At 61.7% G+C, this 66,045-nt stretch overlaps 5 protein-coding genes, 2 long non-coding RNA genes and 2 other non-coding genes across 20 annotated transcripts in view; 2 read left to right on the forward strand and 7 right to left on the reverse strand.

Moving 5' to 3' along the window:
• The first annotated feature begins 2,288 nt into the window (after positions 1-2,288).
• On the forward strand, positions 2,289-11,295 carry LOC118537616 (uncharacterized). Of its 6 annotated transcripts, none has more exons than XR_013443897.1 (4): positions 2,289-6,374; positions 8,571-8,841; positions 9,073-10,401; positions 10,950-11,295. It is a non-coding gene; the product is annotated as an uncharacterized LOC118537616 (long non-coding RNA). The 6 variants fall into 6 exon arrangements; XR_013443899.1 differs by having other exon boundaries at positions 8,571-8,636; XR_013443898.1 differs by having other exon boundaries at positions 2,289-5,716; positions 6,280-6,374; positions 8,571-10,401.
• Positions 11,296-19,614: 8,319 nt separating this feature from the next.
• DIPK1B (divergent protein kinase domain 1B) lies at positions 19,615-28,202 on the forward strand. Of its 7 annotated transcripts, none has more exons than XM_078062044.1 (5): positions 19,615-19,801; positions 22,948-23,076; positions 26,207-26,314; positions 26,414-26,611; positions 27,066-28,202. In XM_078062044.1, the coding sequence occupies exons 1-5, from the start codon at positions 19,739-19,741 to the stop codon at positions 27,873-27,875; spliced, it is 1,308 nt and encodes a 435-aa protein (XP_077918170.1). In that variant the 5' UTR covers positions 19,615-19,738; the 3' UTR covers positions 27,876-28,202. The 7 variants fall into 7 exon arrangements, with proteins under 7 accessions (XP_077918170.1, XP_077918171.1, XP_035951111.1 ...); XM_078062045.1 differs by having other exon boundaries at positions 19,616-19,801; positions 22,951-23,076; XM_036095218.2 differs by having other exon boundaries at positions 19,618-19,801; positions 22,948-23,085.
• Positions 28,203-29,167: 965 nt separating this feature from the next.
• On the reverse strand, positions 29,168-32,966 carry LOC118537613 (uncharacterized). The gene is made up of 3 exons (XR_013443901.1): positions 31,970-32,966; positions 30,892-31,549; positions 29,168-30,128 (listed from the first exon to the last, which is right to left on the reverse strand). It is a non-coding gene; the product is annotated as an uncharacterized LOC118537613 (long non-coding RNA).
• Positions 30,700-30,835, reverse strand: LOC118537629 (small nucleolar RNA SNORA43). The gene has a single exon (XR_004918219.1). It is a non-coding gene; the product is annotated as a small nucleolar RNA SNORA43 (small nucleolar RNA).
• LOC118537630 (small nucleolar RNA SNORA17) lies at positions 31,254-31,381 on the reverse strand. Its single transcript, XR_004918220.1, has one exon. It is a non-coding gene; the product is annotated as a small nucleolar RNA SNORA17 (small nucleolar RNA).
• Positions 32,967-41,910: 8,944 nt separating the features above from the next.
• LCN10 (lipocalin 10) lies at positions 41,911-44,978 on the reverse strand. The gene is made up of 6 exons (XM_078061309.1): positions 44,868-44,978; positions 44,076-44,215; positions 43,667-43,737; positions 43,267-43,374; positions 42,030-42,128; positions 41,911-41,939 (listed from the first exon to the last, which is right to left on the reverse strand). The coding sequence occupies exons 1-6, from the start codon at positions 44,976-44,978 to the stop codon at positions 41,911-41,913; spliced, it is 558 nt and encodes a 185-aa protein (XP_077917435.1).
• A 939-nt stretch (positions 44,979-45,917) lies between these two features.
• LCN6 (lipocalin 6) lies at positions 45,918-50,556 on the reverse strand. The gene is made up of 6 exons (XM_036073158.2): positions 50,467-50,556; positions 50,118-50,257; positions 47,041-47,111; positions 46,472-46,582; positions 46,178-46,279; positions 45,918-45,943 (listed from the first exon to the last, which is right to left on the reverse strand). Exons 1-6 carry the CDS (start codon positions 50,554-50,556, stop codon positions 45,918-45,920), a joined length of 540 nt encoding a protein of 179 aa, XP_035929051.2.
• Positions 50,557-58,575: 8,019 nt separating this feature from the next.
• Positions 58,576-61,033, reverse strand: LOC118523578 (epididymal-specific lipocalin-5-like). Its single transcript, XM_036073229.2, has 6 exons — positions 60,938-61,033; positions 60,633-60,769; positions 60,010-60,089; positions 59,362-59,466; positions 58,976-59,077; positions 58,576-58,655 (listed from the first exon to the last, which is right to left on the reverse strand). The coding sequence occupies exons 1-6, from the start codon at positions 61,031-61,033 to the stop codon at positions 58,576-58,578; spliced, it is 600 nt and encodes a 199-aa protein (XP_035929122.2).
• Positions 61,034-64,326: 3,293 nt separating this feature from the next.
• LOC118523579 (epididymal-specific lipocalin-8-like) overlaps positions 64,327-66,045 on the reverse strand; it is a 2,472-nt gene continuing 753 nt past the window's right edge. Inside the window, exons 2-6 of the mRNA XM_036073230.1 lie at positions 65,674-65,804; positions 65,140-65,210; positions 64,704-64,808; positions 64,525-64,614; positions 64,327-64,428 (exon numbers count right to left, since the gene is read on the reverse strand). Coding sequence (XP_035929123.1) covers positions 64,349-64,428; positions 64,525-64,614; positions 64,704-64,808; positions 65,140-65,210; positions 65,674-65,804 — 477 coding nt within the window. The 3' untranslated portion in view covers positions 64,327-64,348. The remainder of the gene's footprint in view (positions 64,429-64,524; positions 64,615-64,703; positions 64,809-65,139; positions 65,211-65,673; positions 65,805-66,045) is intronic.

Genomic DNA, 66,045 nt, shown 5'->3' on the forward strand with positions numbered 1-66,045 from the left:
CAAGTACAAAAGCTTCGCTCTTGAGCTAAATGGGGACCCCTCGCTCTAGGGAAGGTGGGGCTCCCTGTAAGGGCGTAGTAGCCCATTCACAGATGTTCCTAGCATTTCCCCGTGGGGAGGATTGCCTCCCCTGAGTTCCACACGTGGTGTTTCTCAGTGGGACCGATAAGAGCATCTCGGCTCAGTCTCGGTCCGTCTGTGGGGACACGGCTTTGTGTCCCTGTCAATACACGAGCTGGTCTCTTTCCACTCTTGCAACAGGTTGTGCTGCCCCGGTCGCAGGCTGTAGGATTTATGGGCCCCTGGGCAGGCGGCAGCAAAGCCGGAGAGCATGTGGGAGTGGGTGGGAGTGGGTGGCCTGCATCCAGGGGTGCAGCTGCAGCTGGGAGGAGGCTGGGTCACTGGCCATGCCTGCCGCCGCAGGTCCTCGGGGGGTCCGGACGGGATGAATGGAACCAGGACTGACAAGCCCTGCAGGGCAGAAAGGGCCGCCTTACCCGAGGGGACTTCCTTCTGGTCCCTGAGCAGCACCCTTTCCACGGGACCCCTCCACCTCTCGCTTACCCACCTTGTCCCGCCTCACCCTGACCCTCTTCCCAGCACTTCCTACGACTTTGTGACATGTTTGCAGGTTTGTGTGCTTGCTGAGCTTCCCTGACCTGGTCAGATGGCCACTTCATTGGGGCCCATCTGTCTTGCTCGCGGGTGCATGACCAGCGCTGAGATCCATGCCGGGCTCAGGAGGTACTTACTCCCCAGCAAGTGCACCCCATTTTACAGATGGAAAATGGCCTCCTAGAGGCGAGAGTCACCCTGCTGGAGTGACAGGGGAGGAGCCTAACCCTGGTCACCGTGTGCCACACCTGCTGCCCCGAGGCTGCCAGCTGCTGGGGGTCTGCCCTGTCCTCCAGTTCCTGGGGGCGGCGGTCTGGGCACACCGCGTGTCCTCATACAGACAGAGAGCCCGTTACGCAATCTCACCTTCCCCAGTTTCCTCCTGGGCAAACACTGAAAGAAAAGAAAGCACTTTTCCCCTGATGGGGCAGGGAAGAGGGGTTGGGGGCTGGGGGGACGCCTGTGGCATGGGGCGTCACACTCCTCCGGTGTGGGTCTGAAAGAAATACTCAATACCGTAAAGTCCTACTTGGAAAGCTAACAAAACCTTTTTTGTTTCTAGAAAGTGAAGCCCCGAAGAATCTTCTGGGTTGGTGGAGAAAAGAGATTTTCTCTTAAATCAGTGATTCTCAACTAAGCAGGGACCGACATGGCTCCACTCAGGTTCAGCCCCAGAGCATGGCCAGAGCAGGGAAGTACCAGTGTCCTGATTGACCCCATCAGGGGGCCCGGGGGCCCCACGATGACCTGGGGGAGTTCATGACTGAGTCGGTCCCAGTCCCTGCCAGATAACGGCCGAGAGCCCTCCTGGGCATTTCTGGGGCTCATCCAGACAGCACATGACACCGGGAGACACGATTGGGGCTGAGCTGTCACACCTCCCGAGGCCCACAGGAGCTCACAGCCAAGGATTGGGGCCATCACCGGGTGCCAGGTGCCGGGTGCTGGGCGACGGGAAACTGGCGTCCGGGGGGCACGCTGGCTCCCACAGGCAGACCTGCCAGAGGCTGACCAGCCCACCTGCCTACCCACGCAGGGCCTCCTTCTGCCGGGGTCCGGGTGAGGCCCTGTGGTCCCCAGGTTTCTCTCGGGTTGGGTGGCATGTCTGGAGGGAAGGGCCAGGGCTCTCCATGCCTGAAGCTGAGATAAAGTGAGCACTGTGTGACCTCTCCCCGCCATGTGGCATCTGGGGCAGGGGTGGGGCACCCAGCCTCTGAAGTCCCGAGATATGGCTTCATAGTCCATGTTACCCAAAGCACCAGAGTGTCGGTTTTCTAGTCTATAAAATGGGGACACTAGGCTCACTAGTGGCTGGGAGGAGCTGAGCCCATGGCCCAGGCTGGCCCAGCAAGGGCCACTCCTGACTTTGTCTCCTATGTGTGGAGGTAGGTTCCTGCCTGGGAGGAAGTATGACCGGGATCAGGATGACAGCTCAGGAAGGGGTGTCCCAGCAATCCTGCAAGATCAGGGATGCAGGCTGGGGAGCAGCTGATTGTGGGCATGGTGGGGGGCGGAGCTCCCTATGAGCCCTGCTCCCTCTGGCGGGAGGGACGGCCATCTCCAGGAGGTGAAGAAGATCCTTGGAAGGCAGGCATCAGGCTAGATGGGAGGAAGGGAGGAACCCCGGAGAGCCTTGCGGGTGTGGGGGGGGGGGCGAGGGCACACAGGTGAGAACCGGGCTGGGCTGCCCTGGGGCGCTCAGGCAGAGTTCCCCTAGGCCCGCAGGTTTTCAGACCTCTCGGTGGCCAAGGCCACCCCCCACCTGTAAATAAAGCAGCCTGTGAATCTTTCATGGGCTTGTGCTTAAAAATAGATGAGGTGAGGCTTCTGGGCCAGATTCCCAGGTCTCTGCTGTGGCCACAACCTCCCCAGGGAGGCAGGGAGGGAGCTGGCCAGGGCGCGCGGAGCTGGAGCCGGGACAGATGGCACCCGGGCTCAGGGGACAAAGAGAAGTGTCGTCGGAAGGTGGTGTCTGGAGCTCCCGGGTCCCAGGCTAGGGGGCGGACCTGGCGGGGCCCAAGCAGCAGCTTGAGTGATCCTTCTCCCTAGAGGGCTTTTGGGCTGGGAGACGGACGGGAGTGGACAGAACGACGGAGAGGTAGGACCACCAGGCAGAAGAGGGGAGACGAGGCCCCAAGAGGACAGGAGCTGGAGGTCCTGGTCCTGGGGCTGAGGCCCTTTCAGCTATATACAAGAGCTGCCCCCCACGTGGCAGCCCCCCACTCAGCCCTCCCACGCATGACACGAGCCTGACTTCCACGCTTGGATCAGCAGGCTCACTTGAGGCTCTAACAGCAACTGGAACCCCAGGTCCCAGATGGGCCCTCGGAGGTGGCCTCGCCCAGCCCCCACTGGACAAGCAGGAGCACAGGGCCCTGGGTAGGACACCCCCAGGGACTCGGGCCGGCAAGATGAAGCAGGAGCCCTGGGTGACCGGCAAGCAGCCCTTCCTGCCAGGGCCTCAGCTTTCTTCTCCGTGCCGAGCGGCCAGGGATGGGCCCCTGGGGGCCTGTGAGGGTAACAGGCCGCGTGTGAGATGCCAGGCCCGCAGCACCTCCTCGGACAGGCTGCCCTCCAATCACCTCACCCCTGGCCCAGCTGGCGTCTGCACTGGATCAGCTGCCCAGCACTCCCCGGGCCAAGGCACTGACTAGATGGGACTGGGGGCCAAGCGGGCTGCCCTGGGCCTTGCCCCATCCACTCCTGGCTTTGGCTGCTGGCTCAGGGGCTGCCTCTGGGTCAAGGGGCCCTGGAGGCGCCCTGGCCCCTTCTGTCCTGCCTCTCACTGTGGGGAACAAGCACTAGAGAAGGGGCCAGGGGCTGGGGGGCCCCCCCATTATGAAGGCTGGGGGTGGGGCAGGGAGGCAGGTTGGGAGGAGGCTGGAGGGAGGAGGATGCTGTCGCCTCCCTGCCAGGCCTCCTTCACCCTTCCCATGACTATGCTGAATTCCTGCAGCCCTGGAGGGCTCACAGGGTCAGCTCCCATCCTCCTGACTGCGGCCGGGCCGACGTCCATCCCGTGAGCTATGCCCGTGACGTGGTTGGTCGAGGGGGGGCACCTCGGCAAACCCAGTCTGGAGGCTCAGACTCACCAATGTAGAGAGCAAATTTTCACCTTTCTCAGGGTTGTCCCTCAAGATGAGGCAGGGAGTGGGCGGGAGGGAGCCCAGCTCTGCAGGCACCTGGGCCTGAGTTCCGCCCACCGTCACTGGTGGGTGACTCTCTCCCTCTGTGGGCCCCTGTCCCAGCTGGTCAAATGGGAGCAATGAGGGACTCAGGAGACGAGGCTTTCACCACGGGACTAAGAGTCCCGCCTCGCGTGGGTCCCTTTGCTGCTGTCTCTGAGTCCCAGAGCCACGCTCCTGGGGGGGACCCGGGCTTCCCAGGTGCCCCCAACCTCTGAGCCAGGCCCTCAGAGCCTCAGCCTGTCTGCACAGCTCCCCGCTCCATCCCCAGGGCCTTGGGGCGTCAGGCCCAGGACAGGCTCCCACAAGTCTCTGGTGAACAAATGAATGGAAGAGAAGGTGGAGGAATGAAGGAACCGTTCCTCACAAGTCCCGAAGAAGAGCATGCATGCCGCGTGGAGCCTCAGCACGCAGAACACCGGGCGGGGACCGCCGGACGCCTGCGGAGTGGGCACGCTGCCCGTGGACAGGGACAAGGAAGTCTGGAGGTCAGGGCCACTGGCAGGAGCGATGGGTGGGTACGAAGAGAGGCCAGGGCAGCGGTGGCCCTCCAGATGGCCCAAGAACGCAGCCGTCGTGAGATCGGGCCCAGCTAACCTGCACACAGGCCTCAGGTACCTCCGTCTATCCCTCCGCTTTCTCCAGGGGGACCCCGCCCCGGGGTGGGGGTGGGGGTGTCCGAGCTCTGTCTCTGCCCCTCTGTGTGCAGGCAGAAGCACACCTGCTCAAACAGGAGGCTGGGGTTTGGGGCCAATGGTGCGGGGCCAGAAGCAGCCCCCGAGGGGTGGCAAGTGAGTCGGGGCCCTAACTGCATTCACGAACCCAGGTAAAATCCAGGTGAATTCATGACCAAGGAAACTCCTTCAGGAGCACAGAGGCCTTGGTGGGGACAGAAGCCTGGCAGACGGAGATGGGAATCTGGGTGAGGAAAGAAGCAGAGACACTGCTCAGGACCGCTGGGCACAGTTAGGCAGGTTGTGCACTGCCCAAGTCCAGATGGTGTCAGCAACAGTTAAGTGCAACTGGAGCTATCCTTTCCAGAGCAAGCTGACCTGGTTCTCTGGCCTTTGACGGTCACCACACACTTTCCCACCCAGAGGCCTGGACAAACGCGTCCCGAGTCTAGGAGACTGGGCCTGGCTGCCTCTGTGTGAGAGGTCAGAAGCAAGGCTCCCCAGCTCAGCCTGAGCCACCCACCCCACCCCACCCTGCCTCTGCCTGGATGCCTGCCAGCACCACGGCCAACATCCACCTGCGTCACCTGTGACCCATCAGACACTGGCCACGGAGCTAACGAGCTTGGAACTAGAGCTGGGGCCCCACCCTGTCTCCTGCCACTTCCCTGCAGCTGTCCGCGCTGTCCCCAGGGAGTCGCCAGATCTAGCACGTAGAAATGCAGGACACCCTAAGCCTTGAATTTCAGATAAAGAAGGAATACTTTTTTAGCATAAGTATGTCCCATGTGATAGTTGGGACATATTTATACTAAAAAATGTGATTTGTTGTCTATCTGAAATTCAAATCTAACCGGGTGTCCTGTGTTGTATCTGGTGACCCCTTCCCAAGACTAGGGCCAAATCCCCTGTGCCCACCCCTGGGTTCTCCTAGTGCTGTCTCCCTTCTCCCCCTAGCCCAGCCAGCCTGGCCTCTGCCAAACGCCGGGCAGCACTGCCCTCTAGTGGACAGACCGCCGCAGCGTAGTCCAGGCGGCAGGGCAGGGATGGGGTTGGGGGGAGCTCCGGGATCTCTTGACCCACCCCTCCCCGGCAGGGAGCAAACCCCCAGTGATTAAGCAGAGCCCCGCACCCGCCCAGGGCCGGCTGCCCCATCCCACCACCCCTGGACTGCAAGCAGGGTAGGCCCGCCTGGAGGCCCCCAGATGGTGCTCGATGCATGGACTGGACCAGACTGCCAAGGTGCCTCCAAGTGCCGGGGCGGGCAAGGTGTTCGGGGGGAGGGGCCTCTGGCAGGAGCTTGCCCCCTTGAGCTTCACTGACTCCCTGTGAACCCCCCAGCCCCATGGCCCTTCCACACAGACGTCTTTCCCTGGCCCCTCAGCTCCCCCAGCTGGCCGGGGCTGCCCAGCCCCAGGCGGGCCCCTGGACGCAGGGGCAGCAGAGCCACCAGCCAGCCCCTGAGGCCGCGGGCTCACAGCACGCTCCCTGTCTGCCCCTCCCCTGTCTGCCTGTCGTGTCCAGTGCGGGGGAGGCCGTGGTCATTCCTTGCCCCCCTCCCTCCTTCCTTCTGGCTCCCTGGCGCCCGCCCTCTCTCCTCTCTTCTCTTCCCCTCCTTTCTGTCCCAGCTCCACACGGACACCTGTCCCCAGTTCGGGCACCCCAGCACGGCGGCGCTTGTGGACGTGTCCTTTGGGGCCTCCTTCCTCCATAAAGACGTGTTGAAGAGTGTCCGCCATGACTGTGTTGGTCCAAAGATGGATGAAATATTCAACCACAAAAGTTCGTTTTTTCTCTTCTGAAAGGCGAGGAGAACACGTCTTTGGTCCCCTAAACGTCTGTGGCCCTGGGTCCTGAGCCATGGGCCTCGTGGAGCTGGGCGTTGCACAGGCACTGTTTGGTAAGGGTCCTGTGGGTCCCACCAGCCGAGGCTGCTCCCGACCGGGCACTGGCCCAGGGGCGCTCTAGCTGGCAGAGGGACTCTTCCTATGTACCCCGGGGGGCCTGACCCACGGGAGCCCCTGAGCCTAATCACTGGGTTTCGTGAGTTCACACCAGTGCAGGATCCATGAGCCCTCCCCACCCCACAAATGGGTGTCCCTGGAAACTAGGGGCTCAAACCAGATGTGCTCCCCTCTGCCTGCCCCAGTCCTGGAAATCCCTCCCCAGTCCAGCGTCCGGGTGGCGGGGGGCTCCAGGTGTTTTGCTGGGGGGTCACGACCCTGCCATCTAAATAGATGAGCTCTCGGTGCACCTGCCACAGGCAGGCAGGTGGGAGGGGGCCTGTGCCAGGGTTGCCTCCCCGTCAGGGCCTCTCAGGGCATGTGTGGAGTCTTCGGGGCCCGCTGCTGTGCCCAGACACAGCCTGGTTGCGGAGCAAGACCCAAGCCCTGGGCTGCGTCCTCTCCCCGCGCGTTCGGAGAGCCCTGTCCTTGCCCGGCTGCAGGTGGTGGCACTTTGGGTGGGTCTATTTTTTAAAAATTTTATTCAAATTCAATTAATTAACATAGAGTATATCATCAGCTTCAGAGGTAGGAGTTCAGGGGTTCATCGGTTGCACAGAACGCCCAGGGCTTGGTAATCCCATGCTGTCCTCTGTCTTTACACCTGAGAAGGGGGCGTTACAGCGAGCGGACGGAAGACCAGGCTGGCCCTGGGAAACGGAGCGGCCAGCCAAAGCGTCAAGACGCCTGGCAGTGTCACAGGGGTCCCGGAGGGGTGTGCGGCCCCCGTGGCCTTCTGGGGAAAACTGGCCTCCAGACTGGAGCCCTGAGGAATGGCCTAGAGTGGAGGCCCCGCGAGCCTGGCGCGGGCATGTGGGTTCTGATCTGTCCATGGGTGCACAGCAGAAGAAACCCGGGCCAATGCCTTCAGATCAAGTTTTCCCTTTCCCCTTCCCCCTCCGCCCGTCCCCAGGACACCGCCGGGGCGCTCCCCGCCTTCGTGGGTGCTGACGACCCCCCCACTCCCGCACGTGCTCGCTGGGCCCCTGACGCTGGTTCTCCCGCAGCCCCAGGGCTCCCCACGTCAGGTCGGCCAGCGGGACGCCGAGCCTGCCCCTGGTCCCCATGGCAAATGAGAGTGTGGGGGCCGTCCTCAGGGGGCATCCCAGCCACACTGAGAAAGTCCCTCCGCGTCAAGCCCCGGGGCGCCTCTGCTGGGCGTGCGCAGGCTGGATGGCTCATGGGAGGTGGCCCGGCAAAGTCTCCGTGCCCCACGGGAAGGAAGGAACTCAGCTTACACGCCCGCCTGCCCCCGTTCACGGCAGCATCAGGCGTCGCAGCCCAGAGCAGGAGGATGGGGGAGGTCAGCCCGGCGCAGAGGGACCAGTCCTGAAGGATCCACTCCCAGGAGGCCCCAGAGGAGTCGGACCCCCGGGTGGACAGACGCAGGGAGCGGGAGGGGAGGGGTCCGTGTTCAGTGGGGACAAGGCTCAGTCTGGGAAGGTGGAGCGTCCTGGGGACGGAGGGAGGGGTGAGTGTGTCCGACGCCCCTGAGCTGTGCCCTGAAAAACAGGATGGCAAGTTCTAGGTTATGTGTATCTTGCCACAATACAAGGAATAATTAGAAAGGCAGCGGGTTTTACCCCCCAGCAGCAGGGGGTGCGTCTTCCCCCGCCCCCACCCCATCCCCGGCCGTCCGCACCTGCCAATCTGTTGGGCCGGGACACGGTTTTGGAAGTCCGCGGATTCTGTAGTCGTTGGCGTGGGACTCGGGGGCAGGGGATTTAAGTGAAACAGGTGGACGATTACACTGTCCTCTTCAAGAAATGCCCACGCCAAGTGTGTGCCCTGGAACAGGTGGGAACATGGACCCTTTTCCTCATCGGATACTGACTCACGTGTTCATTTCACATGGGCACGAGCCGTGATTTTACCTTTCTTGAATGTTAACATTGGACAGAGGACAGCCCCACGAGGCAGCCAGGGGCAGCCCTGGGGATGAGCTGGATGGGAGGCCAGAGGACAGGATCGGGGGGCGGGGGGCACCTCTGGGGAAACGAGACAGAGACAGACAGACAGAGACAAGGTGTCCGGGCCAGGTCTCTTTGCTGGCCCCACTCCTGACTGACACCTCCCCTCCTTGGTTCCCTTAGATCTCGTCTGGGACTCAGCTCTGGAGCTCCCTCCTCCAGGAGGCCCCCCTGGGCTTCCCAGCTCAGGTGAGCCTTTCTTCTGCATACTTGTCTCTCTGCCTTAGCCACCGGCCAAGTAATCTATGGTTGCATGCATCTCGGTACGTGCAGGGAGGCGGAATTCACCCTTGCATCCCGGGCCCTTGCCAACGCCTTCTTGGGGACTTAACTGCCCTGAGTTCCAAAAGCCACAAGAAATCACCAAGATTCCACTAGGGCTTTGGAGCAAGAGGTGAGGCGGGAGCAGCTCATCCTAGCTCGTCATGTGCTGAGTGCACCTGTGGCCAATGGGGCAACGGGCACTGGGACTCAGGGGCCTGGAGCCGTCTGTCCTGAGGGGCATAGACAGCCAGCTAGCAGCAGCTGCGTGTCCCCCACGTCCCAGGAGCCCTGGCAGGGCTGGGAGGGAGCAGGGCTGGCCGCCTCCTCCATGGACATCCCCTCACCCTGCTTCCTCTCCTAGAGGATGGAACCTGGACCTCTAGGCTTCCCTCTGCAGTCTGGGCTCTGCACGCCACCAAGTCCACCTTGTCACCTGCCTGGAGCTGCCCCTGCCCGTGGGTCCTTCCTTGCCCCGAAGAACCCTAGCCATCGGTGAGGCCCAGAATACCATCCCTGCCTGGATGGGACCCTCCCCAGGACTCACACTTTCTCATGGCTCCACGGCACAGCTAAGCTAACATGAGTCTGTCTCTGCTACATTGTGAGGTTTTGGTTTTTGGGGCAGAGGTTTTGCTTACTTTCCATTCCCAGGTCCTGAGTGTTGGTGGAGTTCTCAGTAAATATTGAATGAACGAATAAATAATGAACATCCAACTGCAGATCCTTCCCAGGGGCTGAAGCTTCCCAGAGCTGGAGCGTCAGTCCAGTCTATTGAACACGTGCCCTCCCGCACCCACGTCACTAACCACCCACACCGCTCGGCTCCTCCGGGAGGAGGCCTCCGATCCCTGTGAGCGCTGCCCGCCAGGCAGGCCCGGACCACCGCTACAGCCGGGGCGGGAGGAGGTGGATCTCCCGAGCTCCTTGGCGCTGCTCTACCACCTCATGATCCCTCCTTTCCTCGTGGTGCTTCCCCTGGGCTGTCCTGCGTCCACCGAGGCCTGGGGCTGAGGTTCTCGGGGGCCCACGTCTGATGTCGGTTTTCCCGTGTTCTCTCCCTCGTGGTGGGTCACTGCCCACCGGCTTGTGCACGTTTGAATCCATGTTCTCTTGACCTTAATCTGTGGGAATTCTGCTGATCTGAATCAGGGGTGCTGGGAAAGATTGCAGCTGTGTGGGTGGGGAGCTGGGGAGCCCCACAGAGCTGGGGCACCCACCCTCGGGGGCCGGGGCCTTCTGCCTGCCCAACGCACCTGCCCCAACAGACATCAGTTGGCTCCCTCGTTGGTGGAGAAGGTCTTGGGAGTCCCCGGGGCTCCAGGCCCCAGAGTTCAGTTGTTTGGCAGAGGGAAGGGCTCGTGGGTGTCTAGTGTACCTAGAGTGGGCTGGACGGTGTCCACATCCTTACCCCGGTGCCTGGGAATGCGACCTTATTTGGAAAAAAGGTCTTTGCAGATGCATTGAACTAAGGATCTTGAGATGAGTGGGTCATCCTGGATTATTTGGGTGGGCCCTAAGTCCAATGACCAGTGTCCCTCTAGGAGGCCACAGCCCGGGAGCACCTGGAGACAGCAGGAGCCCAAAGAGGCAGGAAGCACCCTCCCGAGAACCTCCCGAGGGAGCGCAGCCCTGCCCACACCTGGATTTTGGACTTCCAGCCTCAGAACATTGAGAATACAGTTCTGCTGCTGTAAGTAACCCTTTCTGGTCATCTGTTACAGAGGCCCCAGAAAATTCACTCATGGCACTCTGTGCTGGTTCCAGAAGCTGGAGCATAAGGCTCCAGAAGCTCACTGTTCTTGGGCCTAAGAGGGAGGCTGACCGTGTGTGCAGGTGCGGGGGCCCGGCCGGCAGCTGGCTCTGCCAGGCGGTGGGGGTCAGTGGGGGCGGGGCTGCAATCCAGGCTGGCTACCTGCAGGAGGTGAGGTCTCACCCGTGGCCTGACAGATCAACACCAGAGCAAGAAGTGGGAGAAGAGAACTTTAGGCCAGAAAAGAGAGAGTGGGAGGCTCTCAAGGACCAAGAAGTTGTGTGTGTGTCTGGCATGGGACACGCAGCAGGGGCCCGGGGGAGAGGGGGTGGGAGCTGGTGGGGCTGACCCTGGGAGGCTTCCAGCTCCTGCCAAGGAGTGTGCACTGATCTGATTCTCCAGGTGCTGAGGAGTTCTCTTCAAAATGCTTTTTGGGGGGGGCGCCTGGGCGGCTCAGTCGGTTAAGCGTCTTTTTTTTTTTTTTTGAGATCTTATTTATTTATTTGAGAAAGGGGGTGGAGAGAGTGCAAGCAGGGGGAGCAGCTTAACCCTGCCGAGCAGGGAGCCCGATACAGGGCTTGATCCCAGCACCCTGGGATCATGACCTGAGCTGAAGGCAGATGCTTCACCGACTGAAGCCACCCAGCCACCGAGACACCGAGCCACCCAGACACCCCAAGCATCCGACTCTTGATTTCAGCTCAGGTCATGATCTCAGGGTCATAAGATCGAGCCCCGTGATGGGGTCAGCGCTCAGTGCAGAGTCTGCTTCTCTCTCTCTCCCCCTGCCCCTCACCCCTCTCTCTCTAAAAATAAATGGATTAAATAAAATGCCTTTTAGACTCCTTGTCCTTTGTTCTTCTTTTTCTCAGGATAGTCTCCCCATGGACGATGCTTTTACGTGCATCCAATTCTAAAAGCCTCCTGTATTCCTTATCCATTGCTGGGTGACCCTAAGGTAGAGACACTTAAAACCTTGCATGGTTCTACGGTCTGGAATTCAGGAGCAGCTCGGTGATGCGGTTTTGACTCAGGGTCACTCTGACCTTGTGTCAAAATGTCAGCCAGGCTTGCGGTCCTCTGAAGACTTAACTGGGGCCCCTCCCCTCCACTCCACTCCCCCTCCCCTCCTTCTCCAGCCCCACCAGAAACCCCGGCTGGTCTTGCAGGAGCTTCTCCCGGGTCCCAGTCTTGGAGGTCCTGAGCTCCCAAGGGGAGGTCTGGGACAGAGGCAGACTTGGCCCTGGGTGCAGGGAGCTCGGACATGGGTGGGGGTGGGGTCTGCGGGGAGTCCCAGCATCCAGGGGGCCCAGTGACCTGTCAGACCCAGAGGGCCTCTGTCGGGTGGGGGTGGGGGGTGTGTGGAAGTCCTGGCAGAGCGAACAACATTCACAAAAGCTCAGAGGCAGGCAAGAGCAGATGCATTCTGGGACTGAAAGAAGAATGGGGTGGGGGTGAGGGGCAGGAGGGAAGCAACCAGCTGAACACCCCCAGGACTAGCCAGGGGCCCCAGTGGGGCGGTTGGGTGGGGCTCTGCAGAGTGTTTATCGTGAAAAGGAGGGAGATAAAGCCTTTGACCCAGAATGTCACCTGCAGGATGCTGTCCTGAAGTTAATATTTAAGGAACGGGTACGGATCCAGCCAGAAGGTCATTCACCCAGCCTCGCTCAGGAAGGAGAAAGCTCATCCTAAATACCCATCAAGAGGCAACTGGTTACATAAATTAGGGTCCATCAGGCAACAGAACATGGTGCAGCCCATAAAATGGCGCTGCGGCCCTGGGCGCTCAGATCAACTGCGGCCCCTTCTAAAGGAGAAACCCGTTCTCTGGGACCCTTCGGGTCTGCTCCAGGACCCCCCCCCCCCAGTCCCCCGGGGCCACAGCCCAGCACGATACCCCTCAAGAAGTCCAAGATGCTGGGGAAAAACTAGTCTAAGGCCAGACGGAAGCTTATTTTTATTACGACGGTTGGACGATTTCTTTTATGTATCATCAAGGTTAAAACACCTTTAAAACTTCACTCAGACCAGCAGGCCCCCAAGAATGGGGCTGCGGACTCTGATTCTATTGAGGGGGCAGGTGCATACCGCTGGGCGATGCTGGGCCACACAGAAGCAGGGCAGCCTTGCGGCTCAGACCTCAGGCACTTATTTCTCGGGGTTCTGGAGGCAGGATGTGGGGTCAGGGTGGCTCCCGGGGAGAACTCTCCTGGCCTGCAGCTGGCCACCTTCTCGTTGTGCCCTCGCACGTGGGGACAGGTGGGGAGACAGACAGAGACAGAGGGAGGGGGAGAACTCTGGTCTCTGCTCACAAGGGCACTAACCCCATACCCCCAAGTACCCCCTCCTAACAGCATCACGTGGGGGCGGTGAGAGCTTCAACATGTGAATTTGGGTCTGGACAGGATGCAGCCCACAGTAACAAAAAGAACGAACAGCTACAATGAGTTAAAAATGATGACAGGGTTTACACAGGGAGGAGGGTTTACACACACACGCCCCTAAAAAAATCCCATGGAATCACATGGAAGTTTGCCAAACTATCCCCATGTGACACCAAAGTCATCACTGTGGAAATAGTCAGTCATGCTTATTCCCGGCCAATCTGTCTCAGTCACACGGTTTTCTGCCCTGTCACCAGTCACCGAACGCCCTCTCTGCCCCCGTGAGGTCCGGAAGCCACACCCGCCGCGGGACAGAGCTGGACCCGAGCCCCGCCCTGCCCTGCCCGCCACGCACTGAGCTGCGAGACCCTCAGCTGAGCCGGGGGCTGGCCCTTCCTCCCTCCCTCGTGCCCCCTTCTGAAGTAGACAAGCGAGGTTTGACCATTTAAAAATACTGAAATACAGGTATATATTATTACAAACTGGACAGGAGCCCTCTGCTTCCCCCAAAGTAGCCACTGCTAACCAGCCTCTTTCGAAACAGAACAGAGACACGTGTACGTCTATTCCAGGGCGTGCACGCTCACACGCACACACAAACAACACACACGTTCGTAACAAAAACCATCTCATTCTACACACACTGCTTTGTAATTTGCTTTTGTCATTGTGGTGGGTTGAACGATGCCCCCACACGGAATTGTGTCCACCTGGAACCTATGAGTGTGGCCTTACTTGTGACCTTTGCAGAGACGACCAAGGATCTCGAGGTGACGTCACCCTGGATTGCCTGGATGGGCCCAACATCCCAGCCGGTGCCCTCATGAGAGGAGAGGACACAGTGAGGAGCAGGCTGGGACCGCTGTCGGGAGGGCCCCATAACTCCTGCCCCTGGCCGTCCCCGAGCAGACAGAGATGGCCCCAAGCCTGGGGAGGTGGCCCTGAGCTCTTGACAGTATCCAGCCCGTCCTTCCCCCCGACTCCTGCACACCATCCCCTGACCTGAAGGGCTGGCCCTGGGGCCCCGAGAGCTTCCAAGCTTCCTCTCCTCTCCAGAAGCCCCCATACTGAAATAGTGGCCCTTCTTCCCTGCATGCCTGGAGTGCCCAGCCTGCCAGGGAGGTGGTCCTGGGCCCCCAGCAGCCCTCAGAAAAACCCCTTTGCTCCAGTCTCCATTTCCCAGCCAGAGTGAGCCCGCGGAGCCACTGGCCATTGGTCTGTGCAGCTGTCCATGGGATCCTGGGCCCTCTGGGCTGAAGTTCTGGGTCCAGACTCCCCACTGAGGCCCCTCAGGACCCTGCTGCCTAGCTTAGACCTCCCACTGCACACCCTGCTAGAATGCATACAGTTCCTATCTGGTCCAGTCTGCTGCCTCTGGGCCTCTGCGCACTCTGTTCCTTGTCCTGGAACCCAGCTCCTCCCTGGCCGCACCCCCACCCCCGTCCCTCATCCTCTAGGTCTTCATGCAGACATCACCTTCCCCAGGCCTGATGGCATCCCCACCATGTGCTGGGCTCCCCATTCTCCACCCCTCCCAGAACACCTGTCTGAAGGGGACGACGTGACCCCTGACCTCAGTCCAAGGTGGGCAGTGGGATGGGCTACATCTGGAAGGGCGATGTGTCCAGGGGCCTAAGTCATTTCTCCATTTTTCCTGTGACTTGTGCCCAAGACCACAGGGTCCCAGCATCCTGGAGTTTTAGTGGGACGCGTGGCTCTCCAGAGGAAGACTACATTTCCAGACTTTTCTGCAGCAAGGGTGGTCATGTGACTAGGCTTGCAGGGACTGGGACAGAAGGGGTACGTATTTCCAGGTCCTTAAAGGGAGAGGCAGGCTTTTCACTTTTTTGCTCTTCCTCCTTGCTAGAGTGTGGAGGTGACGGCTGGAGCATGGAGGTGACGGCTGGAGCGTGGAGGTGATGCTGGAGCGTGAAGGTGACGGCTGGAGCGTGGAGGTGACAGCTGGAGCGTGGAGGTGACGGCTGGAGCATGGAGGTGACGCTGGAGCGTGGAGGTGACAGCTGGAGCGTGGAGGTGACGCTGGAGCGTGGAGGCAACGGCTGGAGCGTGGAGGCGACGGCTGGAGCTGGAGGTGACGCTGGAGCTGGAGGTGACGGCTGGAGTGTGGAGCTGACGGCTGGAGCTGGAGGTGACTCTGGAGCGTGGAGGTGACGCTGGAGCGTGGAGGTGACAGCTGGAGCGTGGAGGTGACGGCTGGAGCTGGAGGTGACGCTGGAGCTGGAGGTGACGGCTGGAGCTGGAGGTGACTCTGGAGCGTGGAGGTGATGCTGGAGCGTGGAGGTGAGGGCTGGAGCGTGGAGGTGACGGCTGGAGCTGGAGGTGACGGCTGGAGCGTGGAGGTGACGGCTGGAGCTGGAGGTGACGGCTGGAGCGTGGAGGTGATGGCTGGAGCTGGAGGTGACGCTGGAGCTGGAGGTGACGGCTGGAGCTGGAGGTGACTCTGGAGCGTGGAGGTGACGCTGGAGCTGGAGGTGACTCTGGAGCGTGGAGGTGACGCTGGAGCGTGGAGGTGACGGCTGGAGCTGGAGGTGACGCTGGAGCGTGGAGGTGACGGCTGGAGCGTGGAGGTGACGGCTGGAGCGTGGAGGTGACGGCTGGAGCGTGGAGGTGATGCTGGAGCGTGGCGGTGACGCTGGAACGGGGAGCAGCCATTTTCAACTCCAAGACAGAAACCATGTCTTGAGGACACCAGCACAAAAAGGGCAGAAGGAGTTTAAGTTCCTGGACAGTGTGGGCTCCCCGCTCTCGCGTGCGTACATTATAGCGCTATATGAAAGATAAATACACTTTTCTCCTGACTAAGCCACTTTTATTTTGGGGTCCCTCTATTTTCATTACCTCTTGGGCTGTTTGGTCTGTGTACTGAGTTGGAGGGTGTCCCCGCCCTCCCAGATTTATATCCACCTGGAAGCTCAGAGCGTGGCCTCTTTGGAAATAGGCTCTTTGAAAGTGTGGACACGAAGACAGAGGGGGAACGCACAGGGGGACAGCCAGCCTATGAGAGTGTAAGCAGAGACTGTGGGGATGCAGCCACGAGCCAAGGAACAGCAAGGATGGCCCGCAACACCGTAGCTGGGAGAGGCAGGGACTGTCCCCTGGAGGCTGTGGAGGGACTCCTTGCCTGCAGATGCTGCTCTCCGGCCTGTGAGAATCAGTTCCTTTTGTCTTCAGCCGTTCAGTCTGCGGTGTTCGGTCACAGCAGCCCTAGGAAACCATCCAGTTTGCCACTCGCAAAATCGCAGATTAGAGACTCCCCTTTCCGGTGCCGTGCGCTGTGGGAGTGACAGCCACTGGCCGTCTCTGGGTCGCTCGTGGGCGCCTGCTCTCTAACCACCCGAGCGGCCGCACCGCCCAGTCGGCCACTGTCGCCCCCGGGGTCGCTCATGGCCCCATGCCCGGCGACACCCCGGACTTTGTACTCGGATGCAGAGGTGGTCACTGCACACCAGATGGGACTCCTGCCCAGGGTGGGGTCACCTGTCTCACAGTCCCCAGGCAGTGAGCCCCAGCTCCGGGCAAACTGACTCCGTCAGACTTGGACCCGGCTCCAGGCTGTGGGCAACGCCTCCTTCCTCGTCCCTGGGCTTTTCCAAGCCGAGCGCTGGCTGGCCCCACCCTCGCGGCCCCTGTGTTTCTGGTCCCTCCTGTAATCTGACAGCCGTGCTCCTTGTATCACAAAGGACCCCCACTGTGGGCCGGTCCCCACGTCCTGCCACCCCGGAGCCTGCCGCTGCTGAGCCTCGGAACGGCCTTCTCCAAAGTTCACTGATGGAGATTTCTGGCTCCATCTCTGTGCCCTCTCCCTGGCCTGGGCACCGCGGCCACCCCCAGAGAGGCGCACCGCGGTTGAACCACCTCCTCGGTAATGACCAGGATGAAAGGGTGGGGGTGGGGCCGTCTAGATCCCTTCTGGATATTCGGGATTCTATCCTGACCCTCCTGAGCAGGAGGCTTCTTTCCTCTAAGGACATGCTCTGGGGCCTATGGGACCTAAACTTCATTCTGGTCCAACTACCTGGACTCTCTTGTGCTGCCGTCATGGCCCTAAGTTCAAGGGTAATGACCATCTGGTTGAGGACACTGGGTGCCTGAGGGTGAGCCACGTGGTCCAAAGTGTGGGGTGCAGTGGGTCTCGGTGAGTTTTATAAAGATGCTGGTGGGGGCGCCCGGGTGGCTCAGTCGTTAAGCGTCTGCCTTCGGTTCTGGTCATGATCCCAGGGTCCTGGGATCGAGCCCATCGGGCTCCCTGCTCAGCGGAGAGCCTGCTTCTCCCTCTCCCTCTGCCTGCCGCTCTGCCTACTTGTGCTCTCTGTCTGTCAAATAAATAAATAAAATCTTTAAAAAAAAAAAAAAATGCTTGTGTCCTCTTTTGCACCTGACCTGTGTCAGCCGGGGTCCCGTCAGGTGACAGAAGCCACATGGCGAGGAACACAGGGAAAGTTTGCTACAGAGGCATGGTCTGAAGAGCAGACATGGGGACATCTGCTAGGGCTGAGCTGGAGCCCCCCAGCCCCAGGCTGAGACCCTGGCGGGAGGGCGCAGCTGCGGGTCCCTGGATGGCAGAGAAGTCACCGCGGTGCCTGCAGCATCGCTGGGAATCTGGCCTCGGAACTTGCTGAAAACCCGCCTCCAGGGTCCGGGCGGTGGGGGGAGTGGGAGGGAAGCTGCTCACAGGGCGGTGTCCCACACGGCACTCTGCCACAAAATCACACAGGAGTTCATCTTTCAACAAACTTGCTAGAACAGCTAGACACCCATGTGCAAAAAAGCCCAACAAAGGAACACCCCAAAACTCAAAACCAAAATCCGAAATACTACCTTGCCCTATATCCTGCACCATATACAAAAGTTAGCTTCAAACCGAATTATCGACCTACGTGCAAAACCCAATTCAGTAGCCCCCTCCCTTATCCACAGGGGATACGTTCCCAGACCCCCAGTGGCCACCTGAAACCACGGATAGTGCCGATCCCTCCACGGACTACGTTCTCTCCTACACGTACGTACCTGTGGTTGAGCTCAGCTTGTAAAGTAGGCACAGGAAGGGAGTAACAACATGGCTAATAAGAAAGCAGAACGACAGTAAGAGTACGCCGTGGGAAAATTACGTGGCCGTGGTCTCGCTCTCTGAACGTCACGTGGCCCTGTGCTCACCCTTCCTGGACGCCGTTAGAGGATGAGATGCCCACGTGGCGGGAGGACGCAGATGAGGGGCGCAGGGCTGTGGTGCAGCGGGAGGCAGCTGCGGGCCTGAGCCTCCGTCCGAAGGAGGGTCATCTGCTTCCGGACCGTGGCCAGCGTGCGAACTGAGACGGCGGGTAAGGGGGGGACACTGCTGTGCCAAAAACCCTAGAAAAAAACACAAGATGTTTGCGCTGCTCGGTTAGGCAGATTTCTTAGATACCATAGACAAGAGACGCACAAACTGTAAAAGGAAAAAATGGGTCACTTGGGCTTCATCAACGTTAGGAAAGACAAGCCACAGACTGGGAGAAAACCCTTGCAGATCACCTGTTTGGTCACGTAGTGGTATCGTTTCTCGGCCTTTTGGCTAAGATCAAGTGTGATAAGGTAGTAGTACCCGGAAGTTAGGGGGAGCTCCCCAAACCCAGTAACAAGGAAACAAACACTACAGTCAAAAGAAAACACGGGAAAAAATTAAAGTACGTTTTGGCAAAGAAGATCTACAGGGGGTTCGACGTGGTCAGTCCACAGGGAAACGCAGACGACCACACGGAGGCCCCGCGGCCCACGCGCCTCCCACGGCGGGAGCCCCGCGCTCGTCCGCCCGACGGGAACACCCACCTGCACACAAAGCCCAGCGCCAAAGTTCAGGGCAGCTGCGCCCCTGGCCACCCCACGTCCGCCGGCGGACGCTGACCCAGCCCGGGCCGGCGCGCGGCTCCGCACGGACCAGGGCACTGGATTTCTGGCTTCTGCCGGTGACAGGCCAGACCCCAAGGCTGTCCCCGCTGCACCCGGTTTCTGGAACGCGGGGCGACGATCAGGGCTGGGGCTGCGGGGGCTCAAAGACAGAGGGCCCGGAGGTGGCGGCGGACGCGGGCGCAACCGCACAGGGAGAAAGGTGAGCTCAGCGGCTTCCCTGGACAAAGGGAAGAAACCCGCACACGCTCACACTGCGTCCACCGCTCCTCCAGGCCCGGCGGGTGGCTGCGCGGGACCCCACTGCCGGCCTTGCCCCCCCGCGCCCCCCCGCGCCGACCCTCCCCCCCCATGGGGCTCTAAAGGCGGCCGGCTAGTCCCTCCGCCCGCGCGTCCGCGACGGCCCGCGGTGACAGCCCCGCCGCCCAAGCCCGGGGTGCGAGGGGCGGGGCCGCGGGCGCCCCCTCCCCCCAACGCCCCTCCGCCGCGCGCCCCCGCCGCGCTTCCTCCGCCCCTCCCCTCCTCCTCCCGGGCGCCCCCGCCCCTGCCCCTCTCCCGCGCCCCTCCCCTCCCCGGCGCCCCCTCCGGGCCCCTCTCCTTCGTCGCTCCCCCCTCCTCCCCCTCCCCTCGCCGACGCTCCCACCCCTCCCCTCTCCCGCGTCCCTCTCCTCTCCTCCCTCGCCCCTGCCCCTCTCCCAGCTCCCCTCCTCTCTCCGGCGCCCCCGCCCCTCCCCTCTCCCGCGTCCCTCCCCTCCTCCTCTCTCTCGCGCCCCTCCTCTCCCTCCGCCCCTGCCCCTCTCCCGCGCCCGCGCCCGCGCCCCCGCCCGGGCCGGCCGGCAGAGTGCGCCCTCGCGTGGACGTGGACGTGGCCGTGGACGCGGGCGCGGGCACGGGCGCGCGGGGAGGCGGCGGCAGAGAGCGGCCGTTGCGGGCCGGCCCGCGGGGCTGAGGCCGAGGCGAGCCGGGCCCGCGCACGCCGGGGGCCCACCATGCGGCGGCTGCGGCGCCTGGCGCACCTGGTGCTCTTCTGCCCCTTCTCCAAGGGCCTGCAGGTAGGCGCCCGCCCGCCCGGCCTCGGTGCGGGCCGCGGCGGCCAGCCAGGGGGCCGGCTGCGGGACGCGGGGTTCCTGCGCGCCGCGCTGCGTGGCCCTGGGGCGGCTGCGGGGCTGGGAGGCGCTGGGGAGGGGGCGTTGATGGGGCGGGCAGAGGGGCGGCGGATGCTGCGGGGTGGCAGCCCCTGACCCCGGGGCTGAAGAAGCCCCTCCCCCATGGTCTGGACCCCCACCGCCCCACCCCTCCCGGAGGCCCAGAAAGCACGCCAGGTCCGTGCCTCTTTTAAGGTTTGTTTTTCTGTTATGGAAAACTTGGGACACATAGAAACGCTCTCAGAAGGACAGAACCTACTCCTGGGTCATCTCCCAGCCAGCCCGAGCTTAGGGGTGTGCCTGACCCCCACCATGACCTTGGACAGGTCACCGTCCCTGCCGGTGGCCCGCTGTCTACTGGGGAAGCCCAGGCTGCCTTGGGAACCCCGCTGAGTAGCCTGTCACTTCTGGTTTAGGTGGTCTGAGCCAGGCCGACCCCATGACCGAGATGGCCTCGGGTGCAGTCCTGTTCCAAGTAGCCCACACCTCCCTGGCCTCCCCAGGCTGTCCTGGGCCAGGGCAAGAGGGTTCCTGCCAGGGTGCCCTTGGCCCCGGGCCTGGCTGTCCTCAGCTCTCCCCACCGGGGCAGGGGGTGGGGGGGGGGGTGTAAGCCTCAGAGCCAGGAAACATTTGGGTTTTGTGTCTGTGTGGGACACCCTTCCTGCCCACCTGGGGCCTCAGGGTGCATCCTGGTCTTGGCCCAGCTCTAGGCCAGGTGGGAGCTGAGGGGTCTGATGGCCCACCCCTAGCCCAGGAAGTGGGCTGTGCACTGCCCCCCTCCCCTGTCCCCTGAGGGAGGGACCTTGACCAGGTTGCTGCAGGGGAGGCCCAGAGCTTGACCTAGGACCCAGGACAGGCTGGTTCCCAGGGGTTTGAGCCAGCCCCGCCCACCTGCTATTGTCAGGTCACATTCAGAGCCTCAGTTTCCCTCCTGGGCTGGAGGTAGGTTTGGTGCCATCGTGCATGTGGGGTGCTGGTCCCTGGGTAACGTGGCTGTTACTGACCCCTGAGTCAGTGGCTCCACCAGGAACCAGGGCCAGGTGGGGTTGGGGAGCAGTTGCATAGGACCCACTGAAGAGTAAGACCTGCCCTGTCCTGGGGGCTCACTCACTGGTGGGAGGTAGGACCCATGGGGGTCCGGGACTGCTCCTAGAGGAGGTACCCATCTAAGATCAGGATGTCGGGTTAGTCAGAGCTGGCCAGGTGGGGACAGTCTCCTGGGAGAGCCTGGGGTTGGGGGGTGGGGTCTGGCTGGGGTGTGGCTCGTGTCCGTGGTGGGCCCTGCGGTCCCTTGGAGAGCCTGAGTCCACCCCGGGTTCAGCCCCAGGTCCAGCGCTGCTCCAGCCTGCCCTCCTCCTGGCTGCCAGCGCCCCCAAGGCCACACTCACCCCCACCTTACAGCATTGTTCTCTGCCAGCCGGAAGTCTTCTGACCTTGTCCTGCCAAAACAACCCCCCCCCCCGCTGCCCAGCCCCCCCACCCACTGTTTCTCTGCTTTCCTGTTTTTCCTTTTGAACAAATCTGACGGAAGCAGATGTGGTGCAGGACAAGTGGGCCTGAGGCCCAGCCCTCTTGTTCTGCCCAGCGCACCCCAGTCCTTGCTGCTCTCAGGGGTCCTCCTGCTACAGCCCCTCCCAGGAGGGCCAGCTGTGTGAACTGGTGCCCAGGAAGCAGGAGGGGAGGCCCCTGCCTGTCCTGGAGGAGCCATAAAGACGACCACAGCAGAGGCCCCTACCCTGTCTTCACCGGAGAGCCAGCCCCAGCCTCTGGCTAAGCAGTGGGGCACGGAGCACCTCCTGGCCCTGGGTCCCAGCCCTTTTCTCTGGGGCCTGGCCCCCCCGACTGGAACATTGGTAACCCCATCCCCTCAGCTGGCTGCTCCTGGACAGCAGTCCAGGTGGCCTGGGATTCGCCAGGGCAGGGGTAGCTGGATGGGAGGCCACGCCCTCGCCCACCTGCTGCAGGTGGGTCTGGGCCCCCCGCGCCTGTGATTCTGCACGTCAGCTGGGGAACCCTGGCAGAGGGGCTGAGCCCCCAAGACGCTGTTCCCAGCACCCCCCACACATGGGGGGCAGCGCCTCTGGCCGTAGGGCCGCGAAATGTCTGTCTTATTTATTCTTTATCTGGGAACATACACGTGACTTAAAATTTCTCCTCTTACCCGCTTTTAAGCGCACAGCTCAGGGGTGTCCGTGCGTTCACACTGTTGTGCACCATCCCCTCTGTCCCCAGAACGTAGTCATCTTCCCAGACTGGACTCTGTCCCATTACACACTGACCGCCACCCCCGACCCCGTGTCTGTGGGTCCAGCTCCTCTGGGGCCTCCTGGGAGTGGATCCTTCGGGATTGGTCCCTCTGCGCCGGGCTGATCTCACTCGGCACCGTGTCCTCCATGTTCATCTGCATTGTGGCAGGAGCTGGGATTCCTTCCTCTTAGAGTGAATGATTTTCCACGACGTGGACAGACCCCGTTTTGCGTAGCTATTCACCTGTCGGTGCGCCCTTGGTTCTGGGGAGGATGCCGCCTGCTCGCGGTCTCCGAGGTGCTGTCTCTTCAAGGCTCCCAGGGCGCCTGGGCTGCTGAGGCCTGCCCTGTGCACTGCAGCCTCCATACCTGTCCCCGGGCTGGGCCTGCTTCAGCTGGAACTGCCCACCAGTCAGAGGACGGCGGGCGGGGGGCAAGGGGGCGGCGGATTTTCCAGCCTGACCTTGTGCAGAGGTTAAAGGTCAGCAAGGCAGGAGGGAAATTTATAAAATATCTTTATTCATCAAAATAGGTCAACATAGAGTCGTCTACCGTGTGTCTCCGTGCATTTTGAAATTTATTCTTGCCTGCTGGTGAGATGTAAAAGTCTGAGAGCACTGGGCACCTGCCCCCACCCCAGAGTGGGCCTGCCGAGGCCCAGGAACGCCCCCTCCGTGACGGGCAGCTTCGGAGGCTGGAGCAGGGCCGGGTGCTGGCCCCGGGCAGGGGTCCGCCGGGAAGGCTGGGGCTGGTGGAGGGGGCACACGCACCCCGAACGTGGCGCTTCCTCACAGGCCTCTCTCCCAGCAGGGCCGGCTCCCGGGCCTCAGGGTCAAGTACGTCTTCTTGGTCTGGCTGGGCGTCTCTGTGGGCAGCTGGATGGTGTACGTGCACTACTCGTCCCGCGCGGAGCTCTGCCGTGGGCACGTCTGCCAGGTGCTTATCGTAAGTGTCGCCTCGTGGGAGGGCTCCTCCCTGCCCGGTGCTGGCCCGTGCGCACGGGTCACATGCAGCTGGCCCTGGATCCTCAGAGGCGCCGGCGCGGTGGACTTTGAGATGGACCTGACTGGGCTGGGTGCGGCAGGGACGAAGGGAGAGACGGGGCGGGGGGGCTGCTGCAGGTGCGTGGGAGAGCGGGGCTGGGGGGGAGGGACGGGGCGGGGGGGCTGCTGCAGGTGCGTGGGAGAGCGGGGCTGGGGGGGAGGGACGGGGCAGGGGGGGCTGCTGCAGGTGCGTGGGAGAGCGGGGCTGGGGGGGAGGGACGGGGCGGGGGGGGGCTGCTGCAGGTGCGTGGGAGAGCGGGGCTGGGGGGGAGGGATGCGGCGGGGGGGGCTGCTGCAGGTGCGTGGGAGAGTGGGGCTGGGGGGGAGGGACGCGGCGGGGGGGGCTGCTGCAGGTGCGTGGGAGAGCGGGGCTGGGGGCTGGGATGTTCGGAGGTGTTTGCAGGGAGGACTTTTAGCAGGGAGACTGGGGTGGACAGATACTGGTGGCCTTGAGCGCCCCCCCCGGGGCCAGGGCTTCACCAAAGGAGGCCATGGGTAGGGTCCTTGTGGGGAACAAGGGGCGGCAGGCCGTGCTAAGTGGCAGCCTGTGGCCTAGAGGGTCCTTGTGGGGGACAAGGGGCGGCGGGCCGTGCTAAGTGGCAGCCTGTGGCCTAGAGTGTGAGCTGTGCGTGCACACGTTTACACGTGTGGGCCACTCAGGAGTGGGCACGTGTCCGTGGGTGTGCACGCGAGGTGGCGGGCGTCAGGAGCCTGCATGTGCCCACACACAGGACGGCACATGGGCCCACGGGTGCACACCTAGTGAACACCCCAGCACTCGGGCTGGAGGGACCGACCACACCAGCCCCAGGGGCCCTGGCAAGCCCCGGACTCTTCCGACCCTGCCCCGCACCCTGCCTGGCCTTCCCAGCGAGCTGCTGGCCGGGAGCTGCTCCTCCCCGCTGTAAGACGAAGGGGCCTCCTCTCCTGGGGGGCTGTGTGGGACCGACGCTGGCCCCGGGAGGGCGCAGGCACGCCTGCTCTGGCCAAGGTCCCACAGGCGCCAAATTTGGGCAAGTCCAGAGGTGGGAGAACCCCTGTGGCAGGATTTGCAAGAGGCCGGGTGGCATCCAGTCCCCCCGACTGCTGCCTAAGTACCTCCCCAAAGGGTCAGGCCAGCACGGGGCACCGAGGACGCAGCGCCCACGCTTGGGGGAAAAGGCCTTCCTGCCTCCTGCCTGTCCTTGGTACACTTCGGAAAGGCTCACCGGTGGCCTCCAGGGGCAGGCCTGAGCTGGGCACCGGACACATGGCTCTGCCCTCACAGTCCAGGGGGTCGGGGGACACACAAGGGCCGACGTGGGGCCTCTGGGTGGGCGGTGGGGAGAAGCCCTGCTGTTGGGACAGCTCAGGGTGAGGGTGGGGCTGGGGAGGGCCAGGACGGCGGGGGGCAGCCAGGATGGCGCGGCGGGTGACGGCCATGGGCCCTGAGCGGCAGGTGAGGGCTGGAGTGAGCTATGGGGTGGGAGGGACGCACCGCTGGAGTGAGGGCAGTGGGCGGGGCAGGGGGTTCTGGCCTAGGGGTGCAGGGACCGGCCGCCTGGAGGGTCAGCAGGGGTTTCTGAGCCCGAGGAAACTGTGTGCCCAGGGGTCTCCCTAGGGTGTCTCCCCTGGGCTGTGGGGATGCCCCCTCCTTTCCAGAGGAGACCTGCCTGCTTCGTGGGGTTCCACAGTGTGTCTAAGGGTGCGACCAGGGGTCACAGGTCAGGTTCTTACGGGCTCTGGGTGTTTGGCAGGTACTCGGTCCCCTGCAGGTGGGAAACAGGCTGGGAAGTAGGGCAACTTGCCCCAAGCCTGATGGGCCCCGAGACCATGGGGCACACTGCCCTTCTCAGCCCCTGGGGGAGCCCCTCCCCAGCCCAGGGGGGCAGCGTGGCCAGCAGGCTCCTTCCCTGGCACTGGTGGGGAGGGGTGGTGCCGGGCAGAAGCGTGTCCCTGGCCGGCCCCCTCGAAGGCCCTGTGGTTCTTGGGGGGGGGTTCCAGGGCTCAGAGCCGACCCTTTGCGGTGGAGGCACTCCCAACAAGGTGGTGGAATGGGTTTTCCTTACGCTTTCTTTACCATCGTGGTGAGCGGCCACTGCTTCCCTGATGCCTCCTTCGCGGGGCCTCTGGTTCCGTCCCTGCCCTGCCCTCCGTCCTCCCCACACTTGGGTGGCGCCCTGCTCTACGCACTCCGCACACTCACTTCCCTCTCCTTCCTGCCAGCCTGGCTCCAGCAAGGGCCCGGGCTCCATGGCAACGGTGATGCACTTCCAGGGAGGCCCCCCAGCTCCAGAGCTCAGACGGCCGCCGCACCTCCCTGCCTGGGGGGAGGGCCTGACTCCATCACCTCTGGCTTCCCCACCTTCCTGCTTGGGTCAGCCCGGACCTGCAGGGCTCGGGGGGCTGCAGGGGAAGGGGCCAGGGAGGCCCCCCAGCTCCAGAGCTCAGACGGCCGCACCTCCCTGCCCGGGGGGAGGGCCTGACTCCATCACCTCTGGCTTCCCCACCTTCCTGCTGGGGTCAGCCCGGACCTGCAGGGCTCGGGGGGCTGCAGGGGAAGGGGCCAGGGGGGCGACCGCGGCTCCGGAGCCCAGCCTGGTTCTTGCTGCCAGTGGTTCCCAGGGCATTTGGCTAATGAGGCGGCCTGGCCGGGCCCCCTCCCGCCACCCTCGGGGCAGGGCCCCTTCGTGTCTCGGGCTCTGCTGCTCCCGCTTCCTGGAACCGGGGAGAGCCCACGCCAGGGAGACCCAGACTTGCGCACCTCGCAGGAGGTGGGGGTCGCCGCGGACTCTGCGAGGGGCCGCAGGGAGCAGAGGCTCTTGCCAGGCCGTGGGTGCCGTGGCCCTCCGCGTGGTCAGGTGTGGCCGGAGCCTGCTGGTTCCTGGCTGCTGTGGTCTGGGGGCCCCTCTGAGACGTGGAGGGGCTTAAGAACCAGGGGGCAACCGGCAGATGCGATGGGACCTCAACCTGCCACGTGTGGATGGTGGGGGAGGGGCCCCGCCTCCTCAGGCCACTTCCTGGTGTCCTCCTCCCGTCCCCAGTGTGACCAGTACCGCAAGGGCATCATCTCGGGCTCCATCTGCCAGGACCTGTGCAACCTGCACAAGGTGGAGTGGAGGACGTGCCTGTCCTCCGTCCCAGGCCAGCAGGTAAGCCCAGGAGGCTCTGGCTGGGGTCAGCCCTGGGGCCCTTGGCCTGGGGGCCGGGGCTCGGGCGCAAGGTGCAGCGGGAGGGGACGTCTGCTCGAGGACCCCTGTGGCCCCATGCAGGTGTACAGCGGGCTGTGGCAGGGCAAGGAGGTGACCATTAAGTGTGGCATCGAGGAGGGCCTGGACCCCAAGGCCAGGTCGGACCCGGCCCCCCGGCAGGAGCTGGTGCTGTTCGACAAGCCCACTCGGGGCACCTCAATTAAGGAGTTCCGGGAGATGACCCTCAGCTTTCTCAAGGTCAGTTGGCTCCTGGGGGCCGTGCGGAGTTCAGGGCAGGAGCCAGGCATCTGGCTGGACCTCAGCTCCAGGCAGACCTTCGCTCAGGGGAGCACCTACTGGGTGCAGAGGACCCCGCGCATGGGAAGCGGGGTGAGAGCAGATCCAAGTGCCCGCTCCCCAGCTCCCCGAGCAGCAGTGGAGATGCAGGGACACGAGGGCCCCAGGAGCAGCTCCTGGAGAAAGGACGGTGCACCAGTGGTCGGCGAGGGGGCTCTACACAGCCCTGGGCTGTCCCCTCCGTGTGCTTGGGGGCCGGGCTCTCCCAAGCTGGCAGATGCACCCAGCGGACACCCAGGGGTCCTAGCCGACTAGGTCAAGGCGGGCACCCTGCCAACGTAGAAACCCACCACCAAGTCAGGCTCGCTGGCCCTGAAATGACACGGTCTCCCTTTCTCTGGGTCTCCCGTGTCAGGCGAACCTGGGAGACCTGCCCTCCCTGCCCGCGCTGGTTGGGCAGGTCCTGCTCATGGCCGACTTCAACAAGGACAGCAGGGTGTCCCTGGCCGAGGCCAAGTCGGTGTGGGCCCTGCTCCAACGGAACGAGTTCCTGCTGCTGCTGTCCCTCCAGGAGGAGCACGCGTCCCGGCTGCTGGGCTCCTGCGGGGACCTCTATGTCACCGAGGGAGTCCCACACGGTTCCTGGCACGGGGCCGCTCTCCCGCCCCTCCTGCGCCCGCTGCTGCCCCCCGCCCTGCACGCAGCCCTGCAGCGGTGGCTGGGGCCCGCGTGGCCCTGGAGGGCCAAGATCGCCATCGGCCTGCTGGAGTTTGTGGAGGAGCTCTTCCACGGCGCCTACGGGACCTTCTACATGTGCGAGACCACGCTGGCCAACGTGGGCTACACGGCCAAGTACGACTTCAAGATGGCCGACCTGCAGCAGGTGGCCCCCGAGGCGGCCGTGCGCCGCTTCCTGCAGGGCCGCCGCTGCGAGCGCAGCTCGGACTGCACGTACGGCCGGGACTGCAGGGCCCCCTGCGACAAGCTCATGCGGCAGTGCAAGGGCGACCTCATCCAGCCCAACCTGGCCAAGGTGTGCGAGCTGCTGCGGGACTACCTGCTACCCGGCGCCCCCGCCGACCTGCACGAGGAGCTGGGCAGGCAGCTGCGCACCTGCACGACGCTGAGCGGGCTGGCCAGCCAGGTGGACGCCCACCACTCGCTGGTGCTGAGCCACCTCAAGACCCTGCTCTGGAAGAAGATCTCCAACACCAAGTACTCTTGATGGCCGGCTCCCCGCCCCCCCAACTCCCAGGGGGCTGCCTGGGGCCCCAGAGCCACTCGCGCCCTTGGGTCCTCCTCCCTCTTCACCCGACCACCCAGCAAAGGACAGGACCACAGGAGCTGGAGGCCTGGCCTGCATCCACCAGGGAAGGGGTCCTTCCCTCAGCCCCAGATGCCAACGACCCAGACAGGGGAGCCGCATAGCTGGACAGGGGGTGGGGGGGCAGGAGCAGCTCCTGGAGCCTGACCACGAGGGCTGGCTGAAGGACTCACCCAGACTTTTGTTACTTTGAAGAACGTGTGATGTAAATAAACAGCTTTTCTGTGAGTGTCCCTGGGTTCCCTCCCGCCACGCTGGAGCCCTGCCTCCCAGACCCGCCATCGGCCTCCTGAGCTCAGAGGTGGGGGGCTGCTCTTGCCCAGGCTGGACGGAATGCGGCGTGGTCCTCCGGGTCCCCATCGGCTGGAGAGGCCTCAGCGGGCATCACAGGTACGGTCTCTCCTAGAGCCACATTCTGGGGGGCAGGAGGGGTGTGGTGACAGGATGCCAGATGCTGCTGGCTGGTGCTGCGGTTCCCAAGGAAGGGACCGACGGGGAGCCGGGCTCCTCCCATCCCAGACCCTCTCCTACAGTCCAGCGCACACGACTTCCACAGATACCCATGAACCACTAGGTGAAAAATCCATCATCCAGGAAAGAGCCGAGCACTCTCCCTGCCTCTCCTCAGGGGGAAGCTGCAGGAGCCGGACACCCGTTTCCCACGGGGGCCCCACTGCTGAGCCCAGGCTGGTGCACTGAATGGAGACTGTGCAGCTGTGACCCACCCCGTGGAGGGGTCAGCACGTGGCTCCCTCGGCTTCCATTCTGGGAACTGAAAACTCCTAGCATTGTTTTGACGAAAGGCAAGGTTTCAAAACATCCACACAAGTAGTCACAGGGTTTATTAAGAGACCCCAGACACCGGGAGACTCAGGGAGCTGCGGGAAGGGCTGCGTCCCCATCCCAAGTCGCGGTGGGCAGGAGATCCTACTCCTCAAGTCCCTGGGGGCCACTGACCTTTGCAGGCTTAACTCCAAGTGGTTATAATGCTTGGGAAAGGCTGTGCGGGAACCCCTGAACGTCACACAGCCAAATAAGCAGGCGACAGCTCAGGAAAGCGAGCTGCCCTCCTCCCCGCGCCCACTGGCGTGGGCATGCATGTGCACACACATACCCACCAGCCTCCTGCTCTGGCCTCAGCTAATCACACTGTGAGGAAAAACCAAGTAAACACGGTTTATTCAACACCAATCTCAAGTTTTGCCAACAAAGAAACACTTTTATTGAAAAATGTATTCCAAAATTTCAACTAATACCCATGTTTTTAGTATTGATTCCTAAAACTCATCCTTACCTACATTAAAAAATAATTTTCTGCCCCATCTAGGTCTTTCTCTCTTGTGGGGTGGGTAATCCAAATACAGCACAAAAAACAGTTTAGAATTGGGGCACTGGGGTGACTCCGTCAGTTGAGCATCCTACTCTAGGTTTCAGCTCAGGCCACGATCTCAGGGTCGTGGGATCGAGCCCCACGTCAGGCTCCGGCTGAGTGTGGACTCTGCTTCAGATTCTCTCTCCCTCTGTCCACCCCCACCCCCAGCTTATGCTCTAAAATAAATCTTAATGAAAAAAAAAATTAGAATCGTGGGCTCTGGGCGGTTAGAAAACGCTGCAAAGATTTTACTTCCCCCTAGAACACAATGGCTGGAGGATTAAGCAGCAGGACACAGGGTGCCAGGGGGAGAACCTGCTCATCCCTCACCTGCTCCATGAGGCGCACACGCTGGGCCACCCCTACAGGCCCGGGGCCTCCAAGCTGGGGCGCGCCGCCCCTGAAGTGGCTCCCCGCCCGATCGCAGAGCCCAGGCCACGGCGGCGTCTGGATGTGCCTCCGCGAACGACCACTGGGCCCTGTTTATTCCGACCCCTTCTCTCTGCCTTAGCCCGCCTGGACTTTCCGGAATCCGGAACAGTGTCTACCAACACTTAACAGGTCCCGCTGCCTTGGCCCAGCAGATCCATCTCCCCGGTGCAAGCTTCACAAGCTGAACGCACGTGACTGCTTTCCAACACACCAACGTTCTGCACAAATGCTTCAGAAAATAAATGCAAAACATCTTACTCTCTCCTTTTTTTAACCTGAAATTGGTGAGTCTGTCACCCCGAGCAGCCAGCCTGGGTCTCGCCTGCTTGTACCAGCGTTGAGCTCTCCACCTGCAAGAAGGCGGGAAAGCCTCAGTCACACCTGTCACTCCAGTGGGGTTACCGAGGCCACCCCCCTCCTCTCACCAGAGCCCTGGTTTACAGGGCTCCACACGGGCCGACCCGTGTCCTTGGCAGGACAAAGCCAGGTGCAGCCCTCCGGGGTCCCTCCCCCTCCCCAGCCTGACCAGATGGCCTCCTGCGCCGCTAGCCTCAAGGGTCCTTAAAACAGGGGTGTCTGTGGGCACAGGGCTCGGAAGCCCCCGCAGGGAGCGACACACCCCAGGCCACTCACAGCAGATCTCAGCCAGACGCACGACACACCTGGCAAGGACTTCCAGAAAACCCTCCAAACAGACCTACAGAATGACCATTTCCAGGAAGGAGACCCTCTCCTGGTCAATCCCATTGTGCCAGAAGCTGGCCACCAGCTCATACACATGCATGGCTCACTCGAACCTCGTGAGTGTTATCTTACAGGCGAATCAGAAAACCGAAGCACCTGGTGCCGTGCTCGGCGCTCCTGGCTAGAAGCCCGAAGGTGTGGTGTGCCTGCCAAGCGGCAAGCCACAGCTGCTCTAAGGCATGTTCGGCTACAAACCATTCTTAGTGCTCACTGTTCTGAGCACTGAGCGTAGAAATAGCCACTTCCTATCTGCCCTGACGTCCCAGGTACAGCAGAGCAGCTGGATCCGGGGTGCCGGCAGGTCCAGCACCTGCAGGGCAGCCGTCCCCTCCCACCCAGCCTGGAGGCCAGCTTCGTCTCTCCTCTTACCTCGGTCTGGATGGTGGCGGAAGTTTTTCTGGGCCCCTCCGGGCCAACAGCCGTTGCCCTCGTTCCTGTATTAAGTAACAAAAACGCTCAGCCCAAAACGAGAGTCTAATAAAAGTCGGCTGTCATCGTTACTGTTAACGGGACCAGGTTCCAGCAAACCTTCCCTGCTTCTGCGGGATTCTGAAAAACCCACCCTGCTGGCCAGGCAGGTGGCAGGAAGGTACTGAGAGGCGTCCTTTGTCCTGCCCACCGGAAATCCAGTGGCCCACTACCTACGACCACGTGCCCACCTGACACCAAGAACAGGAGACAGCGGGAGGGTTTTCCCGGGGGGCCTCAGGCCAGGCCGAAGCGCTTGGCCGGGTGTCAGACTATCAATCACCCAGACGCTCACGAGCTGGAACACTGGGCGTAGATCAGCCTCTCTTCTCTCTGCCACCGAATGACGCACGTGTGACACACAGCCACACTGCAACGCCTCTGGGGCAGCTGAGGGAGCCGCCCGGCCTGTGCACGGAGTCCAAGCACCCCGACACAGGAGATGCACAAGGGGCCGAATGTGCCAACAGCCGTACTTCGGGGCGAGCGCGCTCCGGCGCCCACGTGTCACCTCACCTGGGCCGCCCTCCAGGCGCGCGGGTTCCAGCGCGCACACTCCCTAGAGAAGAAAAGAAACCCCCGCTTTACAGAGGCCGGAACGGGCCCGCGCACGGCTCTGCGGCCCCCGAGCCCCCGCCACCAGGCCTGCGTGTCCCTGGGAGACAGCGCGCCCGTTCACCGCGCCCCGGAGGCCCAGCCTGGCTCGAGCGTGGGCAGCGCCGGGGTTACGGCGCGGAGGCCCCGCCCGCAGTGCCAGCCCCGGGCCCGCCGCACACACGGCCGGACGCGCGGCCACAGCGCACGGATGACGGTCAGCCCGCCTCTCGACACAAAGGGGCAGCCGCACGCGAGCGGGGGCGGCGGCGGCCTCCCCGAGGTCCCCCCCGGCGAGCGCGGGCGGCAGGTGCTCAGCGCGTCCCCGCGGCACTGCGCGGACTTCTGGAGGGCCGGGACCCCCCCCCACCCAAACCCCTGCTACCTGGCCGCCGCCTGCTCCGGGAAGGCCCGCCGCTCGTCACCCGCCGCCGCCGCCGGGAAAGGACGCACAGGCGCGCGCCGCGCCTTTTATAGGGCCTACGGCGGCCTGCGAGGGCCAAACCGCGCCGCCCCGAGCCCACCGCCGCAGCGCCCTCTAGCGGACCCTTCCGGTCTTGCTGGCGCCAGGACTTGCGGGTCGCGTCGAGGGCGGGGGGTGCGAGTTGGGGGGAATGGGGGCGCTCCCCCGGGACAGCCAGGCCCGCAGGCAAGACTTCCCACTCTCCTGCCCGCGCCTGCAGCTCGGTCCGGGGCGGGCGGCAGCGCCGGGTCCTCCTCCGGGAGAATGGGACCCTGCAAAATGGAGATCCCCGGGACCTACGTCCCGCGGGTGGCAGGACTGCGTGAGTCAATCTATGCAGAGCACACGGAACAGCGCCGTCCGAAGTTCCTGTCCCGCACCCCGTGAGCGTCCCCGGAGCTGGCGCCACCTCTCCGCTCCCCGCAGAAGGCGCCCGGCTCTCCGGGAGCCTCGGTTGAGCGGCTGCTGCCGGGCGCACCTCCCCGCGAGCCCCCAGGAAGGTCCCTGCACGCGCTCAGGGCGGGTCTCTCACCGACAGCGACGGGCAGCTGGGGCCCCGGCCGGCGACACGCCGCGCCCTCCTTCCCGCGGAAGCTGCGGGGTGGGGTCTGGAAGGAGCGCCCTGGCTTCATTCGCCCCTGGTGCTTCTCCCAAGCGGACTAGTTACTGCCGCCCTGGGCAGGTGGGGAGGGACCTGAGGCAGCCGCCGCGCCCCGTGTAAGCTAGTGCGACGTCCTCAGGCGCCTCATCCATGAAGAACCCTACAGCATTCTCTGTGATCAGCATCTTCTGCCCTGGGGGCGGAGCGCGGCCTCCCAGGCGCACGCAGACCTGCCTCCCTCCCAGGTCTGGCCGTTTGGGCTTAAGGCTCTGTGGGCTGTGAGCATTCCCTGCAGTCCTGGGCAGTCCTGGGCAGGTGGGGTGCTGTCCCCTTGCGAGTGCAGTGCCCACAGAAGGAGCAAAAGGGGCCGGGCTTCCTGGGGACAGGCTGGGTGGTTCTGGGAAGGAAGCACACCCACCCCCATTTACCCAACAGCCTGGAGGAACAGCTAGAGTGCTGGAGACCTAACTCCGGCTGAAAGAGGAGTTGCCTAAGTCTGGAGAGGGGATCCCTGGCCCGCCCATGGCCTATCTCGGCCACCTGGATCCAGTGCCCCACCCCCCACCCCCCACCCCGGCCCTGCGCCCGACAGCCACATGCATCCTCGAAGCAGCAGCCCACGGTGGGAGCCAGGGGCCCCTCGCCCTTCTTGTCCCGCTGGGACCAGACGCAGCCCAGGCAGTGGAAGGGCACCGCCTTCCTGAACAGCTCCTGGGGGTCGGGGGAGGGTCACCAGCTCTGCCACACCCCAGCTCAGCATCCACGGTCCCCTAGTCCCAGGCAGGGTCCCTGGTCAGAGCTGAGCTCAGGAAGCTGAGGATGTGGCCCGAGCTTATGGGGACCCGAGTGTGTTCCTGCCTGCTGAGAACACCCAGCACGGGATGACCAGAACCCCACACTGGAGGAAGCGAAGTAGCATCTCAGTCCCTCCAAGAAGGCAGTTCACACCTGCCCATGGAGGGGGCATCTTCCACCCACCTTCCCCAGCCCTCTGCTCCATGCCCCTGCTCAGCGGCACGCGTCCTGTGGCCACACACAGGAGCTCTGTTTTTCTCTCCCGTGGCGCTGGGTACTGCAGAGCCCCTTGGGCAGATGGGGGAGGTGACCCTTGGAGCCCCCTCCCTCACCAAATGGGCCGGGCTCCTCAGCTTTATATCTCTTCTGCCTCCTGGGATGTGCACAGCCACTGGGTGGACGCCTGGGGAGTGTCTGCTCTCCACAGTCCCCAGGGTAACTGAGGCCCCAGCGTAAAGAACCTCGCCCAGGCCGCTTGGTCCGTAACGGTGGGGCTGGGATTTGGGCCGGGGACTGGCAGGGCTGGGCAGATGTCAGCACAGGGCGCCCCTGCCGTGCCAAGCCGAGCCGAGCTACTCACTGCATCGGGGGCCAATAGCTGTGCCGCAGGCTGGGAGGGAACCCCAGGCAGTGCGGCTTCTCCTCCTTCACTCTCTGCAGCCACAGGCAAAGGCCAGGCTGCTGTTAGAGCTGGTTCCAGAACGTATGGGCCAGCTCCTGGATGCACACAGTGGGTCCCTAGTCTTACATAAGATGACCCCAGGGTCTGCCTCTTGGCACATAGAGACCCCGTACCCACGTTACTGCCCCACAGCCTTCTCTCCACCCTGTGCACCAGGACCTTGGATCCCATCCATCTCCGTGGGCATTTGTGTTCCATGCCCTGCTCTCCCCACCACCGCTGTGCTGAACACTCCTGAAAACACATCTGTGAAAAACCGAGCCAGAGTTTCCGGGCGTGAGTCCCAGGACGAGCGTGCTAGGTGATGGGTGCCCCTGCGGCCTGGGACGGGTGCTGCTCACTGTTCTCCCAGACAGGGGTGCCCGTCCCCCTTCTCTCCAGGGGACCTCCACTTCCTCACGTTCTCCCCAGGGCTGCTGGTCCCCAGACCAGACACCTGCCAGTCTGAGGGTGACCAGCGCTGCCTCCATAGGGTTTCCTTTGCCAGAGTCCTTCCCCGGGAGCTCCCGCATCTCTGACTCCCCCCGTGCCTGTCCCCCCCCGCCTTGAACTTTCATGGGTTTGGTCTCTGTCCCTGTGGAACCCAGTGACTTGGAGCCTGGTTTGGACCAGAGGCATGGGAAACCTTTCTCTGGCCTTGGGTTGTGAGCAATGCTTTGGCCCTTTGGGGTGTGTCTTCCAGCCTTCTGCATTTCCCTGGTTTGTCTGTGGGTCACAGGAGGAACCAGCCCTTTCCTGTCTGGGGTCAGGCTGAGGTGTCCCAGCAGGAATAGGGGTCTCCGCCCCGAGATTGTGTCCATATTTACCAAAGGGGGCTCTATGAGTACATCTCATCTGTAATCCATCGGGGCTTTCAACATCAAATAAGGAAAATTCTATGTCAAGTCAACACAGAAAAGAATGAGTCCCCTTTGCAAATAGGGGGGCAGACACAAAGGCCCGTACTGTGTGATTCCACGTACAGGAAACATCCAGAACAGGTAAAGGAACAGAGAGAGAAAGCAGCTTAGGGGTTTCCAGGGAGGCCTTCTGGTTTGGGGACTCCTTTGGGGAAGCAGATATTCCACAGCAATGTTCTGTGGTGTGGTGGCCCAGCGTTGGGAATGTACTTCATGCTCAGGACTTGTTCAACTGAAAACAATTAATTTTATTTAAAATAAATAATAAACAGCATATAGGACATGGAAAGATAATATAACAGTTAATATGTACCAGAGAGAAAGAACATAGGGGGATGGGATGAAACAATCTGGCGGGGTGTCGGGGTCGGGTGATGGAGCTAAGGGTAATTGTACAAGGAGCTCTCCTCGCGAGGATGTGGGCTCTGGATGTGGTTCTGGGAGCCCTGCAGGAGCAGGAAGAGGGGCAGGGCCAGATGCAAGAGCAGGGCCAGATGCAAGAGCAGGGCCAGGGGCAGGATCGACGGTAGGAGCTGGGTCAGGGGCAAGTACAGGAGCCCAGGCAGGGCCAGGGGAAGGGGCAGTGGCCCTGGAAAGAAGGGGAAGGGGCATCGGCTCTGGCAGGGGCAGGGGCAGGGGCAGGGGCAGGAACAGGGACACCGGCAGGGGAAGGGGCATCGGCTCTGGCAGGGGCAGGGGCAGGGACACCGGCAGGGGAAGGGGCATCGGCTCTGGCAGGGGCAGGGGCAGGAACAGGGACACGGGCAGGGGAAGGGGCATCGGCTCTGGCAGGGGCAGGGGCAGGAACAAGGACACGGGCAGGGGAAGGGGCATCGGCTCTGGCACGGGCAGGGGCAGGGGCAGGAACAAGGACACGGGCAGGGGAAGGGGCATCGGCTCTGGCAGGGGCAGGAACAGGGACACCGGCAGTGGAAGGGGCATCGGCTCTGGCAGGGGCAGGGGCAGGGGTAGGAACAAGGACACGGGCAGGGGAAGGGGCATCGGCTCTGGCAGGGGCAGGAACAGGGACACCGGCAGGGGAAGGGACAGGTGCAGGGGCAGGAGGTGGGTCAGGGGCAGGAATGGGCGCACATGCAGGGGCAGGGAAACGGGTAGGGAAAGGGGAAGGAGCTGGGTCAGAGGCAAGGACAGGAGCACAGGGAGGGGCTGGGGAAGGGACAGTTGCAGGGGCAGAAGCCGGGTCAAGGGCAAGAACAGGAATACAGGCAGGGGCAGGAGAAGGGGCAGGATCCAGGGCAGGAGCCGGGTCAAGGGCAAGAACAGGAATACAGGCAGGGGCAGGAGAAGAGGCAGGATCCAGGGCAGGAGCTGGGTCAGGGGCAAGAACAGGAACACAGGCAGGGGCAGGGGAAGGGACAGGATCCAGGGCAGGAGATGGTTCAGGATCTGGGTCAGGGGCAAGAACAGGTGCACAGGTAGGGGAAGGGGCAGGTGCAGGGGCAGGAGGTGAGTCAGGGACAGGAACAGGACCACAGGCAGGGGCAGGGGCAGAACCCGGGTCAGGGGCAAGAATAGGAGCACAGGCAGGGGCAAGGGAAGGGGCAGGATCCAGGGCAGGAGCTGGGTCAGGATCCGGATCAGGGGCAAGAAGAGGTGCACAGGCAGGTGCTGGGGAAGGGGCAGGTGCAAGGGCATGAGTAGGGGCAGGGGAAGGGGCATCGGCTCTGGCAGGGGCAGGGGCAGGGGCAGGAACAGGGACACAGGCAGGGGAAGGGGCATCGGCTCTGGCAGGGGCAGGAACAGGGACACCGGCAGGGGAAGGGGCATTGGCTCTGGCAGGGGCAGGGGCAGGGGCAGGGGCAGGAACAGGGACACCGGCAGGGGAAGGGGCATCGGCTCTGGCAGGGGCAGGGGCAGGAACAGGGACACAGGCAGGGGAAGGGGCATCAGCTCTGGCAGGGGCAGGAACAGGGACACCGGCAGGGGAAGGGGCATCGGCTCTGGCAGGGGCGGGGGCAGGAGTAGGGGCAAGAGCTGTGTCAGGGGCAAGAACAGGGACCCAGGCAGGGGCAGGGGAAGGGGCAGGAGTTGGTGCAGGGGCCGGGACAGGCGCACAAGCAGGGGAAGGGGAGGGGGCAGGTGCAAGGGGAGGGACAGGGTCTGCAGCGATGGCACGTACGGGAACCGGGGCAGTATCTGGGTCAGGGGCGAGAACAGGGGCACGGGCAGGGGTAGGGATGGGTCAGGATCCAGGGCAGGAGCTGGGTCAGGGCCAGGAGCAGGGCCACAGTTCGGGGCCGGCGCAGGGGCAGCGGCTCTGGCAGGAACAGGGGCAGGAGCAGGGGCAGGCTCTCCGGAGGCAGGTTCTCCAGCAGGCCCTTCCTGGCCCCCGTCAGGCTCTCCGTGGGCGGCTGCCGGGTCACCTGCCGGCTCCGGGTCTCCTCCTGAAGTCGCTGCGGGCACGACCCCTCCCTCCAGAGCTGCCGATGGGGTTGGAGCCGGCTCTAGCTCCTGAGATGGTGGAGCAGCTGTGAGAGGAGAAAAGCTCAGCCCCGTGCCTGCTCTCCGTGGGCCTTTGCAAGACAGAGCCCCGCCCAGGGCCTCCCAGAGAAGCCGCAGCCAGGAAGGAGCCCTCCCCGGGGCGTCTCCCCGACTGCCGTCCACCCGCTGGGCGCTCTGAGCCCAGTCGTTGCTCCAGGCCCCACACCAGCCTCCGGGGGCTCCTCCCTGTGGGGCCAGCCCCGACCCGTCCCCACACACCCACAGGCACCCAGCCCCGGGCTTCTCAGCCTCGGGCTCGGCCTCCGTGGGCTCCGGCTCCTGGAGCACAATCCAGTCAGTGACCAGCAGGGACAGTGGTCTGGGTGGTGTCGGAGGCCTTCCCCCGCAATCCCCAGCACCTGCTCCTGGGGAGTCCTGTGGGGTCACGCCCCAGGTCCCGGAGATGGAGTGGGTGTCCGCCAGCCTCCTCCCAATTTCATCCGTGGTCTGCAAAGACAGGGACGGGTAGCCGGCCCGGAGGCATCACAGCCCTGCGCGGCCAACCTCCCTGTCCCCCTGCCCAGTCTCCCTGCTGCTCCCAGATCAGACACAGACCTGTGGGTGCACAGCCCTGCACGCGGGACCGTGACCCATCCCTGCAGGGCGATCGGGATAAACCCTGGGCAGAAGCTCGCAGCCCCCCACACCCCGTCCCACCCAGCCAGCCTTGATCTTGAACATGACCTGCCCACGGGTTATCTGACCCCTCATCAGCCTGCTCTTGAATGGGGTTGCCCACCCCACATGACCCCCCTCACACACGCACACACACACACACACATACACACACACACACACACACACGGAGGGGAGGGGACCTGGGGCTGCACAGGTGGATTAGACCCTGTGGGGCTGGGTGGCCGGCTCTGGGCCTCCTGGTGTCACCTTTCGGGCCTTCCGGCCAAACGGCCAGAGGCGTCGGGGAGCCCTGATAGGACATCCCCAGCGCGGGACAGCATTTGCAGGGCGCTCTTTCTTCAGCCTGCAGCCCCCAGACTTAGGGAAGCAACAAGCCAACATGTTCATGGTTGGATGATCTGCAACGAAATGAGCTGGGCAGGGGGCTGTCTCTGGAATGTGGGTGCCTGGTTACCGGGGTTCCAAATTCTGATGGGCTCTGTTGTCAGGGAAGTGAGGTCACCACTGCCTGGGGTCCCCTTACCCAACTTCCTCCTCACACAAGACCCCCACCCCCGAGGGCCCCCTCCCCCAGCTGCTCAATGCTCACCCTCCCCCCATGCCCCATCCATACAGTGACTCCCTCACAGCCCACCCACAGCCTTCCCAAGGCCTGGGTGCAGCCGGTGCCCCCGCTGTGAGGACACAGAGCTGGCTTCAGACTGGGCTCCTGCACGTTCCCAGGGCCGTGACCCTGGACAGACCCTGTGCCTCTCAGGGCCTCCCCAGGCTCCCCATCTGCACAGTGGGGTGTTCTGGCTTCTACTTCTAGGGACGCCATCAGGGGTAGGACCCCTACATACATTCCGTACCTGCTATCACAGGAGGCTGGTGCACACTCGGGATTGCAAGGATGAGCCAGGGGCTGGACGGGACATGGAGCACAGCTCAGAGGGGCCTGGGTCTGCTCTGGGGTCCGAGCAAAGCCACCCCCCTCCTGCCTGTTCCCAGCCCCTGTGGGAAGGTTGCAATGAACGGATTCGACCTTGTCCCCTGGTGACGCAGACTTCCAGGGGCTCCCATTAGGTTTCGGCTCAGGCCCCAGGGCCTCATCTGTGCCCATGTGCTGGGCAGTCCCCACAGTGGTTCCCGGGCATCCCGCATCCTGCTCACACATCCCTGTGGAATCCCCTCCCCTCCAGGGTGGACGGCCTGTGTGACCGCGCTCTCAGGAAGAGAATGGGGCAAAATGCTGGGATGTCATTTCCAAGCTGATGGAGGAAAGTCTGTGACTTCTCCTGATTCCCTCTCTCCTGTGTCCGTTCTCTGTCTCTGTCTCTGTGTCTCTGTGTTTCTGTCTCTGTGTCTCTCTTTGATCCAGTGCTTTGGAGAAGCAAGAGCAGACAGTCTGAGCTGCCCTGGGAGACTCCAGTCCAAAGAACCTGCAGAGGGTCCAGGCTGACAGAAAAGTCCTGAGCCCCCATCGTGAACCGAATCCTGCCAATACCACGTGCGCGGTCTTGGAGACAGAGCCTGCCCCGGTCGAGGCTGAGTGGAGGCTGCAGCCCCTGCCTCCTGGGGGACCTGGAGGCAGAGGCTCCCCCTGACTGAGCCGGGATTCTGGTACAGGAACTGTGAGATATGAAAGGTCTGTTCTTGCAAGCAGAGTTCGGATCGTGTCTTTGTCAGGACTCTGGAAGAATTTTGGTGTGCACAGTCAGTTCCTAAGCTGTGCAGAGGGCATCGAGGGTGTGGGGACCCTGTCCCTCAGGGATCTGGTATCCTCCACGTTCCAATAAGGAATTATCTAGGAAGAGCCTGTGGCCTCAGGAACTGTGGGTGAGGTTTCTGGCAGCTGGAATAATGAGGCTTGCCTACACAGAAACCCACAGTGTTTCAAAGAGCAGAGCTCCGAAGGGCCTCCGGGGTGTGCTCTGTGCAGACAGGCCTGCCCCCCAGCGCCTTCCCCACAAGCATGGAGAGTAAGAGGGGTCTCAGCGGGCAGAGCCAGGGAACAACGGGCCGGGAGCCGCTCACGTCCTGGAGGAACGAGGTCCCTGTGCTGACTCTGGCCGACCCTGAGCTGCTGTGGGCGTGGCCACTCCGGGGCCTCGCTCTCTCTCCCCCCACGGATGCTGAGCACATGGGGATCCACCTAGGCCTCATGCCGTGTGGTCTCGAGGGGCCTCTGTGGTCACAAGACCCCGGCTTCGATCCTACTGCCCCCCACTAGAGGGGATGTGGGGCTCTGGGGTGGGGCACAGGGCGAGGACACCTGGCCTGACGCCCGGGGCAGAGCGCAGTGCTGCTGCACACGGTCCGGGGGCCGGGCTGGCCGTGTCTTCCTGCGCCTGCGCCCTTGGCCGGGAACGTGCATCTCGCAGGCCCTCCTGCACTTTGCGTTTGGCCCCTCGACATGCTTCACTTAGCCGCTGAAGCGAAAATGCAGTCCTGTGCTGAGCCCTTCCTCCCAGCCTGCTGTGGCCTCGGCGTGGCCGTGAGACAAGCAGGACGTGGCCACCCTTGGTGGGAGGGGGACAGTGGCAGCAGAGCCGGCCCGAACCAGTCACCGCCAGCCACCCCCCAACGCGGGTGCAAGCTGCGGAGACCCCCACCACCCCGCAGGGCCGGCCTGCACCACCTGACCCCACGCTGCCCCAGACGGGAAAGCTAAGGAAATTCATGTCGGTTCGTAGCGCAGAGATGCTGTGGGTGGTCTTTACGTGGCAGGAGCTGACTGATGCCATCCTACTGTGTTCCCCTTGGGTGGCCCTAACCGCGCCAGCGAATTCCATCACCAAGTACATCCTGGTGACTCCACGTGTCCAGCTCCCACGTCTCTCTGTCCTCTGAACTCCAGCCCCCCACGTGGCCTCTCTGTTTGGGGGTTCTGGGCTCCAAGCTCAGCCCCCGAGCCTGCCCGGGGCTCCCTCTCCTATGACTGAACCTTCCTCCACGGCCTGTCCTCTCCTCTCCCCTCACACTTCCCTCCGCTTCCACCACTCTGGGGTTTTTCAAAAGTGGTTTCCTCTTCCGCGGAAGCCCACCCAACTTCCTTAACTACCTCTGTGCTTCAGCTCTCTTCCGAATGTCCCTTCCTCCGAGAAGCCCTCCCTGACCCCTCCTGCCCCACGCGGCGTGAGTCAGACCTGCCGTTGTTTTGCGCTCTCTCCAGACACATTTCCCCAAGTCTGCGGTCGTGTGCATGGGCGGCTGCGCTGGGGTGAGCCTGTCCTGGCATCAGATCTCTGAAACCGCATTTGCCAATTTGCCTCTCCCCGGCAGCTAGCACGTGCCTGGCATGTCACAGGTGCTTAGAAATGTTGGGCAAATAAGTGAACGACTTCCTGAGGAAGTGTAGGACGTCAGGGACCATGGGGACTGGCGGCAGACGCGCTGTGGAGAAGGCATACAGCAAGGACGACATTGAACCAGCCGTGGTCTATTTCCCAGCAGAGAAGGGTGGCAGCCTCTTTCCGCCGTGTAATCTGGACGGCATGAGCAGAACGAGCCCGGTCGGGCATCCCCCTGCCTGGTCAACGCCTGCCCTCCTACCCCCTTCCTACCCCCATCTCTCCACGATCATAAAGGATCCCTCTTGGGCTACAGCCATGGCCCTGGACTTCACTCCGTCAGTGGCCTGGGGTCATCAAACACGTCTCAATAGGCCGTTGGATGTGAGGACCTGCAGTCTTGAGCAATGTTCCCCGGGTCAAGGGGGACCGCGGGTGGAGCCCCGAGGGGACGGGTGGGTGGACGCTGGCTCTCAGGGCAGGATGGTGTGGGCACACGAGGCTGCGGGAGAGAGAGGCACTGAGCTCTAGGGGCCGGATGGGGCCGGGCGTGCTGTGGGCCTGCACAGAAGGGCGCGTGGCCGTCTGTTACCGTCTTTCGGGAGAACAGTCACACCATTCGCGAGCTCCAAAATCTCACATATGTCTACGAATTTTTTCATGCTCGGGAAGCTGGACGTGTTCTGCCTGCCTGCAGTTGGAAGCAGAATCACAAGGTCAGAGCCCCCAGCTCTGGCCGTCTGGGGCCGTACCCGAGCCCGCGGCCAGCGCAGCGCCCTCCGAGCTGGCAGGACAGAGAAGCCAGGGTGCTGCCAGGGGAGGCGGCAGCGGGCAGGTGATGGGGAGTGTCCTTCTGTCCCCTCTGTGCTCCGAGGTAGGTGGGTGTCCCCGGTGCGGCCCAGAGGCGGGCACCACACAGGGCTACTTGGGGAGCCCTCTCTGCTCACAGGACCCCTCGGCCGGAGCCTGATGCCCCTCCCGCTGCACTCCTGGCCGCGCCCTCCTCCACTGAGACTCCACAGGACCCCTCCGACCTCTCCGATGGGTGTCCCACAGGCCTCGGTGCCCAGAAGTGGGTTTGTGCCCCCTTTCCCCACCCCCTCCCTGGACAGAAGCTCCCTGCCCGTCCTCCCTTCACCACCTCCCCTGCTCCCCCGATCCTGCCCTCAGCCCGGGGGGTCCCCTGCCTCCATGCAGACGGTCAGTCCCACTCCTGGCCTCTTGCCCTCTGGGCTCTGCCTGTGCACTGGCCTCCCCCACTCAGCCCCGTGGCAGCCACATCAGAGACCTGCCCACCTGGTCCCTCCGTCCGGGCACCACGCTCCGCCTGCCCACCTGGCCACCCGTTTGCTGTGTGTGCCCCGGCCCTGTCCTCCGACTTCCCACTTCCTGCCAGTCTGCAGTGCAAGGGCCATGACAGGAACGGACCGCGTGTTCGTGTCCTCCCAAATTCATCCATCAAAGCCCCAAAGGCATGGTGTGAGGTACTGGGCCTTGGGAGGTGTGTGGGGTTAGCTGGGTGCTCACAATGGGATCAGTGCCCGTATAAGAAAGGAAGACACCAGAGCCCTCGCCCCGACACTTGACATAGTGAGAAGGCGGCCATCTGCAATCCAGGAAGGGGGGCCTCCCCGGAACCAGCCAGGTCGGCGCGCTGAGCCGTGAGAATCAATGTCCGTTGTGGGCGCCCGTGCGGTCTGTGGCGCTCTGTCCTGGAGCCCGAGCTGAGGCAGGGGCCTCCATACCTTCCCCTCTGAGCTTGTCATCCCTCCGCCCCCCCCGACCTGCACCCCACATGCCCTCTCCCCAGATGTTGCCGCCGGACTCACTGAAGAGCAGCAGGGTCTTGGAGGTCCGGCCGGCCCGGCCCAGGCGCACGTAGACCACGCCGTAGCTGTAGTCGGTGGACAGCACGTGGAAGCCCTCTACCCCCTTCACTGGACCGGAAGAGAAGCGTGGGGCCGCCGGATCAGGCCTGCACAGCAGGGGCATCTGGAAAGGGCCAGGAGTCCCTCCCACACAGCCACCACCTTCCAGGCCTAGGCTGCAGCCCTTGCAGGCTTGTGGGCTCTGGCACTGTGGCCTGCCTGCCCGCCCCGTGGGCCGCTGTCCATCCCACCCACCCAGCCCTGGGACAGAGGAACGGCATCTCCCAGGTCTGTGGCCGTGAAGCCGGGGACACGCCCACCCCCAGGTCTTTCTCTCCAGGCTCTGGGCCTTCATACGCACACGTATTCCTGAACATCGCCTTTTTCCTATCTTTCCGCAGAATTAACGTGTGTGACTGGCACCCCTGTGACCTGGGGGGGCAAGGCGGGAGCCCTTTGTTGGCTCTAGTTTTCTGGAATTTTCCAGTTTGGAGCAGGGCCAGTCCCACAGCTTAAGGAAACACTCGGAACACCCACTCTCTGCCGAGCGCTCCCGTGTACGTGGTGGCCTCTCCCAAAATCAGGCCTTGAATTTTAGGGGCAGGACGGGGTTCGGGGCCGCAGAGATGGTCTGTTAGATTTGCAGATGATCGTGGGTCTGGCTCCCCCCGCCCCCGGATCCCTTTCCCCTCTTGACGGAGAGATGCCTGGGCTGTTTGTGGTCAGGGCTCCGTGAAGAGTGTGCTGGGCCCCCACCCCGGTCCACTCACCGGCTGAAGGCAAGGACCACCTTCAGCTGGCCCACTTTGTGGACCTCCACCATGGATGCCCCCAGCTTCCTCCTGTCTCTGCCTGGCAAGAATCTCTGGCCCTCAGAGGCGACAGCCAGAATGTACCAGAACCCTGAAAACTGTGGAGAGCGTGTTGGCGAAGCTGCCCGTGCCAGGCTCCCAGCCGGGCCCCCAGGAACCCACCGGACACTGACAACTGGCCTGAGGCCCGGCCCGGGTCCAGCACCAACAGGCCGGCGCAGCCCCTGCGCAGGGCCCCGGCTGCCCCTCCGGGCCTTGGTGGGCAGGTGCCAGGCGGGCTAGGGCCCCGAGGGCTGGGCCGTGGGTACCGTGTGCTGGAATTCCCTTCCTGTGCAAGGCCTCCCCCTTCCTTCCAGCTCGGCACTCAGCCCCATCCCTCTGACTTCCTGCCACAAACCCACATTCCCAGGCAGTCAGTGCCCACGGCCACCCCCGCTAGAACCTTCCACCTGCCAGCCATCTCGTTGTTCCGGGACACGCTCTGCTCATTCGGCCTCTGCCCACCTAGCATCTCCGGTGCCCTGAGGATGCACCTGCCTGGGGCCCTCGGCCCTCGCCCCTCCTGTGTGGCCACCAGCTCCTCAGGGAGACGCCAGGGCCTGAAACTCCTTCCGCCCTCGAGGCACTGCGCCCTGTTCCAGAATGGCCTTTGGAGATTTTCAGGGAGTGATCTTCCAGCCGCCACACACTGCGTCCCTGGCCCCGGTCGGCCGGGCTGTCTGGCTTGGGGACCACAGGTGTGCGGCTCACCTTGTTCCAGTTGAGGCTGTGGGACTCCCTGGGCGGCTGTTCCTGTGGCCGGGACCCCGTAGCCAGCATAAGCGCCAAGACCAGCACGCACATCAGCCTCCCTGGTCCCATTGTCACCCTCCTTCCTCGGCCGCCAGGGCACTGAGTTTAAATCTCCCCACCCACCTGACCCTGCCGTGGACGTCCAGCCAACCCGGAGCCTTGAGCCAGCCTGGGGTGGGCCAATGGGGAGGGAGAGGGGCTGTGGGGCACAGACAGACGGCCCAGGGGCTCGGCCTGGCAGGTGCTGCCTGAATTTGAAGGCCATCGTGTTCCCCTGTGAGACCCCTGGGCCTCCCATCCTAGCCCCCCCGGAAGAGAGGCAAGCAGCCGGGAGGCGTCCCTGTGAGTCCCTTCATAGGGATACTTGCCCGTGAGAAGCAGGACCACAGTGAAGACGGCACCAGCATGACCCCAGGGCTCTCTGTCCCGAGCAGGTGCTGACGGACAGGGCTGCTGGATGTGTGTGTGTGCCCTCCCGCCAGCCCAGGGACTGTGGTGACCTCTGCTTGGGGAGCAGCTGCCCCCAGCCCAGCCCCCACTCCAGAGCCAAGACCCGCGTCCACGTGTCCCCCACCCAGAGCTGGTTCTGTGCTCTATGGCCCAGCCCTCCGTGAGCCCCACACCCACCTCCTCTCCCTGCACCGACGGGAGCCCCAAGAGGGCAGCACCCCGTCTGACATTGCCGTCCGCCCTCGGCACACAGGTGAGAGCCAACTGCAGGGCTTTGTGGGATCGCTTTATTTGGAACTGCAGGGTGAGTCCTGAGAGCAGCCCGCCCCACACCAAGCTCCCAGGCGGCTGAGCAAGGAGGCCAGCGCCTGGCCAGCCTCACAGGACTCGGCGGGCACAGTCCCCCCGGAGGTCGACACATTCACTGAAAACCAAGAAGAGCATTGGGGGACCCCAGACTCACTGCGAGGGGTGTCTGCCCCGTCCCCGGCCCCGGCCCTTCACGGGACAGAGCTCTGGGGTGTAGGATCTGGGGTGATGCTCGGGAAGGCAGCTTACCTAGAAAGCCTTGTGCGCACAGGTGACTAGGGGGGAAAGAGGAGTTGTGAGGGTGGGCACCCAGGACACACCGCGGCCACCCCGCTCTGCCCATGGCCTCGCCTGAGACGGGGCCGGCCCTGCAGGCCTGGCTTTGGGCAGGAGCAGGTGACTCCGTGTAGAGCTCCCCACCCCCGCCCTGCCTGACTCCCTGAGGCCCGGAGGGACCCCGAGACCAGCAGAAGTCAGCCAGGGGCCCGTGGGCATCGGGTGACACTCACGGTCTGGCTGCAGTGTGGCCTGTTGCTGAGACAGGAAGCCCAGGCCCTTGCTCCACCTAGCAAAGAGGCGCAGGGCCTCCTGGCTGGCCAGCTCCGTCCGGCCTGCAGGGCAGGAGGGGAGCCCTCACCACGTGTGCCCCGTGCCCCAGCCGCCCCTCCTGCAGGGAACCGAAGGGCAGGGATGGCGCTCTGGGACCCTGGGGGCACGGGGCTCAGCACAGTCAGCAGGAGGATGCCCAGCGCGGCTGCCCCGCAGGGAGTTTGTGGGGCTGGCCCGTGGTCCCCACCACGTACTATACAGCTCCACGGTGTTGAACGCCTCGTCCTTGAACTCCAGCTGGGTGAACACAATGGCGTAGTCCCTGAAGTTGGTGCCCAGCACCCGGTAGTCCAGCACGCCCAAGGCTAGGAAATACGTGCCCCCCCCGGGGGGAGCATCAGACCTCACGAGAGGCCCCCCCGGGAAGCTGAGCGCTCCCAAGCATTGTCCCCTGGTCCCCAGAGCCAGCACACAGAGGGCCTCAGGGACGGATGGCCGGCGAGTGCCTGTCCCAGCTCATGCCGGGGGGAACACTCCACCGATCATGTCCCCTCGGGGGCACCACCCCAGAGGGAGGCCCGGGGTCCCCGCGGGGCATGCCAGTGTGAGCCCTCTGTCTTCAAACCTCTGACAAAATGAGTCCTTTCACTTCCTAGTGGAAGTCTCGGGGATGGGCCCGCTCCCCTTCCCACGGCACTGGCCAGGCGGCAGGGGACGCCAGCCCAGGCTGCCGGTGGCCGAACCCACTGGGGAGGGCCCGGAGAGCCAGCCCATCCCCCACCGCCCCGCGCCCCGCATGAGACCGCGGAGGCCGTCGCCTTACAGGGGTTCTCAAACACCCATCCAGAGCTCTGTCTCAGCAGCTCCACCACGTTCACGTCACACCTCTCCAGCCTGGAAGAGAGACCGTCCGTCCTCAGCTCGGGGTCCGGACTCAGGCCCAGAAGAGACAAGCGTCCTACCAGCTACACTGGCCAGCCACCAGCATGCCACACTGGGGGTCCCGGCTGCCGCGGACGGCCCCCGTGGCCCGGAAGCCTTGCTCTCCAGCGGGTCCAGCCTGGCCTGGGGATGAGCAGGCGCGAGAGCCCTGCAGAGTGCAACTGGCTTCCTTCCGCCTCCCAAGAGGCCTCCCGTGCTGGAAGCCACATGACGGGCACAAAAGGAGCCTCTGACAAACACAGGGTCGTCTGCAATTTTGGGTAAAGGCACTCAACATCCAAAGGGGCCGACGTCCCCTAAGCAGTCAGTCCATACAGTGAACAAACAACAGAAATGCAGTGGTCTTTGCTCACTAAGATGAGCTCATGGCTGGGAAATTCCAGAAGGGAGAACAACAAGCAAGAGCCATCCAGTAAACTGAGGCAGTGGGGCACAAAGCTGCAACAGGTGAAACAACGGGGTTTGGAAAATCAGAAGACTGATCAAAGGAATGAATGGAAAGTCCAGAAACAGGGGCACCTGGGTGGCTCCCTCCATCAAGCGTCCAACTCTTTGTTTCGGCTCAGGTTGTGATCTCGTGGTCATGAGACTGAGTCGGGCTCCGCGCTCAGCGCAGACTCTGCTTGAGATTCTCGTCCCCCCTCTGCCCCTCCCGCTCATGCTCTCTCACTCTATTGAGAATAAATAAATAAATGCTAAAAAAAAAAAAAAAAGCCCAAAAATAAAGCAAAATGGGAACATGGGAATTTAGCACGTGACAAAGTCAGCCTGAGTCCGTGGAGGACAGAGGGGCAATTCAATAAATGACATTAGAAATTGGGTAGTAATCTAGAAAAAACCAAGTTGTTTCTCCTTTTTTCCCAGGGTCAAATCCCAAATGCAGCAAAGATGCCAGAAGCACCAGGGAGTTGGAAGCCATTTCCTAACTGACGGTGTCACAAAAGCCCGGAGCCCCACAAAGAGAAAGCTGGTGTGCATCTCCACAAAAATGGAAAGAAATCTTTCATGTATGTTAAAAAAAAAAAAAAAGTCCTCCTCAATGTTATAAGAAAAATGACAAACTGGGAAATATATTTGCAACTGGTTTCTGTCACAGACAAGCGCCTAATATCCCTAATCCTTAAGGGTTTTTACAAACCAGGAAAAACACACCTCAGAGAAAAACATGCCAAAGATGTGCCCAGGCAGCGCGTTGGGCAGGAAGCACGTACGCCGCGAAGCTCCGGTCGTTAGAAGGGGCGCGTAGAAGCTGAAGGGGGCCATCTGCTGCCCATCAGATGATGGAGAACCGAGAGCACAGGAATGCCGAGCGCGGGCACTGGTTCAGGGGACCGGCCACGTGTGACACGGAGCCAGGCAGCTCCCAGGGACTGATCCTTCAGGGGACCCCTTAGAGGCGAAGGCACCAGGGCCCACGCCCCAGAGGGTGTTTCCAGTCGCCGAAGATTGGAGAGCACGTCTGTCGAGCAGCAGAGCCCGGCAGAAGGCCTGTGGAGTGTCACACCGCGATCAAAAAGAGCAGAGCGCCCCGGTAAACGTGAAAGGGAATCACCGTATGGCCCAGCGATCCCCCTGCAGGGCGCACACCCAGGAGAACCGAAGGGAGACTTGCACACCCATGTTCATGACAGCGCCATTGACAAAACCAAACGGTGGAAGCAACCATGTGGCCTGTCCACACCATGGAACATAATTTAGCCTTAAAAAGGAAGGAAATCCGGACACATGCTACAACGCGGATGAACGTGGAGGACATGGTGCCGAGTGAGATCAGCCCGGCGCAGAGGAACCAATCCTGAAGGATCCACTCCCAGGAGGCCCCAGAGGAGTCGGACCCACAGAAATAGGGGCGGGGGAGGGGAGGGGTCCCTGTTCAGTGAGGACAGACGGAGGGGGACGGCTGCACGACAGTGTGAATGTGCTTGACGCCCCTGAGCTGTGCGCTTAAAAGTAGTGAAGACAGTAAATCTCTGCACTGTGTTTATCTTCCTACAACTTTTAAAAATGTCATAAAGACAAAAGAAAACAAACTTCAAAATGTTTTAAAAGAGAGCAGAGCCTCTGTGGACTGATAGGAAACAACCCCCAGCGTGCCTGGGCAAATGACACACGCGTGCTGAAGTGTGCCTGCCCACGCATCCCAAACACGGGTTACCCGCAGGGAGGAGATGGGCTGGCTGAGGCAGGAGGGGAAGGACCCCCACGGTACACCCTGGGGGACCCTGATTTTTGAGCCATGCTAATGTATTTCCTGTCCAAAGGCCAACAAATGAAATTTAATTACACAACAAAACGTGAGAGGCCCACTTGCCTCTCCTCTAAGCCCTGATCTGAATGCGTGTCTTCAGGCGGGCCTCAGCACAATCCACCTTTCCAAATCAGGGTCTGGCCCAGGTCCCCGGACGGAGATGCACCTTGACACTGGCACCAGGAGAGGCTGCTGACCAATCACTCCGATGAGCAGATGCCAAAAATAGGGTCTGAGCCCTGTGGCATCCCCGTGGCTCCTATGGCCTCCGTGGCTCCTATGGCCTCCAGAGGCCCAGCTTCTGTATCTGGATGTCTGATTCCACCAGCTTCACTGGGACGACCCAGCCACGTGGCTTTGGGGCCAACACCATGGCCCGTGGGACCAAGCTCACCCAACACCGTGGAGCTGCCATCCTACCCCAGACCTCCTCTGCCCTTGCTTGTCCCAAGGCCAGGCCTGGCCCAGGTACACCCGGGCCCCACATCTCCTGCAGGCAGATGCAGGAATGGGAGGGAGGGTACCTGGGGTCCCCCAAGAACCTGTGGCTCTTCAGCACAGGGCATGACCCACTTCAAGCAGTAGCTCGAGAGGCCTCTCCCACCCCGGCGTGAGTCCCACCCAGACGCAGGGCACAAGCAGTAGCTCGAGAGGGCTTTGCCCACCCCGGTGTGAGTCCCACCCAGACGCAGGGCACACACCTCACTCACCTGTGCCTGGAGGACAGCATTTTCAGGTTGTTTTCTGGAGTAAGGGTCACCATGACGCCCTCGATGTTCTTCGTGGCCTTCTCCAGCGCAAAGCCCTTCTCACCTGAGGCCACGGCAAGAACATACCAGGACCCCAGAAGCTGGTGGAGGAGGAGCAGGTGAGGGGGGCCAGTCCCTCCAGCCCTTGGAGGCGTCCTCTCTCTATCTGGGAGCCCAGGACCCCTTCCTCAGGCTAGCCCATCCCCCCATGGCCAGTGCCGGTCTGGGTTGGCTCGGGGAGGGTAACCCAGACGCTGTGTGGCCCCACAGGAGGGGCCTGGGCCCCTAGGACCAACAGGAGGGCTGTTACCTGCTTAGGGTCCAGCCTCCCCAGCCACACCGCCTGGGTCCTAGGCACTGAGACCAGAGCCAGCAGGACAGCCCGCAGGACAGCCCGCATCCTCCCAGAGATCCACACACCAGCACACATGCCTCGGGGCCAGGGGTGTGCAGTACCTCCAGCCCCTGAAAACCCATTTATATGTCTCTGAATGGGTCACTGTGGGCGGCCACTAACCACCAGGACACCATCCTGGCCTCTCTTTTTGCAAGGTGGGGAAATTACCCAAGGGCGGGTGGCATTATTATTCAGTGGTAGCCTCTGTGCTCTGCCCAGATGTGCTAGAGAATGGGGAGTGGGCCCCTGGGGAATGTGTGCCAAGCACACGCAAAGCGTTCTTTGTCAACACTGCCATGCCAATCCCTGCTTCTGTATGCTTCCTTCCACTGGAAGCTTCCAGAATGAGCATCCTAATCCCAGTCACACCACCTCCACTCCTCCCTGGGGATTCAACACTCTTGAGCCTTGCTCAGTCTGGGAAAGCCAGAAACCCTGGTCCTTAACCCTGGCTGGCAGTAGGCCAAGGCCAAGTCCGAGGCGAGGCACAAACAGTTCTTCCAGAAGCTGAAGGTTGGATCTTTTGTTTCAGTCATTAAAAATAAAAAAAATAGAAACCAAAAATTTTTAAAAAGCTCCTGCCCCCTCCTGGCTTACCCATTATTCTGCTCTGTTGGTCTTGGCCTCCTGCCCCCACCCACAGTCAGCACCCAGCCTGGAATGTCCTGTTCCTTCTGGCCCTCCACTCCACCCATCTGAACTTGTCCACTCTCTGGCCCACCTTGGCCTTGCTGCCTCCCACCTCTGCACTCCATGACCCTGGCCAGACGCCCCAGGAGCTGCACATCCCCCAACATCCCATGGGAGCTCTGTATGGGCCGGGCTTCTCACCCCTGGATCATCTGAGCCCCTACCTGGGAGCAGAGGACAGAGGGCGTGGTAGGATCTGTCTGAGCCCCTAAAATCCAAGGGGAGGTGGCTAGGAAGATCCTTCACTGGGAGGTTGGAGGGAGTGGTGGAATGTTCAGACTACATTTCCAGACCCCTTTGCTGGCTGGCTTCCAGGGGTTCTATCAACACAAAAACAAGGAAGATTTGGAGGGTGGAGGAAAGATGAAGCCATTTGTCTTGCCAGGCCTTTCTAAGGAGGGACCTCTGCTAGGCCACCACTCCAGCCCCTGCTTGGGGGATGGGTTTACTGGTGAACAAAAGTAAACCAGCCCTTGTACAAATGTGCAGCTAAACTTTGCGCTACCCCAGGGCCTGGGGAGTCTCAGGCCTTGAACACGGATTAGGATGTCCCATGATTACCAGCTTCCCCAATGCCTGGCAGAAGATGAAATACAAGGACAAAAATATCACCCTACTCTTCAAATTAATCCTGTTCATCATTTGACACAACATTTGAGGAGACTAAGATGAAAGAAGAGAAACACAGCAGAAGAAAGAGATAATAGAAGCAGACCCAAAAATGCTCCCCGCATTGGAATTACATGACAGGCTCTCCTAGTCCACTTGGGCTGATATCACAAAAAACCACACACTGGGGGCTTATAAACAACAGACATTTATTTCTCAGTTCTGGAGGCTAAAAGTTCCAGTCAGGGTGCTAGCAGGGTCAAGGAGGACCTCTTGTGGGTCACAGACCTCTCACAGTGTCCTCATGGTGGAAGGGGTAGGGGAGTTCTGTGGGGTCTCTTTCATAAGGGCACTGATTCCATTCAAGTGGCTCCACCCTCATGACCTAGTCACCTTCCAAAGGCCCATTTCCCAATGCCATCATATTGGGGGCTAGGACGTCAACATGAATATTGGGGGTAGACACACATATCAGGACCACATAGATTGTGAAAACAGCTATGATCACCTTGCTTAACAAGATGAGAGCCACATTTGAAATTATATTGTATTTTCGTAATTCTCATAATACAGCTGGAAACCATAAAAAGTCATACAGATAAAAGACATCTGTGTAGGGCGCCTGGGTGGCTCAGATGGTTAAGCGTCTGCCTTCGGCTCAGGTCATGATCCCAGGGTCCTGGGATCGAGTCCCGCATCGGGCTCCCTGCTCAGAAGGGAGCCTGCTTCTCCCTCTGCCTCTGCATCTGTCTTTCTCTCTCTGACTCTCATGAATAAATAAATAAAACATTAAAAAAAAAGACATCTGTGTAACCCAAAATAATCTTACAGATTGCAGATTTGGGGGAAAGTATATACAGTAGGCTCTCATGAGCCAAAATGAACAGGTTGTACTACAAAGGAGACATCTTAAATTCTGGGAAAAAATAGATTTTTGTAAATAAATCAGGACAACTAGATATCCATTTAGAAGAAGATTAAAATGAAGCATATTCACCTCATGCATGAGAATAAACATCAAATGGATCAGAGATCTAAATGCTAAACATGGAAATGGAACCATATGAGTAATAAAAGAAATCATTGGTGAGTTTCTCTATGATGTGGATGTAGGGAAATGCTTTCTAATTGTATCAGATTTCACTCCTGAAGGCGGGACCATTAGGAGGCATATATATTCACAAATAAGGGGTTTGTGGCAGGAGGTTGACCTCACATCACTGTAGGAGCTCATTTCACAGGCCCTGTAAGGCTTTTGTCTTCTGGGAATTCTGGGCAATGTCATGCAGCCCAGGCAAATCAAGCCACTACAAACCCATAGGCCACACTAACTATGCATAAAATCCAGATGTAATAAAAGAAAGTACTGATAAATAACTTGACTATATTTTTAAACTTTTTTATAGCAAAAATAAAGCCATAAACAAACTCAAAAGATGAGTGACAAGTCTGGAGAAAATATTTCCAACATATATCACATGCAAGGGCTAATAGCCATACTCCATAAGAAACTCTTAGAAATTAAAGAAAAAAAGGGCTGAAAACCCATCAGAAAAAATGGGCAAATGACATAACCAGATAATTCACATGAAAAAGTTAAAATGACCCCTAAACATATGAAAAGATGTTTGTTATGAATTGCATTCCACACCCCCCCACCAATTTCTATGCTGAAGTCCTGACCCCAGAACATCAGAATATGACTCTGTTTGGACATGGAGGCTTTAAAGAGTTAATTAAGTCAAAATGAGATTGTTCAGGTTAAACGTACCTGGGGTCCTTATCAGAAGAGATTAAGGTACACACACACACACACACACACACACACACACACACACACACACAGGGGCGACCATGTGGGGACGTGGGGAAAAGACGGCTATCTACGCACCAGGGAGAGAGGCCTTGGGAGGAACTGGCCCTGCCACGCCTGGAGCTGACTCCAGCCTCCAGAGCTGGGAGAGAACACACCTCTGATGTTTAAGTCTGTGGTGCTTTGTAATGGCAGCCCTGGTGAATGGATACAGTGTTCATTTTCATTCACAATAAGAAAAATGCAAATTAAAACAATGCGGAGATGCCATTTATCGCCTATCATACTGCCAAAAATTGCAGAGCTTAGCCACACCACCCACACTTTGGCTACACGAGCATGCCCATGCACTGCCTGTCAGACTGCAAATGGTACAATCATTATAAAGGGGAATGTGGCAACATCTAACAAAACTTAACTACATGCCCGTTTGTCTTTTGTTCTAGAAATCCCACTCACAGGAATCTATCCTAAGGAAGTACCTGAGACAATACAAACGATAGATACACACAGTGGTTACTCAGTAAAGCATTGTTTGTGATTGAAAACTGTTGGAAGTCGGCTAGGTGCCCACACCCAGGAGACTGTTTGAATCACAGATGGTGCACCCACAAACAGTCCTATGCAACTATAAAAAATAACCCGAAGGTCTCTATGAACCAACATGGAGTGAGTGATATGACATGCAGGTGTATTGTAAAGTGGAAAAAGCCAAGTGCCAAAGGGCATGTGAAGTACACAGCCTTCTAGGTGAGACAGAAAGGATGATAAGAAAACTCATGTTGTCTGCTTATTTCTGCAAGAAGAAACACAGGAAGGATGAATCGGAGTCTAAAGAGCTTAGTCACCCACAGGGGTAGGCTGGGGAGGAACTTAGACCCCCTCCCCACAGCATACCTTCTTTTTTTTTTTTTTTAAGATTTATTTATTTATTTTAGAAGAAGTGAGAGAGAGCAGGGAGAGGGGCAGAGGGACTGGGAGAGAGAATCTTCAGGCTGACTCCCTGCTGAGCTCGGAGGAGCCCGGCACGGGGCTTGATCCCACGACCCTGAGATCATGACCTGAGCTGAAATCAGGAGTCAGACGCTTAACTGACTGAGCCACCCAGGCTCCCTTGAGCATACCTTCTTTGTGTAGCTTTGACCTTGGGATCATGGTAATCTACTGCACTTAATAATAAATGAATGGAATACAACTGTATTATAAGCGAATGACATAACCACGGGAAGGGGGGCAACGGAGTCAGCCCTGAGAAACTTTGGATGGAGTATTTTTTCTATATATTCTCAGGCTAAAGAGTAAAGGAGCTCTAAGCAAATGCTGAGTTCTGGTCGTTCTGAGGCTTGCTCTCTGCAGTGGTTTGGGTGAGCAACTCTAGAACTGTTTTCCGCGCGCTCGGGGACGGGTCAGAGGAGAATGGTTTTCCCAGGGTTGGGAAGGCATGGGGAAAGGGGGGATCTCTCTGCTGAAAAGGTTCAACACCATTCTGTCCCAGTGAGAAGCAAAGCTGAGTGCACCTGGCCCTCAGGCCTTGGTTCCTCAGTATTGTTCTCTACAAAAAGGAACCAGGCTCCTTGGAGAGACTATTCCAAGGTTGAGTCACAGGAAGCATAAGAGGAACTTGGGTTGATTCTGGTCCCAGAGAGTAAACATGTGTTTGAGGAATCAGAGGAACGTGTCAAAAATACTCAGGGGCCATCCTGAAGGAGCCCCCACTGGACAAGTCTGCACAGGTTTGCGTATCAAGATAAAAGACCGCAATACGTGATAATTTATGGAAGGAAGGAGGGCTGCCCAAGTCCGTACTGACAGACAAGACACACGTGGAGGAGAAGCGAAGACTCGAGGTCCCCGGAGGATGCTGGCCAGCTGCACTGAGCCACGCTCTCCCAGTTTCCCAGCCCTCCTGAGCTCCCTGCGGACCTGCGTGGGCATCACCCACGATGTCCCTCAGCCTGAGGACCATGCTAACATTTACTTTTTGTACTGCACATGTGCTAGGGACGAACTCTCTGCACTTCGATCTATGTAAACATAGCTTCATTTCCTGCAATTCCAAGTTGTTTGGGAGATGTGCCTCCGCGCCTGGCCTCCGCTGCTGAAGCGCCCTTTCCCCCAGCTCCGTTCACCTAGTCTGCAAACCGCGGGAGTGCCTCAGACCGCGATGTCCCTGGGAGTGGCGCACCGGTCCCGCGTAGGCTTCCCTGAGCCTCAGGGATGTGTTTCATAGAGTTGGGCATATTTTGGCCTCTATTTCTTCAAATATTTTTCTGCCCCATTTTCTCTGCCTTCTCTTGCTGGGATGAGTCTACATGCCCGACCTCGCCCCCGCCCCAGTCATTCTCTGCTCTGCTCCTTGGCTCCGATGATCTGCGTTGATTTGTCCAGTTCCCGGCCACCTGCAGTCTGCTAAGCCCGTCCAGGAAAGCCCGGGGCCCGGCGACCCCGAGTGGCATCAGCGTTCCGGCCTGGCTCTCCACACAGTCTCCGGCTCCAAGGGCCCATCTCTTCCCACGTTAGTTCTCTGTGCATTAGCTGACTGTTTAATTCTGCCATTTCAGAACGAGCTAGCTCCCGGAGCCTGCCTTCCTTTTGTCCTTGAACTTACTTATGAGGGCGGCGCTGGGCCAGTGTGTTCGAAACCCACCCGCAGGCCTTCTGGGGACCTCCTCCTAGTCTCCCACCCCCCTGTTTCCTCGAGCGTCCAGCGGCCTGTGTGCTCACACTGCCTTGCAGAGGCCCTGGATGCCCTTGTCGCCCTCTGAGTGGTGTGGGCTTTTGTCGGGGACGGAACTGCATCCCCAGAAATGCTACTGTTGAAGCCGTAGTCACCACTGCGCCTGTGTCTGGAGTTGGGGCCTCTTAGGCGGGGACGGTGACGGGGTGCGGGGGGCTCGTGCCGGTGGGACCGCATCTGCTAGGACTGGCGCCCTTCTAAGAGGCGGGGAGCCCCAGCGATGTCTCCCGGTGCGCGGAGTGGAGGCCACAGGTGGGCACCACGGGAAGCCCACCAGCTCCAGGCCAGGAAGCGGGCTCTCACCAGAGACCAACCCTGTCAGCACCCTGAGCTCGGGCGTCCAGCTTCAGAAGTGTGAGAAACAAACCCCCGATGTCCCGGGGCCACCCGCGGCCCGCCGTACTCTGTGACGGCTGCCCGAGCCGATGGAGATGACTCTGTCACCTTGCAGGCAGGTCACCTTGCACTCCTTGCAAGCTTTGGCTGGACAGATCCGTGGAAAATCCAAATTGTCCCCAGGCACCCCTAATCTGTCAGAATGCAGCTTCCAAACATCCCTCCTGTGGGTCTTTTGGGAACTTGGCTCAGGAATCGGTCCGGCAAGTCCCAGGCAGCCCCACCCTCGGGGCAGGCCTCGCTCCTGGCTGGATGCCTGAGTGTCACTGGGGTTTCTCTGCTCTGGCGGGGCCAGTGCCCGCCAATCCCCCAGCACTGCTGGACCTCGGGGACCCCTCTCCTGCCTCACCCATGAGGCAGCTGCTCCCCAGAAGCCTTGGTCGTCCCAGGCTGTGCTCAGAACTGTGGAGCTGACACCCACCCCAATTTCCCTGCCCTGACCAGGCCACCCTGGATGCCCTCCGGTCTCAGCCCCAGGTGATGGAAGAAAATGCGGTGATCAGACAGTCAGTGCAGTCAGTGCAGATCATGGAGTGACAGAGTTCATGATGGGGACCCAGACACTGAAGAGGTTGGACCACCCATGCAAGGTGGGTGGGAGGAGGCCAGCAGGGAGACAGAACAGCCATGACTGGAGGGCCTTGGCCACAATGCCCATGGGATTTGACTTTGGGGCAGTAGGGAGCCATGGAAGAATATAAGCAGAAATGCAGCATGGTCCCCTTTCATCTGAGAGATCTAACCTGCTGCTCTGCTCAAGGGCACCAGGCCTGGGGCCGCTCAGGCTCTTGGGGAGCAGGGCGGTAGCCTGAGGATGACTGTGGAGCCCACACACATGGGCAGCCTGGCCTGTGGGCCCTGAGCAGGGCAGGGCTGGGCATGGCCCTCGGGTGGGAAGGAGGGAGAGGGCCCTGCCATCTTGCATCCGAGCTGTGCGGTCCCCGGGCCCCACAGGGAAGGAAACACAGACCAGACCGGAAGCCAGCCTGGCCAGTGGCGTCCCCCCAGCTCAGCTCAGCCCTCTCTGGGCAAAGGTCCAGCCAGGGATGGGATCTGAATGGCTCCCGCTCACCAGCGATGCTCGCGGTGTACACAGACCACCAGAGTTAGGTTTGCTGTCACTGTCAGGACAGTCATGGAAAACACACCCCACAGCCCCACCCGCCACCCCTCAGGCCCCGCTCCCCCAAGAAAGACACTCGGGGCAGTGGGTTTGTCAGTGGGGTTTATTCGGAGCAGGTACCAGCAGCGCCCTGGGGCCAGGAGAGGCCGGGGGGTGGGGGGCGGAGGCTCGGAGCATCCCAGCCTGGGCACAGGGATCCTCTAGATCAGCTCCTGAGACACAGAAGGGCAGGGCCTCAGGGCACGGCCTGACCTCCAAAGGCCCCTGGGGGCAGTGGTTAAGGCCACGGGTGGGGGCCCGTGTCCTAGCTGCATGACTGTGAGCAAAAAGCCTCCCTGGGCCTCAGTTTCTCTACCTGCAAGGCAGGGTCACAGTCCCCAGCTCTCGGGGCTGTGCTGAGACAGAGGGGATCATGCAGGGGATGGGCTAGCACCGTGTGGGACACGGGGAACCCAAGACGGTGCCCACAGGGCTTGTGTCCCCACCCAGGCAGGATGTGAGTGCCCTGCTGGCCAGAAAGGCAGAACGAGGGCCCAGCCTCCTCCCGTCCCTCCCCCAGCCCTGTCCTCGAGCCCCCAGCCTCCGGGGTCCCCCTCTGGCAGCCTGGCGTCCACACCCTGGAGGCCCAGGATGCAGAGTGATTCAGGGTCCCTGTCAGGTCGGAAGACTCAGCTTGGGGGGTTCAGCGCAGCCCAGGGCAAGGCTCACCTCCTTCAGGAGCTTGGCGCGTCTCCCTGTGGGACAGGGGTGGTGTGAGGTGCCACGGGACGGGCCCCTCAGACCCCTACCTGCAGCCCAGCCAGTGTGGCAGAGGACGAGCTGGCCCAGAGAGACCCACTGACCCCCCGACCCATGTGTGATGAGAGGGGTGCTGGACGGAGACCCCCAGGAAGGCTGGCCAGCCCTGGCTCAGAAAGTGGGGGAGGAGCTCACCATGTGCAGCAAGTTCACGCAGGTCACTGTGGACAAAGAAAGAAGTGAGTCGGGAAGGCAGGGCACCAGGGAGTCGCTGGACAGACTGGGGAGGCCTGACCCTGAGACCCAGGACACTCACTGTCCCATGTGAGAAGGTACATGTCCTTCCCTGAGAGCCCATACTCCCCGGCCACCTCATGGAACCTCTTCATGACTTCCTCTTTGATTTCCAGGGTTCGGCCTGTGGGGGAGGGACACGGACCAGCTGGGGGAGCCACAGATATCCCTGCCCCCTCCTGCCCCCTCCCTGCCCCGTCTTGCTGCTTCCCTGCCCTGTCCCGCCCCCTCCCTGCCTCATCCAGTCCCTCTCCCTGCCCTGTCCTGTCCCATCCCCCCCCCCGTCCCATCCTGTCCCCCCCACCTGTCTACCTCTCTCCTGACCCCCTCTCAGAGCTGAGAGCCCCCCGGGGGCTGGAGCTGGGGCACGGGTGGTGCGCTCCCCATCCCGTCCTGGCCTGGGCTTACTATAAAGCTTCAGGACCCTGTGGGCCGCCCCTTCGTTGTGGAAGACAATGTCCATAATGGCGTAGGTCTTGTAGTCTGTGGCCAGCACCAGAACCTCTTTGGTTCCTGGGAGACAAATGGAACAGAGCTCCCGGGCTCCATCCTCACTGCCTCCCACAGCCCACGCCCCCGAGAACACGCACGCGCACACGGGGCTGGAGTGGGCCTTCTGGATTCCCTACAGGGGCCTCTGTGAGGACAGTGGACCGAGACGGAGAGATGCCTGATCAGACACGTTGTAAGCATTTCGGAGAGGAACCTGCAAACCCTCACAGAGCTTCTGGCGGCCAAGGCCAGAGACAGGGCCCCCAGGAGGGCCAGGCACTGAGCCACGTGCCCGAGGGCTCTGGCCAGGGATACCAGAGCACCCCATGAGGCGAGTCCCCAGATGTGGACACAGAGTCCTCCCCCCCCGCCACCAGACCTTGTCTCGGTGCCCAGCACGGGCTGAGCAGGAGCCGCGTGCAGTGGTAGGAAGCCTCCCTCTCCCCCACCCCATCTGGCCCACCAGCAGGAAGACCTGGTCCTTCTGGGCAGCATCGTGGCCTCAGGCTGAGCAGAACAGTCTGGGGAGGTGAGGGCCCTGGTGCCCAGGGCAGCACTCCTTACCGGCCTTCTTAGGGATCTTGAATTTCCCAGGGACGTCCCCTTTCAGGGCCTGGCTCTTCTCCTTCATACAGCGGCCCTCACTAGGAAGAGCAGACGCCTACCAGCCCGGCTGTCCGGGCCCCAAGCATGCCTGTCGTCCTGGAGGGGCAGCCCCCAGACGGCAGGACACCCTACATGTGGCCAGGCAGAAGGACCCCCCCAGTCCCCGGGAGCGGACCACTCCTGCAGTGAGAGTGTGCCCACCTCTGAGGCACAAATGAGAGTCCCCGAACCGGGGACGACACTCCCTGCCACACACGTCCACGCGGAGCTGGGCCAGGCCCTGGGCACATGAGACCCTCTGCCGCCGGCCGGGCTCAGAGGATGGACCCTGGCAAGGTGGGGCCCGGGCAGCAGGGCTGGAGGCCGAGCCCCAGGCAGCGCCACTCCTGAGATCACGGGTCACCCCATGAATTGCCCTAGGAGACAGTGAAGGGCCCCCAGCACCTCTGCTCTGGGAGACCCTCATGAGGAAAGGGTTTTGCCCCAGCTTCTTCCTGCCCCAAACCCGTCTCCATACTAGCAGGGTGACCGTGTGGCCCAGGGGCAGGAATGCCTGCCCTTCCTTCTAGCACCCCACTCACTCCTCATAGGCGGCGGTCAGGGCCAGATGGCTGTCCTCCAGCTCCACCACCACGGCCCCCACCTTGGTCTCCTTTGGCGGTGAGCCCTGGGGCTCCAGCTTCGCAGCGAAGGCGATCTCGTACCAGAGGCCTGAAAACTAGGGTCACAGGAAGTTGGAGGGACCAAGTGGGGCAGCGGTCTGGAAAATTCCAGGGGCGCCCACATTGCAGAGCTCACGGGGCTCCAGACAAAGTGGGTCCTGAAGGGTCTCCCCGGCATGTTCGGGGCGGCCCACCCCCACGGCGGGTGCCCTGAGACCCGCTACCTTGGCAAAGTCAAAGTCCTTCAGGATCGGGTCCTGTGTGCCTGCCACCAGCACCACGTACAGCCCCAGGAGGGCCATGAGCACCCTGCCCTTCATGTCCGGGCGGGCGGGCAGCAGGGACCGACTCCCAGAGCCGCAGGAGCCAGGCCCTGGGCTTATATGCCTCCCCGTGGGGCCTGGGGAGGGGTGCGGGCTGGCCTCACTGAGCAGGTCGGCAGCGTGTGGCAGACCAGCCGGCAGCCACCCACCCACAGGACAGGCCGGCTGGAGGGGGAAGCACCCCACTGGGTGCCCAGCCTCAGTCAATGTCCATTCGCTTACTCAGCTACCGTAGCCGCCGGGCCCCAGGCCCCTGGGGGGAAAGCCACCCAGGGCTCTCAGACTGTACGTACCCATGGCCAGAGGGCAGTGCCCGGCCTCCAGGATGAGGAAACAGAGGGGCATGACCTGTGGGGACACCTGACTCTTGAGGCCACCCTGATCCCGGGACTTAGCCGCCCCGGGAAGCACTTTGGGAACACGTGCTGGTGGGAGGAGTGCAGGCAGGGCCGTCACAGCGCCAGGCCTAGACAGCTGCCCAGAACCCCTCAGCTTTCCCCTTGAGTGGTGGCCCCTCCTGTGTGGCCCGGGGTCTCACCTCAGGGCCCTAGCCATGCCCAGGGCGTGGGTACATGCACCCAAGGGCCTGCCGGCCGGGCAGGAACAGGACCTCTGGCCAGTGGGCAGGATGGAGGACATGCATGCCCACGCAGTGTTGACTCTGTGCAGCCCAGCGCAGCCCAGGGCTGTGAGCTGCACGGACAGGGCCGGAACATCCCGACCCCTCGGCCCTTGCTGGCTGCCTACTGAGGCCTTTCAAGAAGCCACAGCCATGAGCAAATGACCAATCAGCAGTGTCCTGCCAACCCCGCTAGGAGCCAAAGGCCACCCTACCTCTCTTTACCCAAAACTTTGCCACCCACCCCAACCCCAACCCCTGACAGGGACACATTTCCACCTTGTAAGTGACGAGCTGAGTGCAGAGGGTATAAGACACCTGCCCAAACCGACCTGGCAGGTTGGCTTCGGCCGCCATAATCCCAGGGGGCTGCTATTGCCCTTGACCCCCGCCCCCAGCCCCAAGACTATTCCCTGTCCTCACCCTGCAGTCATGAGACAGGGAGAGGTGGGGGCTTTCCACCACATGGCAGACAGTATCCAAATCATGAGGGGGTGGTTGGGAGAAACCAGCGAGCCAGAGACAAGGAGACAGAGCCAGAGCCAGAGGGAAACGGAGCCAGGGAGATGGAGACAGAGCCAGTGAGACGGGGACGGAGCCAGGGAGATGGAGCCAGGGAGACGGAGACGGAGACGGAGCCAGGGAGACGGAGATGGAGATGGAGCCAGTGAGATGGAGACGGAGCCAGTGAGACGGAGATGGAGACAGGGAGATGGAGCCAGGGAGTTGGAGACGGAGACAGGGAGACGGAGATGGAGCCAGGGAGATGGAGATGGAGACAGGGAGATGGAGCCAGGGAGATGGAGATGGAGACAAGGAGAAGGAGCCAGAAGGAAGGGGAGGGTGCATCAAAGGGCCTGAAAGTGACTGTTGGGGTCAAAGTTCCCCATGGAGCTGAGTGGTTGGACCCCCACAGATGCAGCAGCCAGTCTAAGCAGGTAGCTCATTAATTTATGCTCTTTCCCCACGACAGAGGCACCGGGGCCAGCCCACCTGACCTCAGGACATGGGGACCAGCTGGCCCAGGCTGAGGGAGGAGGGCCGGCTGTTGGGGCACCTTCCCATCTTGGTGGTACTGTGCTGGTCGCCCCCCAGCTCCACACGTGACTCTGTGTTTGCGCTGAGCCCCGCCCAGCCCCCCCCCACCGGAAGTCTTAGTGATTTATCTGAGTGCTGATTGGTGCTCCGTGAGTGAAGTCTGCTGGGACAATGCTGCCCCGCCCCCCACGCCCGCTGCTGCCCAACTGCCCACCCCCACCAGCCCACGGGGCAGCCTGGACTTGGGGAAGGTCTGCCCTTGTTCCTCAAGCAGAAGCTGGGATTCCCAACACCCAGGACACCCGGCCCCCAGTAGCCCCCGGAGCTGAGCCACCTGAGCTCCTATAGGAACCTGGCCTACCTGAGCTGGAGCCTCAGAGCAGGGCAGCGACCCCAGGACTCCCTAGGGCCTGCCATGGCAGGGAAACTTCCGGAGACCCATGCAGGGCCCTGGAGGGAAGCCCCAGCCACGCCAGCCAATCCATGTCACCCAGGAGAGTATAGGCCAGAGGTCAGGCCAGGTCCAAACACCTTTTTATGTTATGGAACTGGCAGAGTCCTGAAGGGTCCAACATTGTCCCTAGTACAGGGCATCCCTCCTCTAACCATCCAGGAACCTCCACCGGGCCATTCAGCCCACTGGCTGCCTGCTCTACCTGGGGCCACTCAGGCTCTCGGGGAGCAGGGCGGTAGCCTGAGGATGACTGTGGAGCCCACACACATGGGCAGCCTGGCCTGTGGGCCCTGAGCAGGGCAGGGCTGGGCATGGCCCTCGGGTGGGAAGGAGGGAGAGGGCCCTGCCATCTTGCATCCGAGCTGTGCGGTCCCTGGGCCCCACAGGGAAGGAAACACAGACCAGACCGGAAGCCAGCCTGGCCAGTGGCGTCCCCCCAGCTCAGCCCTCTCTGGGCAAAGGTCCAGCCAGGGATGGGATCTGAATGGCGCCCGCTCACCAGCGATGCTCGCGGTGTACACAGACCACCAGAGTTAGGTTTGCTGTCACTGTCAGGATAGTCATGGAAAACACACCCCACAGCCCCACCCGTCACCCTCAGGCCCCGCTCCCCCAAGAAAGACACTCGGGGCAGTGGGTTTGTCAGTGGGGTTTATTCGGAGCAGGTACAAGCGCGCCCTGGGGCCAGGAGAGGCCGGGGGGGGGGGGGCGGAGGCTCGGAGCATCCCAGCCTGGGCACAGGGATCCTCTAGATCAGCTCCTGAGACACAGAAGGGCAGGACCTCAGGGCACGGCCTGACCTCAAAGGCCCCTGGGGGCAGTGGTTAAGGCCACGGGTGGGGGCCCGTGTCCTAGCTGCATGACTGTGAGCAAAAAGCCTCCCTGGGCCTCAGTTTCTCTACCTGCAAGGCAGGGTCACAGTCCCCAGCTCTCGGGGCTGTGCTGAGACAGAGGGGATCATGCAGGGGATGGGCTAGCACCGTGTGGGACACGGGGAACCCAAGACGGTGCCCACAGGGCTTGTGTCCCCACCCAGGCGGGATGTGAGTGCCCTGCTGGCCAGAAAGGCAGAACGAGGGCCCAGCCTCCTCCCGTCCCTCCCCCAGCCCTGTCCTCGAGCCCCCAGCCTCCGGGGTCCCCCTCTGGCAGCCTGGCGTCCACACCCTGGAGGCCCAGGATGCAGAGTGATTCAGGGTCCCTGTCAGGTCGGAAGACTCAGCTTGGGGGGTTCAGCGCAGCCCAGGGCAAGGCTCACCTCCTTCAGGAGCTTGGCGCATCTCCCTGTGGGACAGGGGTGGTGTGAGGTGCCGCAGGACTGGGCCTTTCCCACCCTCAGGGTCCCCAGCCCAGCGCCCACCCAGAAGGTCTGGGGCTCACCATGCCGGGCCACCAGGTAAAGCCCCATGTCTGCTGTCATCTCCCGGAATCTCCAGAAGCCTGGCCCATACTCGTCCTCCAGGCTCCGAGCTGTGGGGGGCACAGGGGGGCTGGGCTGGGCGGGGCTGTCCCCAGGAGGGCAGCAGCAGGCCCCCCCTCCCACCCCAGGGTGCACTTACTGAAATACTTGAGCACATGGTAGTCCTTGCCTTGCCAGTGGAGGGACAGCCTCAAAATGGCAAACTGTTCATAGTCCGTGTCTATCACGTGGATCTCCCTGTGGCCTGGCAGCAGGTGGGAGTGGAGAGACTGCAGGCATGCCGACAGGTACCGCGCAGCTTGGGAGACCTCCGAGGGGGGGTGTGGGGTCTGACTCCATCCTCTCCCCACCCAGCGCCCAGACCTGCCCTTCACGCTAGGCACGGGGGGGAGGGGGACGGGTAGAGCAGCCCTTGAAGGATGACCCACTTGTGTTAAGAGAATGGGAGCATCTGGGGCATGAGGAGAAGTGCAGGGAACAGCATGGGGAACAGCACAGGAAAAACAGCAAGGCCAAGTGCAGCTGGTATGCAGGGCCAGGGGGTTGAAACTGTAGCAACAGGCAAGGGTTCTTACCAGGAAAAACGAATGTCCCCGAAACATCTATTTCTGAGCTCACTATTTTTTCTGTCTCACAACTTCCTGAGCTGAAAGGCAGCAACGTGCTCATCAAGGAAATGCCAGCCTGCATTCTTTCTGCCGGGCACATCCCGGGGGGTGCAGAGAGGGGAATGTATCCTCCGAAAGGGCTCCAGCAGTGTGTCTGTACCCAGGAGAGCCTGGGCCAGGATGAGGATGGTGGAGGTGCAGAGCGGGGGCCTCCAGAGAGCCCCGTGCCCACTTTTCTTTCTTATAACTTAATGGGGCTTTATCAAAACTCTACGCTTATTTTTGGGAGAATTGAAGGTCTGGGGCAGATCTACATGTGGCAGCTCCAGCAGCCTGCGGGGGTTGGTGCTGGGGAGGGGGGTCAAGGTCTTGGGCTTTGGACACAGGGAGGACTGACACAGTTCAGACCCCACAGCTGCAGCTGGTGCAGCTGGGCTGCTTCCAGGCACTCGGCCTCATGTGCCTCTTCCTACTGGGGCTCCCGGGGGAGGGACCCCTCACCTGTTATATGCAGCCTTCACAGTCAGCTCATGTCCACTCAAGGTCAGGAACAAGGCTTCCAGCCTCTTTGGGGTCTTCAGTGCCAGGTTTTGGCTGGAGGCCACACCAACTTCCCGCCAGAATCCTACAATCTAGGAGAGAGAAGCCGGAGCCCCATCCGATGTGGCAGACCCACCCAGGGCCCCCGAGCAGGGTGCCGGCGGTCCCTGAAAGGTCAGCAAGTCTTTGTGGCAAAGCAGCGGTCACCATCCTTCTGAGGAACCCCTCCAGCCCATCAGACAGCAGTGTGCCGTCCTTGGGGCCAGGATGCCAGGGGCAGCGGTGGTTGGGGCCCGAGAGAGGAGGCAGCGGCCAGCAGCCCTTGTCACCCAC

This window comes from Halichoerus grypus, chromosome 14, assembly GCF_964656455.1.
Source record: "Halichoerus grypus chromosome 14, mHalGry1.hap1.1, whole genome shotgun sequence".
Classification (NCBI taxonomy): Eukaryota; Metazoa; Chordata; class Mammalia; order Carnivora; family Phocidae; genus Halichoerus; species Halichoerus grypus.

Coding starts and splice junctions, on each gene's coding strand:
- DIPK1B (XM_036095218.2), top strand. CDS start 19,739: ATGCGGCGGCTGCGGCGCCTGGCGCACCTGGTGCTCTTCTGCCCCTTC. Junction 19,802..22,947: donor CCTTCTCCAAGGGCCTGCAG/GTAGGCGCCCGC, acceptor CCTCTCTCCCAG/CAGGGCCGGCTCCCGGGCCT. Junction 23,086..26,206: donor ACGTCTGCCAGGTGCTTATC/GTAAGTGTCGCC, acceptor TCCCGTCCCCAG/TGTGACCAGTACCGCAAGGG.
- LCN10 (XM_078061309.1), bottom strand. CDS start 44,978: ATGGGACCAGGGAGGCTGATGTGCGTGCTGGTCTTGGCGCTTATGCTG. Junction 43,375..43,666: donor GGCGATGTTCAGGAATACGT/GTGCGTATGAAG, acceptor CTTCCGGTCCAG/TGAAGGGGGTAGAGGGCTTC. Junction 41,940..42,029: donor GACTGTTCTCCCGAAAGACG/GTAACAGACGGC, acceptor TCTCTCCCGCAG/CCTCGTGTGCCCACACCATC.
- LCN6 (XM_036073158.2), bottom strand. CDS start 50,556: ATGCGGGCTGTCCTGCGGGCTGTCCTGCTGGCTCTGGTCTCAGTGCCT. Junction 50,258..50,466: donor GGAGGCTGGACCCTAAGCAG/GTAACAGCCCTC, acceptor CTCCTCCACCAG/CTTCTGGGGTCCTGGTATGT. Junction 47,112..50,117: donor ATGCTGTCCTCCAGGCACAG/GTGAGTGAGGTG, acceptor TCTCTCTTCCAG/GCTGGAGAGGTGTGACGTGA.
- LOC118523578 (XM_036073229.2), bottom strand. CDS start 61,033: ATGAAGGGCAGGGTGCTCATGGCCCTCCTGGGGCTGTACGTGGTGCTG. Junction 60,770..60,937: donor AGGACTTTGACTTTGCCAAG/GTAGCGGGTCTC, acceptor CTGTGACCCTAG/TTTTCAGGCCTCTGGTACGA. Junction 58,656..58,975: donor GTACCTTCTCACATGGGACA/GTGAGTGTCCTG, acceptor CCTGTCCCACAG/GGAGACGCGCCAAGCTCCTG.